Below are 72,089 nucleotides of genomic sequence, written 5' to 3'. Positions count from 1 at the left end.
AATCCTACGAACGCACGCTTCACGGCGGGCTGAATCCGGGCAGGGCTTGCACGCTGAGCCGTCTCGACGAGGTTGGTGCAGATGTCCGGCTCAGGGCCCGGTTCGCCGATCTTGCCGATGAAGACATGAATTCCTCCAAAGGGGACCCGGTACCCGTACTCGATTGAGCCGGCCTCGGGGCCCCAGCCTGCGTCGTCGATGTAGAGTTTGCCGCGACGACTCTTGGTCATCTGGCCCACGGCGTATCCCTTGAGCCCTTCGAAATTGCCCTTCAAGAACTCAAAACCATCGCGCGATAGCCCCACGGTGGGCGCCAACTGTCGTGGGTTTGTCATGGAAGATGTCCTAGCGAAAGGACTTAGTCGTGGAGCCATCACAACAGGTTAGCTTAAAGGGGTTAAACCGGGCAAAAGGGGTTAAACCGGACAAAGGACACGAGAGTTTATACTGGTTCGGCCCCTTGCGATGAAGGTAAAAGCCTATGTCCAGTTGTGATGGTATTGCTGTGGTATCGAGGATCAGGGAGCGGAATCACTTTACCTAGATCTCGAGCTGTTGTTTCTTGTCCTTGAACCGCCGCCGGGCCATGCCTTTATATACAAAGGTCGACGCCCGCCGGCTTACAGAGTCCCGATGCCGGTTTATACACATACCGGCTCGGTTTCTACTTCGTCATACCTTATAATACAAGTCATGAATTACATGGCGGTTTATAACCACAGGCCTTAATCTACCTTTGAGCCTTGGGCCTTCAAGTCTCTGTAGTAATCCGCTTTATCCTTGTCTTCATGGGCTTTAAGTATAAACAATCCATTATGGGGATAACCCGGCTATCTTGGCCGGTTTATACCTAGTAGTAATATCCCCAACAAAGGGTATAAGAGACCTCTGATAGGCGTTTCCGAACCGGAGTATTCGGTAAACCGGCGGAGGTAACTACCTGGCCGATGTGCCGGGTTGTGCGGCGAGCCTCGTGCTGCTGTGTCTTCAAAAAAAAGTTTGGGTCCAAGTAAGAAAGGGGGTGAGAAAATTTTACTTTCCGGTTTGCTTGACAGATTTTTGATGTTGGCAGAGGATCTGAATCGGAGGAAAGAATGGTTACCTCTACGTCATCAGCATGACTGCCTTCAGCTTCGTCCTGATAATAATCATTGTCAATGAGGTGTACGAAAAATGAACCAAGAGAGTCAAGTTCTACCTCTGATTCCCGATTACCCACATCGTCATCAGCTGGTAGATCGGAGGATGCAGTGGTCCTTTTCTTGGCAGGTTTTTTAACAACCTTGGTCTTTGGACGAACTGGCTTCGCCGGTTTGTCTTGCGGCTTCGCTGGTTTGTCTTGTGGTTTCTTGTTCCAGAACGGATCATCACCCTGTCAGAAAATAATCACACTTTCAGAGAATATTTGGATAGAAGCAACTTCAGATAAAAAGATTATATGATTCTTACAGCTGGCGGTTTGTTGAAAGCGCAGAAAGGGAGTAGTCCGGTTTGGGCACAGACAGCCTCCGGTTCGTTCAGCATTTTCTTTACAGCCTTAGTGACTTCTGCATCTTTAAGCTGAATGTCAATGTGCCGCTGAGCATCCTTCAAACTCCCCGTATACTCACACATCAAACCGAAGCGCCGGCTTAAGGGCAGAATACTCCAGCTTATCCAGCAACGAGCAAGATCAACTCCTGTCAAACTGTTCGCCATGAAGGCTCTAAGCTTTGATAATTGAGGAGCATAGTTGGCCCTTTCTTTTGCAGTCAACCTTTGAGGAAAAGGATGTGTGTTTCTCAGGCGTTCTGGGCGGTAACCCGGCAGGGGGTTTTCATCAGGTGGAGATGTATCCTTGCAATAAAACTAGGACTGGTTCCACTCTTTGGGGTGACTGTGGAGCTTGGGGTGAGAGAAAGTGGTTTCTTTCCTTTTCTGAATCGCCATTCCGTATTGGGTCCATCCGAGAACTTTGTGCGACGGTTTAAGTGAAAGAAATCCCTAAACAGTTCGACTGTAGGTTCCTCTTGCAGATAAGCCTCATAGAAGACTTGGAAGTGGCAGATGTTGGTCACAGAATTGGGACCGATGTCTTGAGGGCGCAGTTGAAAACTGGCCAGTACATCCCGGAAATTTTTTGAACCGGGAGGGCTAAAACCTCGTCCGATATGATCAGAAAACACGACTACCTCTCCGTCCTTGGGTGTAGGAGGACTTTCCGGGCCAGGGACCCTCCAGTGGATGACATCTTTTTTGGCTAAAGCGCTCGTTTTAACAAGATTGTTTAACTGTTCTTCGGTTACTCGAGAAGGAGCCCAATTGCATTCATAGATTTGCTTGGCCATGGCAATGAAAGATCTGAAACATGATTATTGCCGGTTTAAGATTTACAATGGACAACTATACAGCGGTATAAGGATGTAAGCATATTGTTAAACCGGAATTGGTTATTCGTAAACCGGAGTCTGACAATGGAAACAGTACAATGATGAATGCATTGGCGGTTCAACAGGGGACTAATGGTATCTACTGGGTCATCATTTTGTATATGAAGTTAAACCGCCCAATCTGGTATTAAAAGTGTATAAGTGAAGGAAGAAACAAGTTTCACAGTTTGGCATGGGAATTTCAGATCTGCCGTGTGTTGGGTAATCAAAATATAATCTGATCTAATATCAAGCGCTCCAAAAGTTCAGTAAGTTCAGATGAGTTGGATATCAAGCAGGTGCCTTAACAAGAAGAAAGGATTCTAAACTACAAAAGGTGCTGAAAATAGTCAGATCTAACCGGCCAATGGTGCTACCGAAGGAAGAATAGCTTCAAGCTATGAAGAACATTGAACCCTAATGGTGGATCTAGGGCGAGAAGAAGAGGGACTTACTGGTGCAGGAGGAAGCAGCGGAGGATCACCGCCTTTCTCTGATACGATCAGGTTGATGCAGCGGCCTTTGTCGGAGCAGAGGCGGAGGACAACGGCGGCGGCAGAGCTTGAGGGTCGGTCAGCGCGAGGAAGACGACGACGCGAAGAGGCACGAGGGGGAAATGGAAAGACCCCCTGGCCCTATTTATAAGGGCAGAAAGATAAGCGTCAGGCGCAAAAATCGAGGAGCCTAAATTTTGGATATGAGGCGGAGCTGTCGCCTCGATTGTCGGAGGCTCATTAATGAAGGTGGATTATACACAGGTTTGAATAACAGGTGACGTCACGGCGGTTTACCATGGTCCTAGAAGATGATGTCACGGCGGTTTACAAGATTATGTGAAGATGTTGAAGAAGAAATTTTCTTAAGTATTGAGGATTGACATGAACCAGTTCAAATCAATCTGGGGCCTAATGTTGGGGATATTACCACTGGGCGTAAACCGGCCAGGAGAGGCCGGGTTAACCCCATAAGTAATTCATTTGTATCTGAAGTCCATGAAGACAGACAGTGACACTTTATGAAGGCCCAGGGCCCAAAGCCGGTTTAAGGCCTGTAGACATAAACCGACATTGATATGTAAACTTCTGTTGTAAGATAGAAGTAGCAGAGACCGAGCCGGACACAATTATGAGCCGGCCTCGGGATTCTGTAAACCGACGGGCGTCAACCCATGTATATAAGGGGATGACCCGGCGGCGTTCAAGGAGAACAGACAACAACTCGAGACTCAGGCAAAGCGTATTCGCTCCCTGGTCATCGAAACCCCAGCAATTCCATCACAACTAGACGTAGGCTTTTACCTTCATCGTAAGGGGCCGAACTAGTATAAAACTCTCTTGCGTCCCTTGTCCGCTTTAACCCCTTTAAGTTAACCCGTAGCGATGGCTCCATGACTAAGTCCTTCTCCAGGACATCTGCCGTGACAAAACCACGACACCGGCCTCGTCCTCGGCTGCGTCAGGACGGCTACGTCAGGCTCGTCGGCTTCCTCAACTCGGGCGCCGCTGCTTCGTTGGTCGCTCGGGCCTCCCTGCCCGGGCGCCGGCGTTGCTTTGGCAGCCCGGGTGCCGGTGCTGACAAGCTCGTCCGCACGACATCCCACGCCGTCCGTCGTCGCCGGCTTCATCTCGGACTCCGCCGCCACCACGCCTCCACCGAGCGGCGTCCCCGACCTCGCGCGCGATCGGCTTGATCACCCGCTCGCCGCCGCGATCCGCCTCATCTACGCCGCGCGACCGACCTGGCCCGTCGGTTACGCGCGCCTCCGCAGGTCCCGTGAAGATCGTCCCCGAGTTCAGCGCGCCTCTCCACCGATCAAGCATCGGGCTGCCGCTGCGTCGCCCCGTCGAGCCACAGCGCCGCCGCCCCGTGGTTCTTCTCGCGGCTGCATCGACTCGTGCGTCGCCGCTGCGTTGCCCCTTCGGGCCGTAGTGTCGCGATATGCGGTCCCCGCTGCCGCCCTGAGGTCGTCCCCGCGGTTGCACCGACTCGCAAACCGCCGTTGTGTCGCCCCTTTGGGTCGTCGCATCGCGGCCGCGGTCCTCGCCGCCGCCCAGAGGTCTTCCCGCCGTCGCCCCGACCAGCCTGCCGCCGCTGCGTCGCCCTTTCGGGCCGTAGCGCCGCGGCCCGCGGTCCGCTCCGCCATCACCACGCGTCGACCTCCCGTGGTATGCGCCGCGCCGTCTTCCTTGGCGCGGGAACGCCACCGTCCGCGCCGGTCTTCGTCACGCTGTCAGGGTTCTTCACCTACTTCGAGAACCGCCGCTGCACTCCTAACCTAGCCCGCGCCGCCGCCGTCAGGCCGCCGCCGCCGCTCTTCTTTGGCCGCCGCCGCCGCTACCTCGTAGCCGCCGCCGCCCCCCCTTCGTCTTCATCCAAGCACCAGCCCGTTGCCAGCGTCGCCATCATCTACCCCGACCACTTCGTCTACTCCGACCACCGTTGGTGACATCGGCCCCGCGCCGATGGACGCCGCAATCGTCGTCGAGTTCTTCTCCGCTGGCCCCTCCGACTTCTCCGACATGGCGTACAGCTCGTGCAGGTCCCTCGTCTACGCATGCCCGGTGCTGGCAACACCGATGCATGCCTTCATCCACGACGTGTCCCCGGACCAGGCAAGCCTGGTCGGCGCTTCGTCAACTTCGTCTTCGTCCGTCTACGCATGCCCGGTGCTGGCAACACTGGTGCGTGCCTTCGTCCATGATGTGTCCCCGAGCTTGGCAAACCCGCCGCGACGCGTCGTCAACTACATTTTCTTCCCGGCGCACCCCTACTTCGACACCACTGCGCCCATGCTAACTCGGCACCGTCTTGCGCCCGCGGCTCCATGGCGACTTCCTCGACACCGGCCACCCCGACTCGACATCGACCACGGCATTCTTCGCACGGCTACCTCGACCACGGCTCCACCACCCACGCTCTCGGCTACATCGACAAACGACACAAAGGGCTACCGCCTTGCTTGAGCAACCTCGTCGGTTGCCACTCCAGCCACAACTCCGTGATGCGTCGACCGTTACGACTGTGGGGGGTGTCCGTCGGCTTGCCTTCGGATTTTTCTCCAGTCTCACCATCTACGTCGCTACCGTTGTGACTGCGGAGGGATGTTGAGTAACGTGATTGTATTAGGAAACATAGGTTAGACTAGGAAATATTCTAGCTTGCCTTGTACTCCAAGTAGATCATGTACTCCTATATATATGCCCATGAGGCTCAAGCAATACATCGAACGACAATTCCACCAATCCTCAATCTCCCTTCTAACAGGTCTTGTTGGTGACCTTGTGGGGTGACACCGATGGAGACAAAGCACTCGGCCGTGCAAACGCCGGTGAAGCAGAGCACCTGGTGAACGCACTCGCTGACGGAGCCGTCGCGTCGGTGCTCTACCGCCGGAATTTAATTGGGGCCTCAGTTGGCCAGTGAGATCCTACAGGTTGCATCAGCCGGAAACAAAAACGATAACGATGAAACAATCAAACAAGGTCCATGACCAGCTAGCTGCCGCCACCAGGCCCTCCGCCCGCCGCCCACTATCATCCCGACGCCGCCTACCGGTCAATCTCCGAAGTGAAAAGTACTACTAATCTGTACTCTACTTGATTTGTATGCAGACTTGTAGTCTGCCTCGGCTGGCTTCAGTTGGTCGAGGAGATCGATCTTGGGATCGTTTGTGACCAAATCGATCTGAATACTACCACACAGCTACAAAAGAGAATGAACTGTCCGTGCCCTTGGAGGCTAAATATACTACTACAAGAATTCTGCTATACTATTGTCTAATCTAGGTGGTTGGATCACAAAAATGAAGGGCCCAAACTGACTTGATGCACTGTGAAGAACTCTAGAAAAACTGAGAATGAACTTACCATGGATCGTCGTCCCCGCGTTCCACAACACAGGGGGGCTAGCTCCTGTCGACACCTCTTGGCACCGAGTAGTGTATAGATAGGCCAGACATGACGACGAGCCAGAGTTGTCCATATGAGGCAAAAGTGAAAAAGAGTAGACGAAAGTACGTCCCTGACTTCACCGGAGTTGTCCATGCTCAGAGCGAGCGTGCTGGAGAAGATGATAACGTATGACAAGTGAGAAGACAGGCTGCAGCTGGAGTTATGGCTAGGAAAGAAGCCTACGGCCTGTGCTTCGGCCCGGTACAGCATCTCCAACGGTAACTTCTCAACAACAACAAAATCATCTCCAACGGGAAAACAATTTTTCTAGCAAATACTCAAATTTTATATGCTCCATCATAAGAAGTGCGTAAAGTTTGTAGATGGACTGGTTGGGGTAAATACTAGGAATCTATTACCAATTGTCATGAGTCCAGATTTTAGGAACCAATTCACCACAGACCTCAGGTTACAAAGCAACAAGACACCTCTTGACTGTTGTTCTGCTTGTGAGTTATATAATACAATCTTCAACAATCAATATATTTGACAGGACCATAAACACAGAAGACAGAACGTGTGCAATATCTGAAACTTGGTTGACTACAACTATCACAATAAAATGAAATATGCCAAATCACAAGTAGCTGTAGCTCATCAGGAAGATGATTAGTTAGATGTAATTAATTTAAACCTATGCACCAGTGGGCTCTTCTAAATTACAGCCATGTGCAACTTCTGAAACTTACTCCCTCCGTTTCTAAATATAAGTCTTTGTAGAGATTCCCCTAAACTTGTAGACGTTTGGCGAAACGAACCCCCAAGTCAAAATCCCGATCGATTGCACCCTGAACTATGTAATCCCGGCCTAAATCGAACCTTCGAGTCGTTTGGATGGCCGGGTTTGGTGGGATATCGTTGAGGACGCACACCTGCACTCCGCTGGGCCGGCCCGCCTTTGTTTTTTCATTAAGAAATAAAAATTCACAAAGGGCGCTACACGTTGCTCCTGCTGGCCCGGCCCCATTTGTTTTTTCTTACAAAAAGGAGTTAAAAGCACCAGGAGTCCTACAACTTGCACCGAATGTGATGGTTTAGTCCTACAACTTGAATTTGACCCTACCCGGTCCTGGAACTTGCATGAGATGTGCAAATTTGGTCCTGACTAATGACAGAGCGCCATGTGGACGCGTGGGTGCCGACCGGTCAGCGCTCGCCATTTTGCAAAGAGGCCCCTGGCGTTGCTTTGAATCAACCCACACTACACACGAAAACACCTGAATTAATTAAAGGAGACCACACGGCTGCCCCCCCCCCCCCGATCTAGACAACCCGCAGCTCACTCCCACTCTGTTTCTTGCTCTGCTCTCCGCTCATCGCCGCCGTCCAGTTAGCTGCCGCCGCCAAGCAAGCAAGCGGCCATGGTTTCTTGGAGTGATTCCAGATCCAGCTCATGCTCGTCAGGTGGTGACTCGGTCACCAGTCCGGTGAGATCCTGTCCACCTTCATCTGGCATCTAGGGTTAGGAAAAAATGGGATTTCTGACCAGATTTGGTTTTAGGGTCCTCGCACCATTGAGAGCACCGGTTGGGCAGGCCTTGCTGCAGATCTACCTGATAGGTGTGAGCACCAAGCACTGTGTGAGAAGCTTGTTACATTTGAGTCTGTTGACAGTGGAAGAAGATTCCTGGGTTGTGCACAAAAGGTTAGTAAATGTTCTTAGTTGTAGATGTTGATGTAGATGGTAGTGATGTAGTACATTTTCATAGTTGTACATGCTTTGGCCATTTATTTACATATGAGATTGAACGTGCTCAGTTGTGCCATTCTGTGCCATGTTCATAGTGATGTAAGAAGAAGATTAGTTTATTTAGTTGTCCAAATATGTAGTGTTTAAGTAGCTCATGAATGCTCAAATGGCTCTGTGAAAATAGAACCTGAATGTGCTGTCAGTTAACTGAATCTTGATTCAGTTTTACTTAGTTTTGTCCAGTTAACTGAATTTTGATTCAGTGTTACTGAATTTTGTCCAATTAACTATATTTTCTTCAGTTAACTGAATTATGCATTTCCTGTACAATTTTAGGATGGGCCTAAATGCCCCTATGTGCATTGGGTTGACCTAGAGTGGCCTCCACAATTGAGGACCAGTCTAGCTAGGATCTGGGACATGTATGAAGAGGAGGTCACATCCAGGATCAGGGAAGCTGTTGATCAGGCTGAAGAATATGTTAGGGTTGTGAAAGAGAAGGAACAGATGGAAAAAGACCTGAGGTTTTTTAAACTTGATTTTGCTAAGATGGTGGCTGACAAAGAGCAGGCAATTACTGAATTGGGCAACACGAGGCTAGCTCTGTCTGACCTAAAGGTAGAACTTGAGAAGAAGAGAATGGGTGACAAATCAGTGACCAACATTCATCAGGTGGCCAGGGCTAAGGCAGAGAAAGAGAGGGATGAGATGAAGCAAGAGAAGGACAAAATGATGGAAGAGAGGGACAAATTGAAGGAAGAAAGGGATCAGTTGAAGAAAGAGGTAAAGAAGCTAGAGTATATGATTGGTGACCTGTTCAAGCATAAGGAGGACACAAAGTGCAAGATAAGGAAGGTTGGGGAGATGCTAGATGAATTTGAGTGATCCATTGGTGCTCTAATGGAATTTAGTTAATGATGATCAGTGGACTTGTTTAATTAAGTGAATTGTTGCCTAAATTTGGGTTATCTGTGATGCCCTGTATCCAGATGCACTGTACTATTTGATGCAATGACCTAATATGCACTATGTTATCTGAATTTGAGTTATCTGAATTTGGTTAAGTGAATTTGGATTTAGTGTACTGATTTGCTCTGCCAGTTAACTGAATTGCTTTTCTGTTTAACTGAACTATTATTCAGTTATCTGAATCTAGATTCGGTTAAGTGAGTATTGATTTGATTAACTGAATTTGGGTTCAGTTTACTGATTTGTTGTGTCAGTTCACTTATTTGCTTTTTCCAGTTAACTGAAATTTGGTATACACTGTTTTTGTATATAATGTCAACTGAAATTTGTTATACAATGTTTATTGTATACACTATTTTTGCAGTTAACTAAAATTTGTTATACAATGTTAAATGAATATGGTTCAGTTAACTGTTCTTTGTTTAGTTAACTGAAAGTTGCATACACTGCATCATGGAGCACAGAAAGGTAGATCCAACATTTCATTAAGTTTCTGCATACATTGCATGCACTGCATCAGATAGCAGAGAAGAAGAAGGATCTAGGATTTATTACATTGCATGCATCAACAGATTTCATACATAGATAGCAAGGTAGATCTAGATCACTGAAAGTTAACAGCTCATTCATCTGGATACATAATCCTACTTCACCTCATCCTAGTGACCTGAAAAGGATGGAAATTTGCCCTCCTCCTTGCCCAGTAGATGATATCATCATCAGTAGGTTTTGAGCCAAGGGGGAATGCCTCCAGGAACTGCTCCATGTCCTTGCGGTTGCGTGCTGCAAGGATCCGCTGAGCCAGTTGCCTTCTCTCCCTCCTTCTTGCCTCTCTGCGCCTGGCTACCCTGGGCACCTGTTCTTCTTCATCGACGACCTCTCCAAGATCCATCTCTCCTAGGGGTTTCTTTGGCGACTGGGGGGAGGAGAAGAGATGTGTTTGGGTTTGACTGTTGTTTGTGCCAATTGGGGGGGTGCTTTATATAGTAGAAATGGTGGCTGGTAGGTAGGCAGTAGATTAATGGTGGTAGGTAGGCCCAATATTAGAGTCAAATGTTAGTGACAAAAGTAATAAACAAGCCCATTATTAGGCCCACATTTCGTACTTAGTCCAGCAATGGTATTCAATTCAGTGAAATTTAACTAAACTCAACTGAATTGTATTGAATTTGACTGAATTTTAACCAAATTTAACTGAATTGTCATGAATTGTACTGAATTTGACTGATAATTTAAACTAAACTTAACTGAATTGTACTGAACTTAACTGAATTTAACTTAACTGAATTTTAACTTAACTTGAATTTTAAGTTAACTGAATCCTAACTAAACTGAATTTAACTTAACTGAATTTTAATTTAACTGAACTTAATCTTAACTGAATTTTCACTGAAAATTCAGTTTGATAACTGAATTTCTGCATGATGTACCATATGTAAGTACAAAATGCTATTTATAGTAAGTGCTACATTTGGTATATCAAGCTATCCACATGCACAAAGAAACAAATAAAGTAGTACTGAATGCAACATTTGCAGCAAAGCAGTGCAGCACACCACATTTTTAGCAAAAGCACTCGAGTTGCATACCAACATCATGCATATTCATAGTCCACTTTCCAAACCACATAATTACAGATAACTTATGTGTTGTATATAGTAGCACACCTAACCATAGCATGTCCAAAAGAGTTCTAACTTATATGCTGTGATGATATAACAGCATACCTAGCTAACAACCCCATCTTACTAACTTATATGCTGTTATATATCAGCATACCTACCTAACAGCATCATATTTCTAACTTATATGCTGTGATATAACAGCATACCTAAGCAGAACGATCTGCAGACCCAGCATTCTTCACTCCTTGAGAAGCTTCAGGAGCTCGGAGCGGCGCACCTCCACAACAGCTGCCCTCTTCACTGCTGCTCTCTTCTTCTTCTTCACCTCCTGAACAGCCGGCGCCACACCATCCTCCTCAACCTCCTGCTTGATGATGACGGATTCAGGCACATCTGGCAGGTCGTCCACCTCAATGGGAACGTTGCGTCCACCCTCCACAGCGGCTCCGACCGGCGCAACGATCTGCACCTCCAGCTCATCGTCTGACAGAACGATGACCTCCAGCACTTCCTCGTCAGATGAGTCATCGTCGGAGTCGTCGTCTGGCCCGAGGAGGACAGATGGACCTTGGCGGTCCCACTAGGTGGTGTTGACGGGCGCCGGCAGGGCAATCACGACGTCGTTGACGTGCTCGGCCCTGGACACAACACGCTCTGCATCCGGCTGGGCCGGTGCCGTGGTGGATGAGCGGTACATCCACCAGCGGGCGCGCTGCCTGGGGTCGGGGAGCGCTGAACCTCGCACATTGCCCAGAGGAGGATGGTCACCGGAGGAACGTCGAAGCCGCCGGGGAAGGCACGGAGCTTCTCAGCATCCGTCATCACCTTGACGAGACCTCGCGCGTGGATCCTCATCATCCGAACACTTGGGAACCACCGCGCGATCTCCCTGTATTGCGCGCGAATCTCCTAGTTGTCGCCGGCCAACTCTTCGACGGCTTTCTGCCATCCGAGACTCTGGTCCATGGAGGCGGCGGTGGCGTGGTCGTCGAGAGGGGTTTCTTGGGTGGTTGGCACAGGGAGTGGGGGAGGAGTGGGGTGTGCGAGCGGTGAGTGGAGAGGGAGAACGGCAGGTCGCCACGTCTTAAAGGAGAGGAAACCGAAACGACTACGCTATGGTACCCTCGGTCGTTACATAGAGGCCGTAACGCACGCTTAAATGCAGGACCAAAAAAATAACAATATGTATATCCGAAGGTGCTACTAGAACAAATCACTACCTCTATCCCACCGGCATTGCACGCAGCGTTATAAACCACAGGTCCTGGGTTCGAGCCCCAGGCCAAATTTTTTGTTTTCAATCTTTTTAAGTACATCATTGTGCACAGTCAGTTAGCTAGCTCATTGTGCACATTCAAATAAGTAGAAGAATATTTTTTGTTTTCAATTTTTTTTAACTACACCATTGTGCACATTCAGTTAACTACCACAGCAGGCAATAAAATTCAGATAACTACAACTGCATGCATTAAAATTCAGTTAACATGCCTGTCATTGAGCATATTCAGTTAACTACAACAGCATGCATTAACTAGCTCATATAGCTCATAGTGCTAGTTTGGTTAAGTTACAAAAAGGGCAATGGTTGCCACTGTTTTGCCATAAAAAAGGCAATTCTTGCCACTTGATGCCACTGTTTGGCATACTTAATAGGCCTGTCATTAAGTTACATCACTCTAGGCCTTTACAAAAAATAGCACTTGCAACAGCCAGCTAATCAGGGAGCAGGTGCATTGAGACCAGGTATTTGCCTAATCCTGTCATCTCCAAACAACAGCCACCATGCCCTCTCACCTGGAACTGGAGCAGCACCTCTTCCTCTGCCTGTAACTGGAGCAGTACGTCTTCCTCTGTCTGCATTTGGAGCAGAACCTCTTCCTCTGCCTGCATTTGGAGTTGAACATCTTCCTTTGCCTGCATTTGGAGCAGCACCTCTTCCACTGCCTGCATTTGGAGTTGTAGCTCTTCCTCTGCCTGCAGCTGGAGCTGCACCTCTTCCTCTGCCTGCATTTGGAGCTGCTCCTCTTCCTGTGCCTGCATTTGGAGCTGCTCCTCTTCCTGTGCCTGCATTTGGAGCTGCACCTCTTCCTATTACTGCATCTGGAGCTGCACCTGTTCCTCTGCCTGCACCAAGAGGTGCATTTCTTTGTCTTTTATTTGCTCTTCCTTCTTCTCTTTGAGCTACTGTGTTTGCCCTTGTCTGCCTACCAATGATCATCTCTGTGGTGACCACTGGCTGAGGTATTGCAGCACCAGCAGCAGCAACAAAGGAAGACTGTTGTGGTAGTGGGCCATATGCCCTTTAAGGAGCTCTTGTACCAATTTCTCTTTGAGCCATGGTGTAAACCATACTTCTTGGTGAACCAATTGGATCCAACAGAGGGTCTACGTTGTTTGGGAAAATGTTCTGCAAAATGTCATTTAAGCACATTAAGTTCTATGTAGTTAAGTGCTTGCAATGTAGTTAAGTTCTACAATGAGACAAGTACAGTACAAAGGCAGTTCAATTCAGTTAACTAGCATATACCTGAAGAAAGGTAGGGTCATCATAGCTTTCATCAACCACCTCTGTCTCATCTTGAATGAGAGTTTCCTGCCATTTGTAGGGCCCCTTTCTGTTGTGATCTGCTCCGCCACAGATTAAGCAGTGCATTGCAACACCTTTTCTGTTCAAAACCCTAACACCATTCTTGATCTTCTCCTCTGGTGCCTTCTTCCTATTTTTCTTGGGCCTTCCCAACTGTTTAGTAAACACTGGTGGATGCACCTTGTACCCATTCTGTTTCTCCCAATGCTTTGGGTCTGCAAGAGGAACAAGAGTGTATCCATATGCCTTGAGATATGTCTGAACTGTATAACAGTCATGAACCATTGTCTCTGGGTTAATCCTCTCCTCCCTGCAACATGCTATACAATGACCACATGGTACTCCAGACAACTGCCATCTTCTACAATCACATGTGTGCAAAGCAAGATCCACTGTGTAACTATTGTTACCAGACTGTACTCTGAACATTTGTTGGCCAACTTCAGATACATGGCAGTTTGCAGCAAACTCTGTGTTCTTATCCAATTTCTTCTGAATCTTTGGGCATATTCTCTGCCCTACCCACTTTTCTATAGCTTCCCTTTGTTTACTCACTAGCCTGTGCATGATCTTGTAGAAGATATATTCAAGCATACTAAGCACTGCCATCTCTCTGCCATCAAGAATGTAGCTGTTAAACACTTCAGAGTTATTGTTCAGCAGGATGTCACATTTGGGAAATTCCCTGAAAAATGCCTTGCACCATGTGTTTGGCTCAAGTCTCTCAGTCCAGTGGAAGGCAGCTGGGCAGTGATCATCCATTTTCTGACAGATCTCTCTCCACTTCACCTTGTTTGGTGATCTTGCAATGGCCCATAGATCTTGCTTCAGTACCTCTCCTTTGTGCTTCTCATTAAAATTTTGGTAAATATGCCTCACACAAAACCTGTGTTCTGCATCTGGCCAAACCTTGTGCACATCATTTATTAACCCTTTCTGCTTGTCAATCATAACTGTGAAAGGAGTTGTGTTTGTAATGTTTAGATCATCTTTTAGAGTGGTCAAAAACCACTCCCATGAACCTTTGCATTCTACTTCCACCCAGCCCATTGCAATGGAGAAAATGCAGTCATTAGGATCAATTCCAACAGCACTAAGGAGCACCCCTTTAAACCTTGTTTTCATATGACAACCATCAATGAAGAGAATAGGCCTGCAACCCTTTAGCCATCCTCTCTTACAAGCATCATATGACCAACACTACTGCAGAATGCTGCAAATGCGACACTACGATCAGAGACCCTTCGAGAAACTGTGTGCGATGCCATAATCGCAAACGGTGCTGTATGAAAACCGTCAAAAAAGTTGAAAACGTTTGCGATGGAGGATGCGATGTGCAATCCAGGGCATACGGTTCAGTCCAATGAACTGTTTGCGATGAGGCAGAACAAAAGAAACGGGCAGCCTGATGAAGGCGTGTGTGATATAGAGCATACGGTTCACTCGGATGAACTGTTTGTGATTAGGCAACACAAAAGAAACGGGCAGCCAGATGAAGGTGTGTGCGATATACAACATACGGTTCACTCGGATGAACTGTTTGTGATTAGGCAACACAAAAGAAATGGTCAGCCAGATCAAGGTGTGTGTGATTGAGGGCATACGCTTAAGAAGGATTAACTGTTTGCGATTAGGCAACAGAACAGAAACGGGTAAGCCAGATCAAAGTGTCTGCGATTAATGGCATACACTTCACATGGATGAACTGTTTGCGATTAGCCACAACAAACTGAAACCGTTAGATAGATCAACGTGTGTGCGCTAGACGGGCACACTCATTCTAATTAAAAGACGTGTGATGACATTGCCTATTGCGGTGCACCCTATGGTGCAAACGCCACGTACGCGGCCGAGAAGGCGTACGTGCCCACGTTACGCCTTCCGGGAATAGTGCCGCACTTATAACCGTCAGTAAATTTTGAGCATGCATCTCGTCACATTCCAAATTGCAAACCTGTTCACACCGATCAAAACCTAAATGGTTTCCCACTTAGGAGCGTATTACTACGCGGTTATAAATACTACTACTCCAAGATGATTGCACATTCCTCCTCAACTCCTCATCCACAAAAAGTCAAAAACAAACAAGTCATTCATCATCGTTCCCTTGCGTCCTCCATGGCCAGCGTGAGTTCTGGGTCGAGAGATTGCCACCAGCTAGAGGCGAGCCTGGAAGCGGGAGCATGAGAGATGTCCCGCCTCGCCGCAATAGCAGCCAACATGTCCTGCCGCACGGCCATAGCAGTAGAGAGGTCCTACCGCGTCACCGAAGCAGCACGGAGGACCCACCGCGCCGTCGATGCAGCAGACTGGTCCGGCCGCGCTGCGGAAGCATAAGAGATGTCCCGCCGCACCGCAAATGCAGCAGAGATGTCCTGCCTTGCCACGGCGGCCTGGGAAAATGCCTCGCGGGCAGGCGAGGACTCTTACAGGCGCATGCGTTCCCTCGTCCATAGGCAGATGGATTAGATCTCCAGGTGGGCGAGGTTGCAGGATGACCTGCAAGCCTCGTTTGAACAGTCTATCGACGTCATCCGGCAACTAAATGAGAGCAATGCGAAGCTCCGGGCCGAGCGCGACCTGCTGAGGGCGAAGATCGTCGGAAGTGCGGAGCAGCAGGAGCAGACCACTGCCTTGTTGAAGAGGACCGGCGTGATCGTCGAGAAACTTATGGACGAGAATAACAAGCTGCGCATCGAGCGCAGAAGGCTGGTGGAGGAATCCATGGATGCTCTCAAGCAGCATCTTGAGGACAAGAAAGAGCTCGTCGCCGCTCGCCGCGAAGACTAGTTCCCGCGGCCTGCAGCAACGCATCAAGAAAGTAGAGATCAGCAAGCCAGATCGTTGTCTTCCTTCTTCTTTTGCCCTTGTGTATTTCGGGCATTGCCGCATGTGGCTTTTTTTATTATGTTTCTAAATATGTAAGACAATTATTATCCACTGTCATCGTACTTATATTCATCATGCTTGCTATAAGTCGCAGTCGATGCTATATAGGTCCGTCGGATCTTACATCAAGATCCGTGCAAAACTTTCTTTTCAGATTTTCATTTTTCTCTCTTAAATCTCAGTCCAGTGAGACATATAGCCACGCCGTAGAACAGGAGCTCGGGCGCCATTAATGGAGACGTTGGGAGGGAGGTGCACGACGGGTAGCGGTCAAAGGGCTCTCCTCCCGATGAGCACGTGCAGGGGTCTGATCGCACGCCTCCCGTACTCAAATGGCTACCCCGCACGACACCTCCTAGCCAATAAAAAAGGGGACGCGTGGCCGCACGTAATTGATAAGTCGAACGCCCACGGTTTCAAAAATACTTGTGTTTCCGATTTGTAACGTGACAGCACTTGTTCCAAAATGACTTTGTTCATTGTTAATGTGTGGGCCTTCGCAAATCGGACAGAAAAATTACCACAGCATGTTGGTGCCATGTCATGAGACCATGCCAAGTTTCATGATTTTCAGGCGTGTTTTGGAATTACAGGAATTAAAAAACCAAGTTTCTCAATCTTTCCGGCCGAGTCACTGCTACCTCTTGAGCACTGCGTTGGTTTTCCCTTGAAGAGGAAATGGTGATGCAGTAAAGCAGCGTAAGTATTTCCCTCAGTTTTTGAGAACCAAGGTATCAATCCAGTAGGAGGCCACGCTCGAGTCCCTCGCACCTACACAAACAAATAAAATCCTCGCAACCAACGTAATAAAGGGGTTGTCAATCCCTTCACGGTCACTTACGAAAGTGAGATGTGATAGATATGATAAGATAATATTTTTGGTATTTTTATGATAAAGATGCAAAGTAAAATAAAAGGCAATAAAAATAGCTAAGTGTTGGAAGATTAATATGATGGAAAATAGACCCTGGGGCCATAGGTTTCACTAGTGGCTTCTCTCGAGAGCATAAGTATTACGGTGGGTAAACAAATTACTTTTGAGCAATTGACAGAATTGAGCATAGTTATGAGAATATCTAGGTATGATCATGTACATAGGCATCACGTCCGCGACAAGTAGACCGACTCCTGCCTGCATCTACTACTATTACTCCACACATCGACCGCTATCCAGCATGCATCTAGAGTATTAAGTTCAAAAGAACAGAGTAATGCTTTAAGTAAGATGACATGATGTAGAGGGATAAACTCATGCAATATGATATAAACCCCATCTTGTTATCCTCGATGGCAACAATACAATACGTGCCTTGCTGCCCCTACTGTCACTGGGAAAGGACACCGCAAGATTGAACCCAAAGCTAAGCACTTCTCCCATTGCAAGAAAGATCAATCTAGTAGGCCAAATCAAACTGATAATTCGAAGAGACTTGCAAAGATAACCAATCATACATAAAAGAATTCAGAGAAGATTCAAATATTGTTCATAGATAAACTTGATCATAAACCCACAATTCATCGGTCTCAACAAACACACCGCAAAAGAAGATTACATCAAATAGATCTCCACAAGAGAGGGGGAGAACATTGTATTGAGATCCAAAGAGAGAGAAGAAGCCATCCAGCTAATAACTATGGACCCGAAGGTCTGAGGTAAACTACTCACACATCATCGGAGAGGCTATGGTGTTGATGTAGAAGCCCTCCATGATCGATGCCCCCTCCGGCGGAGCTCCGGAAAAGGCCCCAAGATGGGATCTCACGGGTACAGAAGGTTGCGGTGGTGGAATTAGGTTTTTGGGTCCGTATCTGGTAGTTTGGGGGTACGTAGGTATATATAGGAGGAAGAAGTGCGTCGGTGGAGCAACGTGGGCCCCATGAGGGTGGAGGGCGCGCCTGTGGGGTAGGCGCGCCCCCCTACCTCGTGCCTTCCTGGTTGCTTTCTTGACGTAGGGTCCAAGTCCTCTGGATCACGTTCGTTCCAAAAATCACGTTCCCGAAGGTTTCATTCCGTTTGGACTCCGTTTAATATTCTTTTTCTGTGAAACTCTGAAATAGGCAAAAAAACAGCAATTCTGGGCTGGGCCTCCGGTTAATAGGTTGGTCCCAAAAATAATATGAAAGTGTATAATAAAGCCCAATAATGTCCAAAACAGAATATAATATAGCATGGAACAATCAAAAATTATAGATACGTTGGAGACGTATCAAGCATCCCCAAGCTTAATTCCTGCTCGTCCTCGAGTAGGTAAATGATAAAAACAGAATTTTTGATGTGGAATGCTACTTAGCATAATTTCAATGTAATTCTTCTTATTGTGGCATGAATGTTCAGATTTAATATGATTCAAGATAAAAGTTTAATGTTGACATAAAAACAATAATACTTCAAGCATGCTAACCAAGCAATTATGTCTTATCAAAATAACATAGCCAAAGCAAGTTATCCCTACAAAATCATATAGTCTGGCTATGCTCCATCTTCCCCACACAAAATATTCATATCATGTACAACCTCGGTTTTAGCCAAGCAATTGGTTCATACTTTTTAACGCGCTTCAGCCTTTTCAATTTTTACGCAATACATGAGCGCAAGCCATGGATATAGCACTATGGTGGAATAAGGTATAATGGCAGGGGTTATGTGGGAAGACAAAAAAAGAGAAAATCTCACATCAACGAGGCTAATCAACGGGCTATGGAGATGCCCATCAATTTATGTCAATGCAAGGAGTAGGGATTGCCATGCAACGGATGCACTAGAGCTATAAGTGTATGAAAGCTCAAACAAAAGAAACTAAGTGGGTGTGCATCCAACTTGCTTGCTCATGAAGACCTCGTGCATTTTGAGGAAGCCCATCATTGGAATATACAAGCCAAGTTCTATAATGAAATTTCCCACTAGTATATGGAAGCGACAAAATGAGAGACTCTCTATCATGAAGATCACGGTGCTACTTTGAAGCACAAGTGTGGTAAAAGGATAGTAACATTGTCCCTTCTCTCTTTTTCTCTCATTTTTTTATTTGGGCCTTTTCTCTTTTTTTTATGGCCTCTTCTTTTTGTAGTCCGGAGTCTCATCCCGACTTGTGGGGGAATCATAGTCTCCATCATCCTTTCCTCACTTGGGACAATGCTCTAATAATGATGATCATCACACTTTTATTTACTTACAACTCATGAATTACAACTCAATACTTAGAAAAAAATATGACTCTATTTGAATGCCTCCGGCGGTGTACCGGGATATGCAATGAATCAAGAGTGATATGTATGAAAGAATTATGAATGGTGGCTTTGCCACAAATACAATGTCAACTACATGATCATGCAAGGCAATATGACAATGATGGAGCGTGCCATGATAAATGAAACGATGGAAAGTTGCATGGCAATATATCTCGGAATGGCTATGGAAGAAATGCCATAATAGGTAGGTATGGTGGCTGTTTTGAGGAAGATATAAGGAGGTTTATGTGTGATAGAGCGTATCATATCACGGGGTTTGGATGCACCGGCGAAGTTTGCACCAACTCTCAAGGTGAGAAAGGGCAATGCATGGTACCGAAGAGGCTAGAAAATTGCGGAAAGGTAAGTGTGCGTATAATCCATGGACTCACATTAGTCATAAAGAACTCATATACTTATTGCAAAAATTTATTAGCCCTCGAAGCAAAGTACTACTACGCATGCTCCTAGGGGAAGGGTTGGTTGGAGTTAACCATCGCGCGATCCCGACCGCCACACAAAGGATGACAATCCATAAATACCTCATGCTCCGACTTCGTTACATAACGGTTCACCATACGTGCATGCTACAGGAATCACAAACTCCAACACAAGTATTTTTCAATTCCACAATTACTCAACAAGCATAACTATGATATTACCACCTTTATATCTCAAAACAATTATCTAGTATCAAATTTCTCATGATATTATAATTAAAGCAAATTGCCATGCTGCTTTAAGACTCTCAAAATAATATAAGTGAAGCATGAGAGATCAATAGTTTCTATAAAACAAATCCACCTCCGTGCTCTAAAAGATATAAGTGAAGCACTAGAGCAAAACTATATAGCTCAAAAAATATAAATGAAGCACATAGAGTATTCTAATAATTTCCGAATCATGTGTGTCTCTCTCAAAAGGTGTGTAAAGCAAGGATGATTGTGGTAAACTAAAAAACTCAAATAATACAAGACGCTCCAAGCAAAACACATATCATGTGGTGAATAAAAATATAGCTCCAAGTAAAGTTACCGATGGAAGTAGACGAAAGAGGGGATGCCTTCCGGGGCATCCCCAAGCTTTGGCTTTTAGGTGTCCTTAGATTATCTTGGGGTGCCATGGGCATCCCCAAGCTTAGGCTCTTGCCACTCCTTGTTCCATAATCCATAAAATCTGTCACCCAAAACTTGAAAACTTCACAACACAAAACTTAACAGAAAATCTCGTGAGCTCCGTTTGTGAAATAAAACAAAACACCACTTCAAGGTACTGTAATGAACTCATTCTTTATTTATATTGGTGTTAAACCTACTGTATTCCAACTTCTCTATGGTTTATAAACTATTTTATTAGCCACTTCAAGGTACAGAAGGTTGCAGCGGTGGAATTAGGTTTTTGGCTCCGTATCTGGTAGTTTGGGGGTACGTAGGTATATATAGGAGGAAGAGGTACGTCGATGGAGCAACATGGGCCCCATGAGAGTGGAGGGCGCGCCTAAGGGGGTAGGCGCGCCCCCTACCTCGTGCCTTCTTGGTTGCTTTCTTGACGTAGGGTCCAAGTCCTCTGGATCACGTTCGTTCCAAAAATCACGTTCCCGAAGGTTTCATTCCATTTGGACTCCGTTTAATATTCTTTTTCTGCGAAACTCTGAAATAGGCAAAAAACAGCAATTCTGGGCTGGGCCTCCGGTTAATAGGTTAGTCCCAAAAATAATATAAAAGTGTATAATAAAGCCCAATAATGTCCAAAACAGAATATAATATAGCATGGAACAATAAAAAATTATAGATACGTTGGAGACGTATCAGTCACGACGCCCAGATGTTTGAATTTCACTCCCATCTCTTGCATGGGACCTAGAAATTCACCCAAGGACACACATGTGATTTTTCAAACAACTTTGGTGCACTGGAGCATGTGCTTGTAGTTCAAATTTGAATTATGCACATTAAATGCCCAGAAACTCAATTAATGTATAAAAAAGGCGAAACGAGCCCGGAATAATTCCAAAATTTAGCACGGTACTTATATTTGGTCTAATCTGGCTGTGTAAAAAAATTAAGGCGGGAGAAGGCAGTGTACGTATGTCGTTTCGCACATGGAGGTGGCACGTTCCCTCATGGAACCACGAGCCTTCTTGAGGGAAGCTCCGGTTTGCAAGAAGCTTACACCAAAGCTTGTCCCAATTCGGCCAAAAATATTACCGCAGCATGTTGGTGCCATGTCATGACACCATGCCAAGTTTCATGATTTTCAGGCGTGTTTTGGAATTACAGGAATTAAAAAACCAAGTTTCTCAATCTTTCCGGCTGAGCCACGACGCCCAAATGTTTGAATTTCACTCCCGTCTCTTGCATGGGACCTAGAAATTCACCCATGGACACACATGTGATTTTTCAAAAAACTTTGATGCACTGGAGCCTGTGCTTGTAGTTCCAATTTGAATTATGCACATTAAATGCCCAGAAACTCAATTAATGTATAAAAAGGGCGAAACAAGCCCGAAATAATTCCAAAATTTAGCACGGTACTTCTATTTGGTCTAATCTGGATGTGCAAAAAATTAAGGCGGGAGAAGGCAGTGTATGTATGTCGTTTCGCACACGGAGGTGACACGTTCCCTCTCGGAACCACGAGCCTTCTTGAGGGAAGCTCCGGTTTGCAAGAAGCTTACACCAAAGCTTGTCCCAGTTCGGCCAAAAACATTGCCGCAGCATGTTCGTGCCATGTCATGAGACCATGCCAAGTTTCATGATTTTCAGGCGTGTTTTGGAATTACAGGAACTAAAAAACCAAGTTTCTCAATCTTTCCGGCCGAGCCACGACGCCTAGATGTTTGAATTTCACTCCCATCTCTTGCATGGGTCCTAGAAATTCACCCAAGGACACACATGTGATTTTTCAAACAACTATGGTGCACTGGAGCACGTGCTTGTAGTTCAAATTTGAATTATGCACATTAAATGCCCAGAAACTCAATTAATGTATAAAAAAGGCCAAACGAACACTGAATAATTCCAAAATTTAGCACGATACTTCTATTTGGTCTAATCTGCATGTGTAAAAAAATTAAGGCGGGAGAAGGTAGTGTACGTATGTCGTTTCGCACACGGAGGTGACACGTTCCCTCTCGGAACCAGGGGCCTTCTTGAGGGAAGCTCCGGTTTGCAAGAAGCTTACACCAAAGCTTGTCCCAATTCGGCCAAAGAATTTACTGCAGCATGTTGGTGCCATGTCATGACACCATGCCAAGTTTCATGATTTTCAGCCGTGTTTTGGATTTACAGTAATTAAAAAACCAAGTTTCTCAATCATTCCGGCTGAGCCACGACACCCAGATGTTTGAATTTTATTCTCATTTCTTGCATGGGACCTATAAATTCACCCAAAGACACACATGTGATTTTTAAGAAAACTTTGGTGCATTGGAGCATGTGCTTGTAGTTCAAATTTGAATTATGCACATTAAATGCCCAGAAACTCAATTAATGGATAAAAATGCCAAACGAACCAGGAATAATTCCAAATTTAAACACGACACTCATGTATTAGTTGCATGTTCACTGTACGTAAATGTTCTAGCAATTCAAACACCATCCTTTCCCTCTGTAACACCATTTTGTCTTTCAAAACATAATGAAAAAATCAGGTCTACCACAAACAGTTTACTAGAAAGAATCGTGTGAGATGCGATATAAAATATCTTGGCGCACCATCTTGTCTGGCTTACGTAGGAAGCTTCGTCGTCTACAGTCCACCGCCCCCGCTTGAACCACACTTGCGCGCCAGTTTCTCGCGGCACTGATATGTCTCCGTCGTATCTATATTTTTTGATTGTTCCATGCCAATATTATACAACTTTCATATACTTTTGGCAACTTTTTATACTATTTTTGGGACTAACATATTGATCCAGTGCCCAGTGCGAGTTCCTGTTTGTTGCATGTTTTATGTTTCACAGAAAACCCATATCAAATGGAGTCCAAACGGGATAAAAATGGACGGAGAATATTTTTGGAATATTTCTGAAATATGGGAAGAAGAATCAACGCGAGACGGTGCCCGAGGGGGCCACGAGGCAAGGGGGCGCGCCTGCCCCCCTGGGGGCGCCCCTGACCCTCGTGGGCCCCCCATAAGGCGGTTGCTGCTCTTCTTTGGACGCAAGAAAGCTAATTTTCGGGAAAAAATCTTGGCGAAGGTTTCAATCCAATCGGAGTTACGGATCTCCGGATATATAAGAAATGGTGAAAGGGCAGAACGCAGAAACAGAGAGGGACAGAGTGACAGATCCAATCTCGGAGGGGCTCTCGCCCCTCCCATGCCATGGAGACCAAGGACCAGAGGGGAAACCCTTCTCCCATCTAGGGAGGAGGTCAAGCAAGAAGAAGAAGGAGGGGGGCTCTCTCCCCCTCGCTTCCGGTGGCAACGGAGTGCCACCGGGGGCCATCATCATCACCGCAATCTTCACCAACAACTTCACCGCCATCATCACCAACTCTTCCCCCCTCTATGCAGCGGTGTAACCCCTCTTTTACCCGCTGTAATCTCTACTTAAACATGGTGCTCAATGCTATATATTATTTCCCAATGATGTATGGCTATCCTATGATGTTTGAGTAGATCCGTTTTGTCCTATGGGTTAATTGATGATCGTGATTGGTTTGAGTTGCATGTTTTATTATTGGTGCTGTCCTATGGTGCTCTCCGTGTCATGCAAGCGTGAGGGAGTCCCGCTGTAGGGTTTGCAATATGTTCATGATTTGCTTATGGTGGGTGGCGTGAGTGAAAGAAGCATATACCCGAGTAAGTAGGTTGTTTGCATATGGGAATAAAGAGGACTTGATACTTTAATGCTATGGTTAGGTTTTACCTTAATGATCTTTAGTAGTTGCGGATGCTTGCTAGAGTTCCGATCATAAGTGCATATGATCCAAGTAGAGAAAGTATGTTAGCTTATGCCTCTCCCTCAAATAAAATTGCAATAGTGATTACCGGTCTAGTTATCGATTGCCTAGGGACAAATAACTTTCTCGTGACAAAAAGCTCTCTACTAAAACTAACTTAGTTGTGTCTTCTTCTAAACAGCCCCTACTTTTTATTTACGCGCTCTTTATTATCTTGCAAACCTATCCAAAAACACCTACAAAGTACTTCTAGTTTCATACTTGTTCTAGGTAAAGCGAACATTAAGCGTGCGTAGAGTTGTATCGGTGGTCGATAGAACTTGAGGGAATATTTGTTCTACCTTTAGCTCCTCGTTGGGTTCGACACTCTTACTTATCGAAAGAGGCTACATTTGATCCCCTATACTTGTGGGTTATCAAGACCTTTTTCTGGCGCCGTTGCCGGGGAGTTATAGCGTGGGGTGATATTCTCGTGTGTGCTTGTTTACTTTCTCACTAAGTAATTTTTATTTGCTGTTCTTAGTTGTTCTCTATCTTTAGTTATGGATATGGAACATGAAATACCAAAAAAATTAGGTTTACTTGCTACTCATGGAGATGGGGAACCTCCTAAAACCCTCGATGCTCATTATGTGAAAGATATTATGTACTACTTTGATAATCCCGAGAAAACCCCATTCAATTTTGTAATGGGAGACACGTTGGATCAACGTGAATACTTTAGGGATTATCGCTTGACTCAAAAAGGGAAACTATTATGGGATCAAATTTATATGTTGAAGTGGTATGCTAGGCAACTATGCTTGAGATATGATTATACTTGTTGCTCTAGGATGAAGGCTCCACACCTTCCCTTTTCATGCAAATTTAATGATAATAAAACCTTGGCTTCTTATGCTAGAGGTGTATATGATTACTATGATGTGGAACAAATAGAAGAATTTGTTGCTTTTAAGGGTGCATGTGAAATTGAATCTTTGTTTAAAGAATTTGAAGATTTTGATGATTCAGTTTATAGACCTGAAAATTTAGCTATCCTTAAATATTTCTATGAGAATTATGAATACAATGCCGATATTGATGCGTTTATTGAGAAAGTCTTCGCTGTCCAAGAAGAGACTAATATTTTGCAGGAGTCTATGGAAGAAGAAATCAATGACATTGTGAGCTCATTGGTTGAAAAAGATGAGGAGGAGAGCGAAGAACAAAAGGAGGAAGAGCAGATTGATCACCCGTGCCCACCTTCTAATGAGAGTAACTCTTCAACTCATACATTGTTTAATTTCCCTTCGTGCTTACCGAAGGATGATTGTTATGATGACTGTTATGATCCCGTTGATTCTCTTGAAATATCCCTTTTTGATGATGCTTGCTATGCTTGTGTCCAAGATGCCAATATGAATTATGCTCATGGAGATGAACTTGCTATAGTTCCTTATGTTAAACATGAAATTGTTGCTGTTGCACCCACACATGATAGTCCTATTATCTTTTTGAATTCTCCCGACTACACTATATCGGAGAAGTTTGCCCTTATTAAGGATTATATTGATGGGTTGCGTTTTACTACTACACATGATGATTTTGATAGATATAATATGCATGTGCTTGCTGCTCCTACTTGCAATTATTATGAGAGAGGAACTATATCTCCACCTCTCTATGTTTCCAACATGATAAAATTGCAAGAAACTGTTTATACTATGCATTGGCCTTTACCATGTGTGCATGCATTATTCTTTTATGACATGCCGATGCATAGAAAGAGAGTTAGACTTCGTCATTGCTTGATATATGTTGCTTTGTGCTCACTACTAAATGCCAAATCATTGCTAATTAAAATTGGCTTTGATATACCTTGGGATCCGGGTGGATTCACTACTTGAGCACTATATGCCTAGCTTAATGGCTTTAAAGAAAGCGCTGCCAGGGAGACAACCCAGAAGTTTTAGAGAGTCATTTATTTCTATTGTGTGCTTTTATAAAGTTTTAAAACAAAAAAAATAAAGAGGGGAACCCAAAACTTTTTCAAAAAGGAAAGTGAAAGTGAGAGAGACAAGCATGGTTGAAGTGGGGGAGCACCTTGAACTTTGTTCATGCTCACGGAAACTTTGTGAATCTTGATTACAGAAACTTTTCAACAAAAATAATTATCCCCTTGTACAATTCCATTGTATTATAAAAATAATGTGCCAAGGTTTGCCTTTGGGATGTTTACAATGCTTGTTGGTTTGTGCGGTGCAGGACGAAGCTTTGGCTGTAGTGCGCAATTTTACATTTTCTACTGGAACATCAAATGGTTCTGAAACTTCTTGCACTGTCTTTCTATACAAATTTTTTATTTTTCCTAATTTTTGCAGAATTTTTTAAGTGTCAGAAGTATGGTTAATGTTCAGATTGTTACAGACTGTTCTGTTTTAGACAGATTCTGTTTTTGATGCATAGTTTGCTTGTTTTGATGAAACTATCAATTCCTATCAGTGGATTAAGCCATGGAAAAGTTATATTACAGTAGATATAATGCAAAACAAAATATGAATTGGTTTACAACAGTACTTAGAGTAGTGATTTGCTTTATTATACTAACGGATCTTACCGAGTTTTCTGTTGAAGTTTTGTGTGGATGAAGTGTTCGATGATCGAGAAGGTCTCGATATGAGGATAAGGAGGAGAGGCAAGAGCTCAAGCTTGGGGATGCCCAAGGCACCCCAAGTAAATATTCAAGGAGACTCAAGCGTCTAAGCTTGGGGATGCCCCGGAAGGCATCCCATCTTTCTTCAACAAGTATCGGTATGTTTTCTGATTCGTTTCGTTCATGCGATATGTGCAAATCTTGGAGCGTCTTTTGCATTTAGTTTACATTTTTTTATGCACCATCCTGGTATGAGATAGTCCATGGTTGATTTATAGAATGCTCATTGCACTTCACTTAAATCTTTTGAGTATGGCTTTATAGAATGCTTCATGTGCTTCACTTATATCATTTGAAGTTTGGATTGCATGTTTCTCTTCACATAGAAAACTGCCATTTGTAAAATGCTATTTTGCTTCACTTATATTTGTTAGAGAGTGGGCATATCTTTTGTAGAAAGAATTAAACTCTCTTGCTTCACTTATATCTATTTAGAGAGTTGACAGGAATTGGTCATTCACATGGTTAGTCATAAAATCCTACATAAAACTTGTAGATCACTGAATATGATATGTTTGATTCCTTGCAATAGTTTTGCGATATAAAGATGGTGATATTAGAGTCATGCTAGTGGGTAGTTGTGGATTGTAGAAATACTTGTGTTGAAGTTTGTGATTCCCGTAGCATGCACGTATGGTGAACCGTTATGTGATGAAGTCGGAGCATGATTTATTTATTGATTGTCTTCCTTATGAGTGGCGGTCGGGGACGAGCGATGGTCTTTTCCTACCAATGTATCCCCCTAGGAGCATGCGCGTAGTACTTTGTTTCAATGACTAATAGATTTTTGCAATAAGTATGTGAGTTCTTTATGACTAATGTTGAGTCCATGGATTATACACACTCTCACCCTTCCATCATTGCTAGCCTCTTCGGTACCGTGCATTTCCCTTTCTCACCTCGAGAGTTGGTGCAAACTTCGCCGGTGCATCCAAACCCCGTGATACGATACACTCTATCACACATAAGCTTCCTTATATCTTCCTCAAAACAGCCACCATACCTACCTATTATGGCATTTCCATAGCCATTCCGAGATATATTGCCATGCAACTTCCATCATCATCATATACATGACTTGAGCATTCATTGTCATATTGCTTTGCATGATCGTAAGACAGCTAGCATGATATTTTCATGGCTTGTCCGTTTTTTGATATCTTTGCTACGCCAGATCATTGCACATCCTCGTACACTGCCAGAGGCATTCATATAGAGTCATATCTTTGTTCTAGATATCGAGTTGTAATATTGAGTTGTAAGTAAATAAAAGTGTGATGATCATCATTATTAGAGCATTGCCCCAGTGAGGAAAGGATGATGGAGACTATGATTCCCCCACAAGTCGGGATGAGACTCCGGACTTTATAGAAAATAAAAGAGGCCAAAGAAGCCCAAATAAAAAAATGAGGCCAAAGAAGCCCACTAAAAAAATGAGAGAAAAGAGAGAGAAGGGGCAATGTTACTATCCTTTTACCACACTTGTGCTTCAGAGTAGCACCATGTTCTTCATATAGAGAGTCTCTTGAGTTATCACTTTCATATACTAGTGGGAATTTTCATTATAGAACTTGGCTTGTATATTCCGATGATGGGCTTCCGCAAATGCCCGAGGTCTTCATGAGCAAGCAAGTTGGATGCACACCCACTTAGTTTCCAGTTTGAGCTTTCATACACTTATAGCTCCTAGTGCATCCGTTGCATGGCAATCCCTACTCCTCACATTCACACCAATTGATGGGCATCTCCATAGCCCATTGATTAGCCGCGTCGGTGTGGGACTTTCTTCTTTTTTGTCTTCACCACACAACCTCCACCATCATATTCTATTCCACCTATAGTGCTATATCCATGGCTCACGCTCATGTATTGCGTGAAAGTTGAAAAGGTTTGAGAACGTAAAAAGTATGAAACAATTGCTTGGCTTGTCATCGGGGTTGTGCATGATTTGAATATTTTGTGTGGTGAAGATGGAGCATAGCCAGACCATATGATTTTGTAGGGATAACTTTCTTTGGCCATGTTATTTTGAAAAGACATGATTGCTTTATTAGTATGCTTGAAGTATTATTGTCTTAATGTCAAATGATAGACTATTGCTTTGAATCACCCGTGTCTTAATATTCATGCCATGATTAGATTACATCATCAAGATTATGCTAGGTAGCATTCCACATCAAAAATTATCTTCTTTATCATTTACCTACTCGAGGACGAGCAGGAATTAAGCTTGGGGATGCTGATACGTCTCCGTCGTATCTATAATTTTTGATTGTTCCATGCCAATATTATACAACTTTCATATACTTTTGGCAACTTTTTATACTATTTTTGGGACTAACATATTGATCCAGTGCCCAGTGCCAGTTCCTGTTTGTTGCATGTTTTATGTTTCACATAAAACCCATATCAAACGGAGTCCAAACGGGATAAAAATGGACGAAGAATATTTTTGGAATATTTGTGAAATATGGGAAGAAGAATGAACGCGAGACGGTGCCCGAGGGGGCCACGAGGCAGGGGGGCGCGCCTGCCCCCCTGGGCGCACCCCTAACCCTCGTGGGCCCCCCGTAAGGCGGTTGCTGCTCTTCTTTGGCCACAAGAAAGCTAATTTTCGGGAAAAAATCTTGGCGAAGGTTTCAATCCAATCGGAGTTACGGATCTCCGGATATATAAGAAACGGTGAAAGGGAAGAACGAGAGAACGCAGAAACAGAGAGGGAAAGAGTGACAGATCCAATCTCGGAGGGGCTCTCGCCCCTCCCATGCCATGGAGACCAAGGACCAGAGGGGAAACCCTTCTCCCATCTAGGGAGGAGGTCAAGGAAGAAGGAGGAGGGGGGCTCTCTCCCCCTTGCTTCCGGTGGCGCCGGAGTGCCACCGGGGGCCATTGTCGGTGTCAAAACCGGCGTATCTCGGGTAGGGGTCCCGAACTATGCGTCTAAGGCGGATGGTAACAGGAGGCGGGGGACACAATGTTTACCCATGTTCGGGCCCTCTCGATGGAGGTAATACCCTACTTCCTGCTTGATTGATCTTGATGATATGAGTATTACAAGAGTTGATCTACCACGAGATCGTAGAGGCTAAACCCTAGAAGCTAGCCTATGATTATGATTGTTGTTGTCCTATGGACTGAACCCTCTGGTTTATATAGACACCGGAGGGGGCTAGGGTTTACACAGAGTCGGTTACAAGGGATGATATCTAAATATCCGAATTGCCAAGCTTGCCTTCCACGCAACGGAGAGTCCCATCCGGACACGGGACGAAGTCTTCAATCTTTTATCTTCATAGTCCAACAGTCCGGCCAAAGTATATAGTCCGGCTGTCCGAGGACCCCCTAATCCAGGACTCCCTCAGTAGCCCCTGAACCAGGCTTCAATGACGATGAGTCCGGCGCGCAGATTGTCTTCGGCATTGCAAGGCGGGTTCTTCTCCAAATCCCGAGTACCTGTCGTAACGAGTTGTGTCCGGCTTCCCATGAATGTTGCACTCCTCGGCTTTTGTGCTTTAATAATGGCTATCTCCACGTGTCGAGCGAATGCGAGAAGTCGGGGCATTTTTACATTTGCCACCCTAACCATGTAAGTAAATCATCTATTTAAAGAGACGGGGATCCTCATATCTAGATCACACCATCCTCCCATAGGAGTATCCCTCAGAGCGTGCCCGGAAAATACCATCCCATCATGGCCGGCCATCGCAGCTCCTCTTCTCGCTCCCGTAGCACTAAGCCAGGTAATTGGGAGAAGTGTTCCGTCCCTTACAGCCAATTAGTAGAGTTGCAGACCTAGGGGTTTCTCCCTCCTACGTATATGGTCCCCGTCCGAGCCGGACTAGCCACTTATAATGGCGGGGAGCAAGCGGAGAGCTTTCCTAACCCATCCAGGGGGGAGCGGGTATGCCTTGTCCCTTACTTATTGAGGGGACTCGGATTTCCAATCCATCTGTTCCTTCGCAGGCTCCTGGAGTTCTATGGCCTCCAGTTGCATAACTTCACTCCCGCCTCCATATTACACATCGCTGGCTACGTCACTCTTTGCAATCTGTTTCTGGGCTGCGAAGCTCATTTTGAGCTATGGAAGAGGCTATTCTGCCTCGTACCCCGTACACAGGAGGGGTCAATATATCAAGTGGGCGGAGCCGAAATATGGCGCATCACCGGGACCGGATACCTGTCCGGTACTTCGAAGAAGACATCTGAGACTGGCCTTCGGAGTGGTTTTATATGGAGGACGTCCCCCTTCCGGACCCTATTCGGATGGGCCTTCCTGAGTTTGATAATGCCCCTTTGAAGAAACACCACAACTGGCGCCCTCGGAGCCCCCAGGAGGAAGATAACAGAGAGGTCCTTTACCTGATGGGCAGGATAAAAACGCTAGCCAAATCAGGACTGACAATAGTCGAGGTTATGTCAATATGTATAATGCGGGGGGTGCAACCGCTTCAGTATCGGGGGAAACCCATGTGGAACTTCAATGGAGAAGACGATTCCACCCACTGTGGCCGTAAAGGTCCGGACTTCGCCGCTGCTCTAGCGAAAATACTGTCTGATTTGTACAAAGGAGAGGAAGAGGAGTTCATCCGCATTAAGCCACGGGATGGCTTCTCCACGTACAACCCCCCAAATTGGGTGAGCTGCTACCTTTTACTCCAGACCTTCCCGCATCCTTCATCATAAATATTTACCTTGCTATTTCATAGCAGGAACTGCGAAAAGCTTTGAGGGAGGTCCACAACCCGTCCCCACAGCCAGAGGACCCTGACCGGGCCCTTGACCCCGGACTCGAAGAAGATCCGGACAAATTTGTGGAGCTCGTCGACAGGACGTTCTATCAGTTAAGCTGCGACGGTGCCTTGGCGGCCATCATAGCCGATTATCCTGGCCTGCTCCCTGCATCGCATGTAAGTAAAACCGGAGTCATAACTTCTGAGAAGGATCCCTTCTTTGCACCTTACCCACCGCACAAGTATTGCGTCTTACAGGGAAGGCCCTCGGGGCGCCATGCCAAATCCGTGGTGTCTCATCAACAAGGGGCATCGAAGCCGGGTAGGCTTAAAAGGAAGGCTGTCAGGACTGAGACGCCGTCACAGAGGTATGAAAAAACCCTGCTCCGTGGTTGTCGTCTTTAAAATATAATAACGTCCATGGTTCCTGGCAGGAAAAACGCTCGCCGGACCGTGTTCGGAGAGCCTGCCGGCCATGCCTCCATCAGCCGGACTCCAGAGCCGGACTTAGAGGCAGATGCTAACATGGGGACAACGTCGGATGTTCCTCCTACAGAGGATGCGGATAGGCTGTCCGCTACGAATTCCAAAGTGGAGAGTGCCATGAATCACAGGCGTCGTCGGGCCGTACTCCGCGACCCTGGTTTCTCTGAAGAGGCGTTCGATGCCTTCAACTCAGGAGACGCGTACATCCGAGCTGCTCAAAATGGCCTTGCCAGAGCCACGGACCAGTATGTAAAGGATATACGGGTAAGAAAATCTGATAATTATGTATATCAGTAGCCCCTGAGACTTGAAACAGTTGACACAACTGATTTAAGGATCATGATGTGCGTGGGTTCTTACGAAGAAGAATACCCAGTTGTCTCAAGAGCTGGAGGAGTGCAAAGCCCAGCTACGGGTCGCAGTTGCCGCAATGAAGGAGTCCGAGAAGGCCCCATCTGGTAACACTTGTTTTTATCAAAAAGAATGACATGTACCGGTTAGTATGCGGCATGCATGCAAATCTAACAAGAGATTCTGCAGATAATCCCGGAGTGAATCCGAAGATCGTTCGAGGGGATGAGCAACATGCTCAACGACAGCTAGAGGCTGGCGAGCGCGTGCTTACGCGGGTTAGGCGGGAGAAAAACGATCTCCAAGATGCCAATACCCGGCTGGGCGTTGAACTGAAAGATGTTCGGCCCAGCTCGCTGACTCTGTAAAGGAGAATAAGAGGCTTCGACGCGGCATTTTTAGTAAGTGCTTGAACGAACTTTTATAGAGTTCGGCGAAGAAAACGGCTAACAGAGATATATCTGTAGGTATGCTGACAGGTCGTCCCGAAGAGGAGATGTCCGGATCTGCGGGCGATCTTCTGCAAGAGCTCTCACAACTACACGAACAAGTTCGGCAGGGGATGCAGGGCATTGCCCAGGCCTTGTGGCCATCCGCCTCCCTGCCAGGAGGCATGAGGGAGCTCGTAGAGATGCTCAAGGGAGCACGGCGGCGCTTCCGATTATGGAAGATATCGGCCTGCCGACAAGGCGCGAGGGAAGCCTGGGCCATGGTGAAGACGCGATATACCAAGGCTGACCCGAACCACATGGCCGAGGTCGGGCCTGTGGGGTTTGATGGGAAAGAGATCCCCGTTAGTCTGGTGTATGACCAGGTAAAATTAGCCGCAAAGTATTCCCAACAGGATTGTAGGCTAGACAGCCTATTGGATGGTAGAAGAAGAATTTAGTCAGTCTAAGTGACTGTGTACTTCAAATGACATATTTTGTCCCTAGCCGGATTGTAAATCATTTGTCATGGCGGACCTTTTCGCTTCGACCTCCGGACCCGACAGTCCGGAGTGTATCCGAATACCCGCTCAGTTATGTAAAAACCGGGGTACGCGTGGAAACCAGGCGTAGGGGGTCATAAGTGCTTGAACAGACAAGTACCCAACTAGCTATGTTATATTACATGGATAGTAAGAAACATCTTCCAAGGAGAATAGTTCCGTTAAGGGTTCCTTTCCCTGGGTACGCATGCATTAATGTGCATGTCCGAACTGCGAAAAGAGACGCAGGATATAAACATCTGGGGGCATGTATTGCAATAAGTAAAAGTCATCTTTTGTTCACCGACCGAATATTCCCTTAAGAACGCTAGCTTTCGGCTTCACCCAGTCTGAGGTACACATCCGGCTGACCCGGCAGTAACAATCGCAGAGGTGCTCCCCTTATGCCCTAGCCGAATTAACGGGAACGTAGGGCATAAACCCAAGAGCCAGGCAACCCAGCTTGGCCAAAACTTAAGTCATATCGATGCATATAATGGCGAAGAAAAGGTACCTATAGAAAAGTAACACATGTGCAAGGGGCATAAAGCCCGGAGTATAATTATATTAAGCTTCTGTGTAAGAAGCCCCCAGGTATAATGAGCACGCACGGCGCGTCAAGATTGTGTAGTCAAGACACACTTTAAGCTTTTAAGGCCATGAAGAAAAAGGGAAGAAAGAAAGAAAGAAAGAAAGACAGATAGCGAATATATATAAAAAAGGGGCGGAGGTAAGGAGACGAACACAGAGTCTGGCACTAGGCGTAGAATCTTCGGAGTCTGGCCGCGTTCCATGGATTTGGCTCGAGTCGATTGTCCGATGCATCACGCAGACGGTACGCTCCACCGGTGAGAACTTTATCGATGATGAAGGGACCTTCCCATTTGGTCTTGAGCTTGTCCTTTTTCTTCTCTGGTAGGCGTAGAACGAGTTCGCCAATGTTATAAGTTTTGGCCCGTACTTCTCTGCTTTGATACCGTCGAGCCTGTTGCTGATAGAATGCGGAGCGGGCTTTTGCAACGTCACGCTCCTCCTCCAGGGCATCTAAACTATCCTGCCGATCAAACTCGGCTTCTTTCTCTTCGTACATGCGCACTCGAGGTGAGTCATGAATGATGTCGCAGGGCAGTACCGCCTCTGCGCTGTACACCATAAAAAAGGTGTGTGTCCGGTAGTGCGATTCGGCGTGGTCCGCAGCCCCCATAGTACGGACTCGAGCTCCTCAACCCAGTGCATATCTGATTCCTTCAAGGATCGCACTAGTCTGGGTTTAATGCCGCTTATAATAAGACCATTTTCTCGTTCGACTTGACCATTGGTTTGGGGGTGATAGACGGAGGCATAATCGAGCTTAATGCCCATGTTGCCGCACCAAGTTTTTACCTCGTCAGTTGTGAAGTTCGAGCCATTATCGGTGATGATGTTGTGGGGGACGCCGTAACGGTGTACAACCCCGGATATGAAGTCTATCACTGGTCCGGACTCGACCGTTTTAACTGGTTTGGCTTCTATCCATTTGGTGAATTTATCCACCATGACCAATAGGTACTTTTTCTTATGGCTTCCGCCTTTAAGGGTCCGACCATATCAAGCCCCCAGACCGCAAAGGGCCAGGTAATGGGGATTGTTCGGAGAGCGGTAGGTGGCAGATGGCTTTGGTTTGCGAAAAGCTGGCAACCGACGCAATGTTGGACGAGGTCCTGTGCGTCTGCTCGGGCCGTCGGCCAGTAAAAACCTGTACGGAAGGCCTTCCTTACAAGGACCCGAGCTGCAGCGTGGTGGCCGCCGAGTCCAGCATGAATTTCCGCCAAAAGTTGCCGTCTTCCTCTTCAGAGATGCACCTTTGAAGTACTCCGGTAACGCTTTTCTTATAAAGCTCTCCCTCGTGGACCTTGTAGGCTTTAGACCGCCGCACAATGCAACGTGCCTCGTTTGGGTCCTCAGGGAGTTCTTGCCTAGTTAGGTAGGCCAAGAAGGGTTCTGTCCACGGGGCGATGACAGCCATAATCACGTGGGCCGAAGGTGTCATTTCGGTGGCAGAGCCTCCGATTACGTCAGAGTGTTCAGGATCGGGCGTTGTGGCTGGATCCGGACTGTTGTTGCCGGTCTCCCCTTCCCACACTGCGGATGGCTTAAACAGCCTTTCCAAGAAGATATTAGGTGGGACCGGGTCGCGCTTAGCACCGATGTGGGCGAGGATATCCGCCGCTTGATTGTTTTCTCAGACCACATGGTGGAATTCGAGCCCCTCGAACCGAGCTGACATTTTGAGGACGGCGTTGCGCTAAGCCGCCATTTTTGGGTCCTTGGCGTGAAAGTCTCTATTTATTTGAGATATTGCGAGGTTCGAATCCCCACGCACCTCTAGGCGTTGAATGCCCATGGAGACTGCCATCCGGAGACCATGCAACAGGGCCTCATATTCTGCTGCATTGTTGGAGTCTGTGTATAATATTTGGAGTACGTATTGGACTGTATCTCCGGTGGGGGAGGTCAGGACGACGCCAGCCCCCAGACCAGCCAGCATCTTAGAGCCGTCAAAGTGCATGATCCAATTGGAGTACGCGCCGTACTCTTTAGGGAGTTCGGCTTCTGTCCATTCGGCGACGAAATCAGCCAGTACTTGCGACTTAATGGCTCACCGTGGTTTGTATGTTATGTCGAACGGGAGGAGCTCAATAGCCCAGTTAGCAATCCGGCCCGTGGCATTGCAGTTATTTATTACTCCCTCCGTTTCTAAATATAAGTCTTTGTAGAGATTTCACTATGAACCACATACGGATGTATATAGATGCATTTTAAGTGTAGATTCATTCATTTTGCTCTATATGTAGTCCACCTAGTGAAATCTCTACAAATACTTATATTTAGGAATGGAGGGAGTATGTCGTTGAGTGGTACTTCAGAAGCCACCGTAATTGAACACTCTTGAAAGTAGTGTCGTAGTTTCCGGGATGCCATGAAGACCGCATATGCTATCTTTTGATAATGTGGGTACCGTGATTTGCATGGAGTGAGGACAGTGGGTACGTAGTATACCGGCTTTTGAAGCGGGAACTTATGTCCGTCCGTCTCTCGTTCGACGACGAGCACTGCGCTTACAACTTGGTGTGTTGCCGCTATATATAACAGCATTGGTTCGCCAATATTTGGCGCAGCCAAGATTGGGTTGCTGGCCAAGACGGCTTTTATTTCTTCTAATCCGGCCGTGGCCGCATCCGTCCACTCGAAGTGTTCGATGCGTCGAAGAAGGCGATAAAGAGGTAGTGCCTTTTCTCCCAATCGGGAGATAAAGAGGCTTAAGGCAGCCATGAATCCAGTTAGTTTCTGTATTTGCTTGAGGTCTATTGGGATAGCCAACTGTGACAGAGCTCGGATTTTAGCCGGATTTACTTCAATTCCTCTATAGGAAACGATGAAGCCCAAGAGCTTTCCGGCGGGCACGCCGAAAACGCATTTTTCCGGATTGAGCTTGATGTCATATGTTCGGAGATTGTCGAACGTGAGCCTCAAGTCGTCTATTAAGGATTCGACATGTCTGGTTTTAATGACCACATCGTCTACGTATGCCTCCACTGTTTTGCCGATTTGTGTTTCCAGGCATGTCTGAATCATGCGTTGATAGGCTGCACCGGCGTTTTTGAGCCTGAAAGGCATGGTGTTAAAACAGAAGGGGCCGTATGGAGTGATGAATGCCGTTGCGGCTTGATCGGACTCCGCCATCTTGATTTGATGGTATCCGGAGTATGCGTCGAGGAAACACAATGAGTCGTGTCCTGCGGTAGCGTCGATAATTTGATCCATGCGGGGGAGGGGGAAGGGATCCTTGGGGCAAGCCTTGTTAAGGTCCTTGAAATCGACACATAGGCGCCAGGATTTGTCCTTCTTTGGTACCATTACCAGGTTTGCTATCCAGTCCGGATGTTTTATTTCTCTAATGAATCCGGCCTCGAGTAACTTGGCTAGCTCCTCTCCCATGGTTTGCCGCTTCGGCTCTGAGAAACGCCGAAGAGTCTGCTTGACCGGCTTGTATCCCTTTAGAATGTTTAGGCTATGCTCGGCCAGCCTGCGTGGGATTCCTGGCATGTCTGAAGCATGCTAGGCGAAGATGTCCCAATTCTCGCGCAAGAACTCCCGCAATGCGGCGTCTGTTGTGGGGTTCAGCTGTGCCCCGATGGATGCTGTTTTTGTAGGGTCCGTTGGGTGGACCTGGAATTTGACTATTTCGTCCGCTGGTTTAAAAGAGGTGGACTTGGGTATTTTGTCGACTATCACGTCGTCCCTGTCCACTGTGGAGCGCAGCGCAATTAGTTCTTCGGCCGCGAGGGCTTCGGATAACGCCTCGAGGGCCAGTGCGGCGGTTTTATTTTTGGCGCGGAGTGCTATGTCCGGATCACTGGCTAGAGTGATGATTCCATTGGGCCCGGGCATCTTGAGCTTCATGTACCCGTAATGGGGTATAGCTTGGAAGATCGTGAATGCCTCCCGCCCTAAAAGGGCGTGGTATCTGCTACTGAACGGGGCCACTTGGAATGTGATTTCTTCGGACCTATAATTCTCCGGCGTGCCGAATACCACATCTAGTGTGATTTTTCCCGCACATCGTGCCTCCCGACTAGGGATGATTCCTCTGAAGGTCGTGCTGCTTTGCTCAATGCGGCTCTTGCCTATTTCCATTTTGCTAAGAGTCTCCTCGTAGATGAGGTTTAATTTGCTGCCACCGTCCATGAGCACTTTAGTAAGCCAGAAGCCGTCCACAATCGGACTAAGGACCAAAGCGGCAGGTGCTCGGACTGTTCGGAATTGAGGTTCGTCACTGGCATTGAAGGTTATGGCCGTATCGTTCCATGGATTTATTGCTGCAACGTGGCAGACTTCGGCGAGGCTGTGGAGTGCTCGCTTGCGCCTATTATTTGAGGCGAAAGTCTCGAAGACTGTCAATATTATATTGTTATTTTCCACGGGATGATGCTCTGTGGTATTGTTGATGAGGAGATCCTCGCCGCTCTTGGCCACCTGCCGGAGTATCCAACATGCTCTAAGGTTGTGTGTTGGCATGGTATCCGGTGTACTGTGAATTTTGCATGGCCCATTGAGCCGTCCCTCCAATACAGTTCCGCGCCCTGTAGTGGCCTTTGGTTTCTTTGTAATTAGATCGGGTGACTTACGAGAGTACACCCTTTTAGTTCGGACGGGTGGTTTAGTGAGAGCCGGAGGATCCCAGAATTTTGCTTGGGTTTTCCAGGCGCTTTCCATCGCACAGTACTTCCGTACTATGGCCGCCAAGTCAGCGAAGTGTGCAAAAGAATGAAATTGCGTCTTCCTCGCGACAGTCCTTAACCTTGCTCATTACAAGGAGGAATCTAGCCCAATAGTGATGTACTGTCTCTTGGGGCTCTTGTCTAATGAGGGAAAGATCACTTATGTCTGGGTGGGTGGGTAGATTTAGGTCCAAACCCTAACCCAATCTGAGACCCAGGGGCAGAGGAGTTTCCGAGCTTGGTAGTTCGGGCTCCGGGATGTTGCCCAATTTTTCTGGCCCGCTGTCTGATTCTAGGTTCAAAGCTTGGGCCATGTCCTCCCGTAGACGGGTATCCGGCTCGGAGAGCTCGGGAATCCGGACATAGTTCGTCCTCAAGATAGAGGAAGAATCGCTGCGTTGCTCCTCCGCCACCGCTATCCGATGGGTGACCGGCAGAGAGTTAATCTCCCTTTGGTCGGGTTTAAGCCCGATCCGATCATAGTCCGTAGCGACTCCCAGGGCGGCGATGCGATCCAAGAGCTCGTTCAAGGAAGAGATCTCCATTGGATCCATCTGCTCGGCGAATCCCGAGCCGGCATGGAGGCTGTTTTCGATGACCCGAGAAGTCATCATCGGCGCGACGGCCAAACGGGCGCTCATGACGAAGCCGCCTATTCGGAGAGTTTGGCCTACAGCCAGGGCTCCCCCCGAGGTAATGTTGTCCTTGACAACAAGACTATCCATCAAGCCTTATCGTGACGGCACATTGGAACTCTCAATGAAAGCACCAATGTCGATGTCAAAACCGGCGGATCTCGGGTAGGGGGTCCCGAACTGTGCGTCTAAGGTGGATGGTAACAGGAGGCGGGGGACACAATGTTTACCCAGGTTCGGGCCCTCTCGATGGAGGTAATACCCTACTTCCTCCTTGATTGATCTTGATGATATCAGTATTACAAGAGTTGATCTACCATGAGATCGTAGAGGCTAAACCCTAGAAGCTAGCCTATGATTATGATTGTTGTTGTCCTACGGACTAAACCCTCCGGTTTATATAGACACCGGAGGGGGCTAGGGTTTACACAGAGTCGGTTACAAGGGAGGAGATCTACATATCTGAATTGCCAAGCTTGCCTTCCACGCAATGGAGAGTCCCATCCGGACACGGGATGAAGTCTTCAATCTTGTATCTTCATAGTCCAACGGTCCGGCCAAAGTATATAGTCCGGCTGTCCGAGGACCCCCTAATCCAGGACTCCCTCAGCCATCATCATCACCGCAATCTTCACCAACAACTTCACCGCCATCATCACCAACTCTTCCCCCCTCTATGCAGCGGTGTAACCCCTCTTTTACCCATTGTAATCTCTACTTAAACATGGTGCTCAACGCTATATATTATTTCCCAATGATGTATGGCTATCCTATGATGTTTGAGTAGATCCATTTTGTCCTATGGGTTAATTGATGATCGTGATTGGTTTGAGTTGCATGTTTTATTATTGGTGCTGTCCTATGGTGCTCTTTGTGTTGCGCAAGCGTGAGGGATCCCCACTTTAGGGTTTGCAATATGTTCATGATTTGCTTATGGTGGGTGGCGTGAGTGACAGAAGCATATACCAGAGTAAGTAGATTATTTGCGTATGGGAATAAAGAGGACTTGATACTTTAATGCTATGGTTGGGTTTTACCTTAATGATCTTTAGTAGTTGCGGATGCTTGCTAGAGTTCCAATCATAAGTGCATATGATCCAAGTAGAGAAAGTATGTTAGCTTATGCCTCTCCCTCAAATAAAATCGCAATAGTGATTACCGGTCTAGTTATCGATTGCCTAGGGACAAATAACTTTCTCGTGACAAAAAGCTCTCTACTAAAACTAACTTAGTTGTGTCTTCTTCTAAACAGCACCTACTTTTTATTTACGCGCTCTTTATTATCTTGCAAACCTATCCAAAAACACCTACAAAGTACTTCTAGTTTCATACTTGTTCTAGGTAAAGCGAATGTTAAGCATGCGTAGAGTTGTATCGGTGGTCGATAGAACTTGAGGGAATATTTGTTCTACCTTTAGCTCCTCGTTGGGTTCGACACTCTTACTTATCGAAAGAGGCTACAATTGATCCCCTATACTTGTGGGTTATCAGGCACCGAGTGAAAAAAAATTGCCACCGCGGAAATATCTATCTCCCCGCCCCTCCCTCCTACCAAAAGCCACACTTCCACTGTTCCTCCTCGCTTTCCAAGTTCAAACCTTCACTGCTACTTACTGGCAGCTCAGCCTCCTCGCCGGCGACCCTTCTTCTTGCAGCGCCGCCTTCTCGCCGGCTACCCTTCTTCTTGCAGCGCCGCCTCCTCGCCGACGACCCTTCTTCTTGCAGCGCCGCCTCCTCGCCGGCGACCCTTCTTATTGTTGCGCGGCCTCCTCGCCGCCGACCCTTCTTCTTGCTGCGTGGCCTCGTCGGTATGGTCAGGTAATCCACACCCCACCCACACCATCCTCCTCCTTTCCCATCCCACATGCCCCGACTGACGGAGCGACACCTTCCATCGAAATCACTGCCCCCCTCCTCCAATTAAGCGCCGCCCACAGCCATTTTACACGCAGTATAACGTGGAGCTGAGTAGCATGCAGCCGCATGCGCGAACGAGGTCACTATGGTTGACATGCGTGTCGACCGCCAGATCTTGGAGGAGCACCTCGTCTTCGAGGCCACCGTCGACACCGCCGCGCGTTTGTCTACTTTAAAATACAGTTCGTAATGTTTTCTCGAGGCCACCGCCAGTGCCTTCTAGTGATTTGTCCTCTGTAATGTTAATATGCAATCTGATGTTTAGTTAATAGTTTTCCTCTGAAATGTAATGTTCAGTTAACACTTTGGTCCAACAATTGCTACATTTTGTAGTACTGTTCTCAAGCTTTCTTTGTTTTGTTAACTATCTTATCTTCTAGTACATGTTTCTATTCTGCAATATCGTGCTCAGTTAACTATTTGGTTCATTTGGTCTGTTGTCCATTTAACTGTTTGGTTCAGTTCTGCAATGTGATTTTCATTTGTTGTGGGTACAATTTTGTATTGTTATGCATGTGACACCAATCGAATTTGGCTATACTCAATACATATTCTACTGATAGTATGGCAACTGTCAGTTAACCTGATCAAGATCTTCCTTATGTGTGTTGCATGGAAACAATGGGAGACACTGCGGTTTATCATCGAGGTTTGTTCAAGCAGGGTCCTTTGGCTAATAGCACATTATTGTGCAGTTGCAGGAATCATTCTAATATTTAGGTTTCTTACAATTTGGTCTTGAACATGTAGGTCCTGCTGTCATAGGCTTAGACCCACTGTTCGACCCATTTTGCATATGGGGAAATGAGATGTCCATGAATATCAGTCAAGTCAAGAAACTCAGAAAGATTGTTAGGATGAAGAAACTTGCGACGAATAACAGCAAGATCTTTGTTTGCACAATGAAGAAGACATCAGTCAACTATAGGATGGTACCAACTCTTTTACCTTGTTTTTACCCCTTGCACCATTTCAAAATTTACAACAACGATTTATGCATAGCTTTGTTTCAGTACTTTTCAAAGCAGTTCACCGATGATTACCTCTCAAACCACCTGCATGGTCAAGAGGCGAGGAAGGTATTCATTCAACACCCACGGTACAATATTGAAGTCTTGCTGAAGAGGACGAAGGTTGGGCGGGCAATTATCCATAGCCACTGGCCTAAAGTTGCGAGAACATTCAACATCACTGAAGGCTCAATATTTGCCTTCCGCTTCTGCAGTTTCCCAGATGAGATTCATCTGTCTATTTACCGTGTATGATGCTACTTTCCAAAGGTTTTTGATGCTGCATGTGAAACTTGGTGCTGTTGTGTAATGGCGTAACTGAGTGCCGATGCTATCTGATGTAATTCGATTATGAAATCCAGGTTGCTTTTATACGAATATGAAATATCTGGCGTGTTTTATAAGAAATATTAGTTTGATTAGTACATGGATTAACAATAATAGGCTAATTACCCTGCTTATTGGGGTTTTCTATTGCAAACGGTTACTCAGACAGCACCGTGGGCGATGAACTCAAACAACCCGCACGGTTTCTAAAAAGTAGGCGTGTTCGATCAACTAACAATCACACACGGCTTCCGGCAGCGAACTGTTTGCGTTAGGCCACCTTGCACACACGTTTCCACACAAAGAACTGTGTGGGATGTACATACCTACGGAAATGATTTTTTGGGATTCACCGTGTGGGATGTACATACCTACGGAAATGATTTCTGGGGTTCACCATGTGGGATGAACATACCTACGGAAATGATTTCTGGGATTCACTGTGTGGGATGTACATACCTACGGAAATGATTTCTGGGATTCACCGTGTGGGATGTACATACCTACGGAAATGATTTCTGGGATTCACCGTGTGGGATGTACATACCTACGGAAATGATTGGGTTTCCATGCCTCGCCCGATCGCACACGGCCCCAGCCTGGGTCCCACGAGGGCCTATCCCCCACGATTTCTGGGTCGTGTGGGAAGGACCCCCCTATCGCCCACACTCCCTTGGCGATGGTTCCAAATGTCGTCGCGGAAAGGGGTTTTAGATCGTTTGTTTAGGACCGATGCGTACCAGTGCAATATAATGTTTTCAAACATTTTCTGCCCATTGGAAATTTTGTATCTTTGACAAGTGTAGTTGTTAGCAGGAATGTAGACCCAGGGTTTTTGCTCCTTAGCTCTTGCCCATAATCCCATAGCCTGTTGAACTGCTCTTCCTCATCACCATGTATCTCCTTAAGTGCTTGCTTCCTAGCCCTAGCAAGCTTCCATCTATTAGGAGTAACATTGAATTCCTTTGTAATTTTCCTTGAAAATGTTCCAATGGACATCTTCTGGTCATCTCTGAACTCATCAATGAAAAAGTTGCACAGGAATTTTGCTGTCATATCCTTTAAATTCCACTTCTTCTGGCACTTATGCAGTCCATTGTATGCCTTGATGACAAAACCTCCAGTCATGTTGTCATTTCCAGCCATAAGCACGCATGGGCAACCACCACCCTGACAAACTGCCTCCAATCTGATCTTGTCATTCTTCAGCTTCTTGATCTGCACTCTTGATATGTCTCCGTCGTATCTACTTTTCCAAACACTTTTGCCCTTATTTTGGACTCTAACTTGCATGATTTGAATGGAACTAACCCGGACTAACGATGTTTTCAGCAGAATTGCCATGGTGCTATTTATGTGCAGAAACAAAAGTTCTTGGAATGACCTGAAACTCCACGGAGCTTATTTTGGGAAAATATTAAAAATATTGGCGAAAGAATCAAGGCCAGGGGGGCCCACCACCTGTCCACGAGGGTGGGGGCGTGCCTGCTCCCCTGGGCGCGCCCCCTGCCTCGTGGGCCCCCTGGAGCTCCACCGACCTCAACTCCAACTCCATATATTCGTGTTCGGGGAGAAAAAAATCAGAGAGAAGGATTCATCACATTTTACGATACGGAGCCACCGCCAAGCCCTAAACTATCTCGGGAGGGATGATCTGGAGTCCGTTTGGGGCTCCGAAGAGGGGAATCCGTCGCCATCGTCATCATCAACCATCCTCCATCACCAATTTCATGATGCTCACCACCGTGCGTGAGTAATTCCATCGTAGGCTTGCTGGACGGTGATGGGTTGGATGTGATTATCATGTAATCGAGTTAGTTTTGTTAGGGTTTGATCCCTAGTATCCACTATGTTCTGAGATTGATGTTGCTATGACTTTGCTATGCTTAATGCTTGTCACTAGGGCCCGAGTGCCTTGATTTCAGATATGAACCTATTATGTTTTCATGAATATATGTGAGTTCTTGATCCTATCTTGCAAGTCTATAGTCACCTACTATGTGTTATGATCCGGCAACCCCGAAGTGACAATAATCGAGACCACTCCCGGTGATGACAGTAGTTTGAGGAGTTCATGTATTCATTATGTGTTAATGCTTTGGTCCGGTACTCTATTAAAAGGAGGCCTTAATATCCCTTAGTTTCCATTAGGACCCCGCTGCCACGGGAGGGTAGGACAAAAGATGTCATGCAAGTTCTTTTCCATAAGCACGTATGACTATATTCAGAATACATGCCTACATTACATTGATGAATTAGAGCTAGTTCTGTGTCACCCTATGTTATGATTGTTACATGATGAACCGCATCCGGCATAATTCTCCATCACCGATCCAATGCCTACGAGCTTTTCACATATTGTTCTCCGCTTATTTACTTTTCCGTTGCTACTGTTACAATCACTACAAAACCCAAAATATTACTTTTGCTACCGTTACCGTTACTTCCATATTACTTTGCTACTAAATACTTTGCTGCAGATATTAAGTTATCCAGGTGTGGCTGAATTGACAACTCAGTTGCTAATACTTGAGAATATTCTTTGGCTCCCCTTCTGTCGAATCAATAAATTTGGGTTGAATACTCTACCCTCGAAAACTGTTGCGATCCCCTATACTTGTGGGTTATCAAGACTATTTCTGGCGCCGTTGCCGGGGAGCATGGCTCTATTCTTTGAGTCACTTGGGATTTATATCTGCTGGTCACTATGAGGAACTTGAAAGGTGGGAAAACAAAAATTTATCCCTCAACTACGAGGGGAGGTAAGGAACTGCCATCTAGCTCTGCACTTGATTCACCTTCTGTTTTGAGTAAGCTTGCGACACCTAAACCTGCTTCTGCTATTAATTCTGATATGTCGCATGTTATTGATGATGCCACTTCTGCTATGCATAATACTTATGATGAAACTACTTCTATGTTTGATACTACTAAGCCGCTTGGTGAATTTCTTGATGAACAACTTGCTAGGGCTAGAGAGAATGAAATTATTGAAACTGATAATATTGATGAAAGTGATGATGAAGGCTCTCCCAATAAATATTAATTGCCTGTTGTGCCTGAGGGCTATGTTATGGATGAAGAGACTAAAAGAGACTTTCTTGCTTGCAATGATAGAAGTGATCTTAAGAAATTATTAGCTAAGCTTAAACAAAAAACTCTGAATGCTAGAATGAAATATGATCCTGCTTATGCTACTTCACCTATCTTTGTTACTGATAAGGATTATGAATTCTCTGTTGATCCTGATATAATTACTTTGGTTGAATTTGATCCTTTTTATGGCTATGAATCTGAAACTGTTGTGGCACATCTCACTAAATTAAATGATATAGCCACCCTGTTCACTAATGATGAGAGAACCCGCTACTTTTATATCCTTAAAATATTTCCATTATCATTAAAGGGTGATGCTAAGATATGGTTTAATTCTCTTGATCCTGGTTGTGTGCGTAGTCCCCAGGATATGATTTATTACTTCTCTGCTAAATATTTCCCTGCTCATAAGAAACAAGCTGCTTTAAGGGAAATATATAATTTTGTGCAAATTGAAGAAGAGAGTCTCCCACAAGCTTGGGGGAGGCTTCTCCAATTACTTAATGCTTTGCCTGATCATCCTCTTAAGAAAAATGAAGTACTTGATATCTTGTATAATGGACTAACCGATGCTTCCAGATATTACCTGGATAGTTGTGCTGGTTCTGTTTTCAGGGAAAGAACACCAGATGAAGCTGAAATTCTATTGAATAATATGTTGACCAATGAAAATAATTGGACACTTCCTGAGCCAACTCCTGAGCCTATTCCTAAACCAACTCCGAAGAAAAGGGGTGTTCTATTTCTCAGTCCTGAAGATATGCAAGAGGCAAAGAAATCTATGAAATAAAAAGGTATTAAAGCTGAAGATGTTAAGAATTTACCTCTTATTGAAGAAATACATGGTCTTGATTTACCGTCTGTTGAAGAAATGTATGATCTTAATTCATCTCCTATTGAAGAAACTCATGGTCTTGATAACCCGACACAGGTAGTAAAGGTAAATTCTCTCTATAGATATGATAAAGCTGAAATCCCTCCTACTAAGTTTGCCAGCCAATGTTTGGATGAGTTTGATAACTTTATGGTTAAGCAAGAATATTTTAATGCTTATTTTGGTAGACAATTATAACAAAATGCTTATATGATTGAACACTTGGGTGATTATATGTCTAGAGTTAAAGGTGAACTTAAACTCATTAGTAAACATGCTTCTATGGTTACCACTCAAGTAGAACAAGTACTTAAAGCTCATAATGATTTGCTCAATGAACTGAATAGTAAGAATAATGATTATGTTGTTAGAGTGGCTACTAGAACTGGTAAAATGACTCAGGAACCTTTGTATCCTAAGGGCCATCCTAAGAGAATTGAGCAAGATTCTCAGAGAAATAATATAGATGCACCTAGTCCTTCTAAAAGGAAGAAAAAGAAAAATGATAGGACTTTGCATGCTTCTAGTGAACCTATTGCTGAAACACCTGAGAATCCAAATGATATTTCTATCTCTGATGCTGAAACACAATCTGGTAATGAACATGAACCTAGTAATAATGTTAATGATGATGTTCATGTTGATGCTCAACCTAGCAATGATAATGATGTAGAAATTGAACCTGCTGTTGATCTTGATAACCCACAATCAAAGAATCAACGTTATGATAAGAGAGACTTTGTTGCTAGGAAACACGGTAAAGAAAGAGAACCATGGGTTCAGAAACCCATGCATTTTCCTCCGAAACCATCCAAGAAAAAGGATGATGAGGATTTTGAGCGGTTTGCTGAAATGATTAGACCTATCTACTTGCGTATGCGATTAATTGATATGCTCAAAATGAATCCTTATGCTAAGTATATGAAAGAAATTGTCACTAATAAAAGAAAGATACCGGAAGCTGAAATTTCCACCATGCTTGCTAATTATACTTTTAAGGGTGGAATACCTAAGAAACTAGGAGATCCAGGAGTACCAACTATACCATGCTCCATTAAAAGAAACTATGTTAAAACTGCTTTATGTGATCTTGGAGCCGGTGTTAGTGTTATGCCTCTCTCTTTATATCGTAGACTTGATTTGAATAAGTTGACACCTACTGAAATATCCTTGCAAATGGCTGATAAATCAACTGCTATACCTGTCGGTATTTGTGAGGATGTGCCTGTTGTGGTTGCAAACGTTACTATTTTAATGGACTTTGTTATTCTTGATATTCCCGAGGACGATAGTATGTCTATAATTATTGGAAGACCTTTTTTGAATACTGCAGGGGCTGTTATTGATTGCAACAAAGGCAATGTCACTTTTCATGTTAATGGTAATGAGCGTACGGTACACTTTCCGAGGAAACAACCTCAAGTCCACAGTATCAATTCTATTGGAAAAATTTCGTCGATTATTTTTGGAGGTTTTGAATTTCCTCTTCCTACTGTCAAGAAGAAATATGATATTCTTATTATTGGGGATGTGCATATCCCCGTTGAGGTAACATAGTGTTATTCGAAATTTCTCCGGTTTCATGTTACTCGAAATGAGTTTGTTAACAATACTTGATCAACCTTGTTAGTGGATTCCTTTTGATGAGCATGAGATGGATGAAGTTAGAAACACAACCTTCTGTACCCCTCTTTTACTTTCTGTTATTTAGTTGAAATAAAGTAAAAATAGTATTTTTCTGTCTGTTTTCTGAATTATCCATGCAATATAAAAATACCCCGAAAATAAAAGTTCTCCAAATGCCCTGCCAATTTAATATGATTTTTTTCTGAAATATTTGAGAATATTTAGCACTGAGAACACAGCAGGGGGAGCAAGCACCTGGGCACGAGGGTCCAGGGCGCGCCCACCCCCTGGGTGCGCCCCCTGTCTTGTGGGCCCATGGTGGCTCCCCTCCATTTATTCCTGCACCCACACACTTCTTCTTCCTCCCAAAAAATTCACCATCCAGCTCAAGCATGAGTTCTAGCTCATTTTGCTGCGATTTTCGATCTCCTTGCTAAAAGCACCTCTCACAAAACTGCTTTGGGGGATTGTTCCTTGGTATGTGACTCCTCCATTGGTCCAATTAGTTTTTGTTCTAGTGTTTTATTCGTTGCAAATTTGTGCTGCCTAGGTGACCATGTTCTTGAGCTTGCATGTCAAATTTATATGGTTCCAAGTAGTTCTAATGCATGATATAGGCTCTAGGCACTTGTAGGAGTAGTTGCTATCAATTTTGTTGAGTTTGGTTTACTTTTATTTGAAGTTACTAAAAATTTCAGAAATTTTCAGAAAATAATGAAGAGATTTTTGAGGGGCTCATCGAGCCGAAGCTCGAAGGAAAAGCAAAGTGAAGAAGCAGAGAGGCCCAAATATAATCTGCCTCGCACCGCGGAGGTTCGGCCGTGTGAATGGTCTTCCGATGATTTCTTGAGAGCAGCCGGGATTTATGATGATTTTTATGAATTGGCTGAGAATGCAGGCCTGACCAACTTCCTCCGCGACCAACGCGAACAGTATCTCTTACTCACCAATACTTTTGTGCAAAACTTCTACTACTATCCTAAGGAATCACCTCCTTCAGTAGAGTTTCATTTATATGATGTGGTTAAGAAGATGTCTCTATGAATTTTGCAGGGTTTGCAAAATACCTTTCGAGGGTAGCTTAGAGGAACCACATCGTAAAGATGTGGACGGGTTTATTGATACTATTACTGTAGGGGAAACTAGGAAGGTTTCTGATGCAAGAATCACTAGCATTCATTTTCCTGTTTTACGCTACTTTGCAATATTTGCTAGTCGTTGCTTAATCGGCCGCGGAAAGTGTGGAAACCTTAGTGTTCCTGATATTATTATTTTGTTCCATGGTTTATTCTGTGATGACTCTGTTAGTATGGGCGGTATTATTGCTAAACGGTTAAGTCTGAACAGTACAAAGGGCCCCATCTTTGGAGGTGTTTATGCTTCACGCCTTGCTGCATACTATAACATACCTATTAGGCATTATGAAAAGGAAGAAAAATTGTTGCCTACTGTTTATTTAGATTATAAGAGTATGGTAGCGCATGACTTTATTGTTAAGAATAGGGAAGGGGCGCTTAAATACAAATTGTTCTTTGATAAACATCACCCTGAGACTATTACCTTGCCTGCTCCTTCCTTGTTTGATTTATCTGCAGGTCAATATCTCGTTCCGCTGGCGGCCATTCACGCCTACCGGAACCCTACATCAGCTACAGAGCTAGAGCTGGAACCACAATTTGATCCTCCACGACAGTCTAATTACCAGTGGGATCCGGAGATGATTGCCAACCCGTGGCAATCAGAGGCTTCTTCTTCTCGGTACGACCCCAACTATAACTTTGGATATCCGCCAGGCCATCCGTGGCAATAAACCAACTTAGGCCAAAAGCCTAAGCTTGGGGGAGTACGTATTTCCCACCGACATTACATTTATGTTTACACACTCATTGCTAGTTGTCGGTGCTCATACTTTTTCATTGTACTATCCATGCTAGTTTATTTCCTTTTTTTATACTTTCTTCTTGTGTGTTTGATAAACCTTAAGAAAAACAAAAAAAATAGTAATAGCTTTTAGCTAGTTTACTTTCTTGCTGTAGTAGTATTAACTAAAAGAAAACCCAAAAATATTTCCCGTTCTTCTTTTGCTTGCTGGGAGCTTTCCCGTGTAAATAGTTTTATTTCTTTTCTTTTCTTTGGGAGTCGATAGGAGAAGACCATGATTAAATTGTTGAAGTGGCTCTTATATGCATTATTGTTGATTTAACCAAGAGCCCATATTGCCTTGTCTTCTCTTGTTTATTGAATGCTCGCAGATTCCGGCTTAGTCCAATGCACGTGCACTATTATTATTCACATCGTTCGGTCGTGCAAGTGAAAGGCAATTATGACGATATATGATGGACTAACTGAGATGAGAGAAGCTGGTATGAACTCGACCTCTCTTGTTTTTGTAAATATGATTAGTTCATCGTTCCTGATTCAGCCTATTATGAATAAACATGTTTGCAATGACAATTAGAGATTATAGTTGCTTATGCCATGCTTAATTAGCTAGGAGTTTATAATGGTTTACCTTGCGTGCCAACATGCTATTAAAATGGTTGTGATGTGGTATGATAGGGTGGTATCCTCCTTTGAATGATTCAAGTGGCTTGACTTGGCACATGTTCACTCATGTAGTTGAAACAAATCAACATAGCCTTCACGATATTTATGTTCATGGTAGATTATATCCTACTCATGCTTGCACTCAATGTTCATTAATTTTAATGCATGTTCATGATTATTGTCGCTCTCTAGTTGGTCGCTTCCCAGTCTTTTGCTAGCCTTCACTTGTACTAAGCAGGAATACTACTTGTGCATCCAATCCCTTAAACCCCAAAGTTATTCCATATGAGTCCACCATACCTTCCTATATGTGGTATCTACCTGCCGTTCCAAGTAAATTTGTATGTGCCAAACTCTAAACCTTCAAATGAAATTCTGTTTTGTATGCTCGAATAGCTCATGTATCAACTAGGGTTGTCTGTATCTTCCATGCTAGGCGGGTTATTCTCAAGAGGAGTGGACTCCGCTCCTCACTCACGAGAAAATGGCTGGTCACCGGGATGCCCAGCCCCATGCTTTATGCAAATCAAATCAAAATAATTGCAAACAAAACTCCCCCGGGACTGTTGTTAGTTGGAGGCACTCGTTGTTTCGAGCAAGCCATGGATTGATGCTTGTTGGTGGAGGGGGAGTATAAACTTTACCATTCTGTTTGGGAACCGCCTATAATGTGTGTAGCATGGAAAATATCGCCATCTCTTGGTTGTTATGTTGACAATGAAAGTATGTCGCTCAAAATATTATTTATCTCTGCTTTAAAACTGAGCTCTAGCACCTCTACAAATCCCTGCTTCCCTCTACGAAGGGCCTATCTATTTATTTTTATGTTGAGTCATCACCCTCTTATTAAAAAGCACCAGCTCGAGAGCACTGCTGTCATTTGCATTCATTATTATTAATTTATATTGGGTATGACTGGATATCTTTTACCATGAATTACAATGTCTAGTCAGTCCTTGATCTTTAAAGGTGCTCTGCATTTATGTTTTGCGGTCTCAGAAAGGGCTAGCGAGATACCATCTTGTTATATCATATTATGATTGTTTTGAGAAAGTGTTGTCATCCGAGATTTATTATTATTGCTCGCTAGTTGATTATGCCATTGATATGAGTAAACATGAGACCTAAGTGTTATTGTGAATGTGGTTAGTCATAATCTTTGCTGAAAACTTGAATGCTGGCTTTACATATTTACAACAACAAGAGCAAATAGAGTTTTTAAAAGTTTTTCTTTATCACTTTCAGTTTATCAACTGAATTGCTTGAGGACAAGAAAAGGTTTAAGCTTGGGGGAGTTGATACGTCTCCGTCGTATCTACTTTTCCAAACACTTTTGCCCTTGTTTTGGACTCTAATTTGCATGATTTGAATGGAACTAACCTAGACTGACGCTGTTTTCAGCAGAATTGCCATGGTGTTATTTATGTGCAGAAACAAAAGTTCTCGGAATGACCTGAAACTCCACGAAGCTTATTTTTGGAAAATATTAAAAATATTGTCGAAAGAATCAAGGCCAGGGGGCCCACCACCTGTCCACGAGGGTGGGGGCGCGACCCCTGCCTCGTGGGCCCCCTGGAGCTCCACCGACCTCAACTCCAACTCCATATATTCGTGTTCGGGGAGAAAAAAATCAGAGAGAAGGATTCTCACATTTTACGATACGGAGCCACCGCCAAGCCCTAAACTCTCTCGGGAGGGATGATCTGGAGTCCGTTTGGGGCTCCGGAGAGGGGAATCCGTCGCCATCGTCATCATCAACCATCCTCCATCACCAATTTCATGAAGCTCACCGCCGTGCGTGCGTAATTCCATCGTAGGCTTGCTGGACGGTGATGGGTTGGATGAGATTTATCATGTAATCGAGTTAGTTTTGTTAGGGTTTGATCCCTAGTATCCACTATGTTCTGAGATTGATGTTGCTATGACTTTGCTATGCTTAATGCTTGTCACTAGGGCCCGAGTGCCATGATTTTAGATCTGAACCTATTATGTTTTCATGAATATATGTGAGTTCTTGATCCTATCTTGCAAGTCTATAATCACCTACTATGTGTTATGATCCGGCAACCCCGAAGTGACAATAATCGGGACCACTCCCGGTGATGACCGTAGTTTGAGGAGTTTATGTATTTATTATGTGTTAATGCTTTGGTCCGGTACTCTATTAAAAGGAGGCCTTAATATCCCTTAGTTTCCATTAGGACCCCGCTGCCACGGGAGGGTAGGACAAAAGATGTCATGCAAGTTCTTTTCCATAAGCACGTATGGCTATATTCGGAATACATGCCTACATTACATTGATGAATTGGAGCTAGTTCTGTGTCACCCTATGTTATGATTGTTACATGATGAACCGCATCTGGCATAATTCTCCATCACCGATCCAATGCCTACGAGCTTTTCACATATTGTTCTCCGCTTATTTACTTTTCTGTTGCTACTGTTACAATCACTACAAAACCCAAAAATATTACTTTTGCTACCGTTACCGTTATTTCCATATTACTTTGCTACTAAATACTTTGCTGCAGATATTAAGTTATCCAGGTGTGGCTGAATTGACAACTCAGTTGCTAATACTTGAGAATATTCTTTGGCTCCCCTTGTGTCGAATCAATAAATTTGGGTCGAATACTCTACCCTCGAAAACTGTTGTGATCCCCTATACTTGTGGGTTATCAACTCTGTTCCTTATTGAATAGGCCTTGAGAGCTTTCCTCAACTCAACCACATCAGCAAATACCATACCTAATTTAAATACAGGGGATTTCATGTCCACCTTGGAATTGAAAGCTTTGAATTTGTACTTCAGGTGATCTTGTGCTTCAGTGGAGAGGTTCAGATCTTCATCTTCAAGTACATAGTCAGGCTCAACCTCTACCTCCTCTTGCTCAGCCTCTTCATCAACATCAAAGTCAATGTTGTCTTCATAAAGATCATCATCTATGTCATAATCACTGTCACTGAATTCTGAACCTGACAGCACAACATCTTCAGGCTGCAAATTTGGCTCTGCACCAGCAACCATCACATTTGGCTCTGCATCATTAAGCAGGTCTGGCTCTGCGCCATTAAGAAAATTTGGGTTAACACCACCATTAAGCAGGTCTGGCTCTGCACAATATGTCAGCAAATTTGGGTCAGCAACAGAATTAAGCAAATCTGTCAGAATATCCTCTTCTTCTGTCCCATCATCTGCAACCTCTGAAATTGGATCTCCGACATTCACAGAAATGATGTTGTGAGTAGATGATGCACTGCATGCAACAACAATTGAGTTGGCCATTCTGACAGGACTTGCAACAAATGGCATCTTCAATATCAAATCTTCTCTAAAATTGCTGATGAAGTCTGCATGGTTGATATGTCTCCAACGTATCTATAATTTATGAAGTATTCATGCTATTATATTATCCATCATGGATGTTTAATGGGTTTTACTATGCACTTTTATATTATTTTTGGGACTAACTTATTAACCCAGAGCCCAGTGCCAGTTTCCGTTTTTCTCCTTGTTTCAGTGTTTCGCAGAAAAGGAATATCAAACGGAGTCCAAACGGAATGAAACCTTCGGGAGAGTTATTTTTGGAACGGAAGAAATCCAGAAGACTTGGAGTGTACGTAAGGGAAAAACCAGGAAGGCACGAGGCAGGGGGCGCGCCCACCCCCTGGGCGCGCCCTCCACCCTCGTGGGCCCCTCGTGGCTCCCCTTACCGACTTCTTTCGCCTATATATATCCATATACCCTAAAAACATCAGAGAACAGAATAGATCGGGAGTTCCGCCACCGCAAGCCTCTATAGCCACCAAAAACCAATCGGGACCCTGTTCCGGCACCCTGCCGGAGGGGGGGAACTCTCACCGGTGGCCATCTTCATCATCCCGGCACTCTCCATGACGAGGAGGGAGTAGTTCACCCTCGGGGCTGAGGGTATGTACCAGTAGCTATGTGCTTGATCTCTCTCTCTCTCTCGTGTTCTTGAGATGATACGATCTTGATGTATCGCGAGCTTTGCTATTATAGTTGGATCTTATGATGTTTCTCCCCCTCTACTCTCTTGTAATGGATTGAGTTTTCCCTTTGAAGTTATCTTATCGGATTGAGTCTTTAAGGATTTGAGAACACTTGATGTATGTCTTGCCGTGCTTATCTGTGGTGACAACGGGATATCACGTGATCCACTTGACGTATGTTTTAGTGATCAACTTGCGGGTTCCGCCCATGAACCTATGCATAGGGGTTGGCACACGTTTTCGTCTTGACTCTCTGGTAGAAACTTTGGGGCACTCTTTGAAGTACTTTGTGTTGGTTTGAATAGATGAATCTGAGATTGTGTGATGCATATCGTATAATCATACCCATGGGTACGTGAGGTGACATTGGAGTATCTAGGTGACATTGGAGTATCTAGGTGACATTAGGGTTTTGGTTGATTTGTATCTTAAGGTGTTATTCTAGTACGAACTCTATGATAGATCGAACGGAAAGAATAGCTTCATGTTATTTTACTACGGACCCTTGAATAGATCGATCAGAAAGGATAACTTTGAGGTGGTTTCGTACCCTACCATAATCTCTTCGTTTGTTCTCCGCTATTAGTGACTTTGGAGTGACTCTTTGTTGCATGTTGAGGGATAGTTATATGATCCAATTATGTTATTATTGTTGAGAGAACTTGCACTAGTGAAAGTATGAACCCTAGGCCTTGTTTCCTAGCATTGCAATACCGTTTACGCTCACTTTTATCATTAGTTACCTTGCTGTTTTTATATTTTCAGATTACAAAAACCTATATCTACCATCCATATTGCACTTGTATCACCATCTCTTCGCCAAACTAGTGCACCTATACAATTTACCATTGTATTGGGTGTGTTGGGGACACAAGAGACTCTTTGTTATTTGGTTGTAGGGTTGCTTGAGAGAGACCATCTTCATCCTACGCCTCCCACGGATTGATAAACCTTAGGTCATCCACTTGAGGGAAATTTGCTACTGTCCTACAAACCTCTGCACTTGGAGGCCCAACAACGTCTACAAGAAGAAGGTTGTGTAGTAGACATCAATGGTCAACCATAATTGCAAGAACTTTGTGGTGAGCACTAGCTGTGATTAGATGCTGCAAATCCTCATCACCTCTAATTCTCACCAAGCCATCTGAAATTGTTTTGTCAGGTAAGCACCAGTAAATTATGTGCTCATTGGCAGGATATCCCAACCATTTTAGGTGCTCTTCTAAGATTGCATATGAAAATGTGCAAGCATCAACAGAGTCAAGGACCTCCAAAGAAGAGTTATAGTACTCTGGGGCACTGATAGGTCCACAGAAAAGACCACCATGTTCCAGTTCCAGTGTAAAGAAATGAGTGTGAACACTCTGTCCCATTGCTGAGGTCACACAGTGCATAAAAAAAGTCAGATATTCAGTGCAGAAGTTAGTTAACTGAACATGAACTGCAAAATTCAGTTAACTTAACTGAACTTGAATTGCATACAAAAAAGTCAGATATTCAGTGCAAAATTCAGTTATCTGAACATGAACTGCACAAATTTAGTTAACTGAATTATAAGCAACAACATAAATATACAGTGATTGCAAAACACATTCAGATAAATTATAGCTACTGGGCCACCTTCTTCATCAAAACCCTAACACAGTAAACGAAACTACAAAAAACGAAATACCAAACTCACATAAGAAATACAACATAGGTGCTTTGCTTCCACGCAAAGGCACTATCTTCATGCCAAAACCACACCTTCTTCATCAAACCCATATCTTGATGCAGAAACCCTAGACTAAATGCATCGCTCAAAACCCTAGCTTGCATTCATGATAATAATGCCACTTTGCAAGATCAAAGCAACTCAGAAGCTTCAATAAGCTTCCAAATCGCACGTACCCGCGGTACGAGGCCATACTTGGCCCGGCACAAACAAGAAACGGAATAGGGGAGAGGAGGTGGAGAGAAGAGGAGCTCACCATAGTCTGGAGGAAAGACAGCAGGCGACCGGACCAGATGAGCGGATGGAGGCGGCACTGGAGCGCCGAAGAGCTCAGGCGAGGCAGCCATTGTTGCTGACGTCGGCAACGGCCGCTCCAGCGCCGACAGGGAGAAGGATGCAGATGAACAAGTGGCTGCAGGAGTTCCTCCCCCTCGACAGAATAAATGTTGTTAATAAATTCAGGTGCTCACGATGCTGGTAGTGTGGGTTGATTCAAAGCAACGCCAGGGGCCTCTTTGCAAAATGACGAGCGCTGACCGAGTCGGCACCCATGCGTCCACATGGCGCTCTGTCATTGGTCAGGACCAAATTTGCACATCTCATGCAAGTTCTAGGACTGGGTAGGGTCAAATTTCAAGTTGTAGGACTAAACCATCACATTCGGTGCAAGTTGTAGGACTCCTTGTGTTTTTAACTCTTAAAAAAAGCGCACGGTGTATGCTAAAGTGCTCAGCTCAAGTGGCTAGCTGCATGACGCCAGAAGGTGGCAGGTTGCTTGTTCGAGTCCTGCCCGCTGATTTATTATTCGAAAGTTTTGCGACGCGCTGTTTTCCATTCAACTCTGTTCAGTTCCAGTGGGCCTGCCCAGTCGTGGATCCCCTCCCTGTGCGGCGCGCGCTTCATTAGACGTAGTGCGCGTCCTATAGGAGCTCCCGCAAAGAGCGACAGAAAAATAAAGGCAAAATTTTTTGAGCAAACAAAAGAATAAATTCATGGATTTTGAAAAAAAATCTGTAAAATTGAAAAAGAGTTCGTGGATTTAAAAAAGATCATGGACACGAAAACTTCCACGGAAAAAGAATTCCTTATTTTGAAATTTTGTTCAGAATGTTTTCGTTCTATATTTCTTATAACTTTTTAAAGAAATGTTCGGATTTCAAAAAAAGAGTCTGTTTCAAATATTGTTCACAAATTAAAAAAATTCGTGTGTTCTAATTTTGTTTCGGAGATTCAAAAAATATTCCTATATTTCACAAAAAAATTCTTTTTATGAACTTTATTCTTTTAAATAAAATTGTATTTCAAAATTTGTTCTTGTTCTTTAGAAAGATGGTCGGAATTTTAAAAATTGTTCGCATTTTAAAAAATGTCTAAATTTGTTCATTTTCTTTATGCTTCTTGAAAAATGTTTGGGATTATAAAATATCTTCACGTTCTGAAAAAATATTTTGCGATTTCAGAAAGATTCAGAATCTCAAAATTCTTCATAATTTCCCGGAAGTATTAAAAAATCAATAAATGTTTAAAATCTGCCGCTTTGTCTGTTCTTAAAGATTCGCGCGAAACATGTGTATGCTAAAGTGGCTAGCTGGATGACGTTAGAAGGTCGCAGGTCGCGTGTTCATGTCCTGCCCACTGATTTATTATTCGGAAATTTTGCGTCGCGCTGTTTTTCATTCAACGCTGTTCGGTTCCAGTGGGCCGGCCCAGTCGCGGATCCCCTGTGCGGCGCGCACTTCATTAGACGCAGTGTGCGTGAGCCCAAATCCTATTCGGCGCGCCGAATATAGGCACTTTGGTACACGGCTCACACCCTCCCTCTACGCTAGGTTTCTATAGCGGGCCGGCCCATATGCTCGTTCTCTGTTTCTATAAAAAGTGAAAAAAATGAGTGCCACCCAGGATTCGAACCCGCGACGGGATTCTTAGTACTTCAACGCCATAAACACCCGACCAACTAACCTCAAGTGTCACCACGTGGTTTGTTCGCCCTTTTCTTCTTCTCTATTCATTTTTTTCTCTGTCCTTTTTACCTTTTTCTCAAAGTCGCGAACTTTTTTTTGTGAAAGAAATTCGTGAACCTTTTTCTTGATAGTAGATGAACTTTTTTCAAAAGTGATGAACTTGATTTTCAAATTCGTGAACTTTTCTCAAAATCTATGAACTTTTTTCAAATCGATGAACTTTTTTTCAAATTCGTGAACTTTTTTTTGGAAAGTGGATGAACTTTTTTCAAAATCAATGAACTTTTTTCAAATTCAATGAACTTTTTTCAAAATGTGTGAACTTTTTCCAAACCGATGAACTTTTTAAAAAAATCATGATTTTTTTTTCAAAATCGGTGAACTTTTATCAAATTCGTGAACTTTTTGTAAAGTTTGATGAACTTTTCTTGAAAATCAGTGAACTTTTTTAGAATCCGTGAGCATTTTTATTCTTGAATTCTATTTTCTGAATTTTTGAAGAAAAAAATCTCTAAAGTCAATGGTTAACCGGTCTAGCACTATCAGTCAACCACGAAACGATCGAGCTTTTTTTAGCGATCGAGGGGAAGCACGCGTGGTGCGCGAGCTCGTCCGCTCATTCTCGGGCCGACCCACGTAAAGAGTCGCGTGAGCGCTGGTTTCGTCTACTGGCGCTTAAGGCGCCAGCGAGGAGGTCTCGTGCGTGAGCTCCCACAAAGAGCGACAGAAAAATAAAGACAATTTTTTTGAGCAAACAAAAAATGGGTTGGCCCAGCACAGAGGACCGGTGCTCCTCGGCCCACCAACTAGACTAATCATGATTGACTTTTTGCCAGGGTTTGATTTAGACCGGGATTGCATAGTTTAGGGTGCAATCGGCCGGGATTTTGACTTGAGGGTTTGTTTCGGCCAATCTCTACAAGTTCAGTGTTTAAAATGGACTTTTTCCACAAGTGATCAACATTGTAGTCGTAGCCCTCTTGTTCTTGATGTCCGACTAAACCCTTCCTGCAGCGTCCATGATGTGTGCAAGGAAATACGCGCTCCAGTTGTATTCTCTGATCTCATCTGCCTTGTAGAGCGAGCCCCAGAAGTTCGAGCACCCATGATCACCACGCTTCGCGGACGGAGCAAGAAAACGCCCGACGATCGAGACGACAAACGCCACTTTGAACTCCTCCACCCTCTCGGCGATGACCGGCCCGTCCCACTCCCGCCGGACGACGAGCTCGGCGACCTTCAGCCCGTCGTCGCAGAACCGCTGTGAGCCCATGGCGAGCCTCACAAAGTCCATCCTCTCTTCCGGAGTGTCCGGATCCAGCCCACAGACTCGTCGTCCTCTCGAGGGCGTGCCTGTCAGCCTCTCTATGTGCTTTGGGCTCATTTGGACCCTGACATCTTTCCCGATGGGCAGGGACCTGGAGTTCAGATCAACTCTGCTGAGAAGTGACACGGTGCGCCTGAGGTTGGCATTGCCGTTCATCGGCATGCGTAGAACTCCGCCGAATCCGATCTCGGTGACGGCTTTCCTCTTTCCATCGCAGAACTCGGACATGGGATGTGACTCTGCTGCAGCCGCTTCGTTGGCATTGATAGGCCGGGGACGTTTCCTGTTCCGAGCACTCCGTTACTTGTAGGTGCGTATAACTTGCAATATATAGGATTAAGAACATAAATATATTCATAAAAACATAAAGGCTTCAGATCTGAAATCATGGCACTCTCGCCTTAGTGACAAGCATTAAGCATAGCAAAGTCATAGCAACATCAATCTCAGAACATAGTGGATACTAGGGATCAAGCCCTAACAAAACTAACTCGATTACATGATAAATTTTATCCAACCCATCATCGTTGTAACACCCCCCCTGTTAGCTATGGTGACCACATACTAATGTGCCATGTCATCATGATCATTTTAATTAAATTGCATTTAGGAATTGATCCAACAGTCAAATTCAAATTAAAAATGCAAGTCAATTGTTTTTTCAAACTGTCAAACAAAAATGTTCCTGATGTTGCAAATAATCCCCAAGTATTTTTCATGATGAAAACAACCTTATTTGGGTTCCAAAAATGCCCTGGAATTTAATTAAGTGGACCAGCATCCGTTTAACCAACCTTTTCAATTTCTAAAAATGCTTATACAATTCTAATTGCCCCCAAACTTTTTGTGCTAACCCATAATATTGCCCTGTATTTTTGTACCAAATTTCATTTTGAGAAAAAATCATTTACTAGCTAAACAAAATGCACAACAGCAAAAAATAGAAAACAGGAAATGAAAAGAGAAAATGGCTAAATTTACTGTGCACTTATGGCCCAGTGCTACAGTACATATCCAGCCCACCTAAAGCCTTTTCTTCATCCTCTGTACAGAGGGAAGACAGAGGCTGGGAGTGGCGTTCATCCACGCACCCTGGTCGGTTCTATCGCCGTGTCGACCATCTAGCGAGCCCTGAGGCATATAAGGCCCTCCCCTATGCGTGAGACAAATCCTAGGCTACTCTTTCCTCCTCCATCGCTCGTCCCCTTCCGTTTTCTTCGTTCCCGAGCTTGAGGTCGTCGCACCACCGTCGTCCATGCGCTCCGGAGCGTCCCCTCGACACGCCAAGATGTCCAGGCGCTCCCTCGTCGTCGACTCCTTCGCCTACGCGCATCGGTTCGAGTAGGGGCGCACCAGAAGCTCGCCATCGCTGCCATCTTCGCCCACGGCCGTCACATCTCGCCATCGAGCCCGTCACATTCCGACCGCCCCGCGCCTCCTAACCATGTCTACAAGCTCCGGGGGTGAGCTCCTCGGCCGATTCCCCTTGACCCCGGTTCCGATACGTGCCGATTTCGCCGTAGCTCCCGTTGGACAGTGCTCGGCCGAAGCTCCGCTCCCGCGCCCGGTAGCCGCTCCTGTTGCCTGCGCCCGCGCACGGGGTCCCTCTCGTGCTTGCCGTGCCCCTAGACCGCGCGCGCCCGCAGCCCTCCCCCACCCCGCGCGCGCCTCGTGCCCGTGCCAGCCTTCCCCTGGACTCACCCCGGCCAGCCGGCGCTCGCCCGCCGCCCCTGTGCGCTGCTGCTGCCGCGTTTTGGGCCGACCTAGTTTCTTTCCTTCCTTTTTTTCTGTAAAAACTAGAAAAAAGGAGGGCAGCGAAGGATTCGAACCTGAGACTAGACCATAAAGTAGCATCGCATCAACCACTTGGGACAAACCAGAACAAATGACAAATTGCTCATTTTTTCTTTCTATTCTTCCTTGAGATCGCTGTTTTGTTGGTTTTTTTCCTTTTCTTCTTCTTATCTTTTTCTCTGCTTCTTTTTTGTTTTCTTTTTGCAAATCCGTGAACTTTTCTCAATTTTTTCAATTTTGGTTTTAAAACTGATGAACTCTTTAAAAAATTTGTGAACTTTTTTCAGAATCGATGAACTTTTTTCAAATTTGATGATTTTTTTTCAAAATCGATGATTTTTTTTCAAAATCGATGATTTTTTTTGAATTTGAAGACTTTTCCAAAACCAAAGAACTTTTTTTGAATTCCATGAACTTTTTTTTCAAAATTTAATGTTTTTTGAACAAATTTGATGAACTTTCTTCATTTTTATGAACATTTTTTCAACATCGGCGAACATTTTTCCAAATCGATTAACTCCTTTCGAAATTTGATGAACTTCTTTTGAAAACTGATGAACTTTTTCGAAATCAATGAACTTTTTTTTCTAATCGTTGAACTTTTATTTCAATTTGTTCCAGAATTGATGAAGCTTTTTTCAAAAATTTATGAACCTTTTTCATTAAAAAATCGACTTTTCCAAGAAAAACGAATAGTTCAAAAATCTAAGTGGTATTGCGTAATAAATTGCGCGAAACTTATGGTTCTTAAGGCATTCCCGGTTGCTATCAATCAGTATTCTTCCGATGGTGTAGTGGTCAGCCGAACAAACCTGCAATGTAGCGGCGTGAGTTTGAGTTGTTCCTACAATGTAGCGGCGCGAGTTTGAGTCGTTGTTCCTACAATGTAGCGGCGCGAGTTTGAGTCGTTGTTCCTGCAATGTAGCGGCGCGAGTTTGAATCGTTGTTCCTGCATATTTTTGTGTTCTTTTTCGCTAGACAGTTTACTGCTCTTTTTGTCCGTGGGCCGGCCCACTAGGCGTTACCAGTAGGCACTGGTTCGCTTCCGCGGCGCTGAACGCGCCGAATAGGAGGTCCCGTGCCTCTACTCTTATAAAAGACCGACTTGGTGATAATGGTGTGCATGTCATCCTGCAATATAGACCGTCCGATCTATATCTGACGGATAAAAATCAAACTATGGTAATTTTACAAAAAGATACCCGCACCACTCTGCACATTTACAGATAAGGCCTTCACTCGTTCATCCTTATCTCCCACAACCTCATTGTTGAGCAACTAAAAAATGAAGCCTCTGGAACAATCTGGCATGCTGGCCGCTGCCGACGTCGTTTATTCCGATGCCCCCGCTCAGTCCGACCACCAATCAACCACGCCCCACTCCTCCTCACCTTATCTCATTAGTTTTTACACATGGAATTACTCCCGCATGGGTCAATTATAACAGATTTTTTGTAAAAAGTTCATCTCGATGTTCCATGCAATGCACGGGTATCTTACTAGTAATTCTATATTTCATGCGTACAGAACCATCCGCCAATGTGCCAATCACATTCCTTGATTCTAATGCATGCGTCACATAATTGATCTTTGGGTTGCTAATTATAGAACTAATTATTGGTCCACACAACTTACGCACACAACCATCATTTCCTTGATGATATATGGCTGCACGCATAATATTATTTTCTTCACCTAAAAAAAGTATAGTATTATTTTCTGCATATTTTCTATTTTCTTGGCTTAATTCTTTAACTCGCTCAACTTGAATATTATCAATAATGAAAGTTGTCGTGCCCATATCATTGATGAACTTTTTTCAAAAGAACGAACTGCTTTTCGAAATTCGATGAATCTTTTCAAAATCGAATGAACTTTTTTCTAAATTGATGATTTTTTTAAAATTCTGTGAATTTTTTTCAAAATTGATGATTTTTTTTTTCAAATTTGTGAACTTTTATTTAGAATTGATGAACTTTTTTCAAATTTCTGTGAACTTTTTTCAAAATTGATGAACTTTTTTTCAAATTTATGAAAAATGGAAATAGATGAATTTTTTCCTAATCGATGAACTTTTTTTCAAATTTATGAAAAAATGGAAATAGATGAATTTTTTTTATAATCGATGAACTTTTTTCAAATTTGTGAACTTTTCTACAAAACCGATAAAATTTTTGAATCCCTTGATTTTTTTTCAGAATTCTGAACTGTTTTCCATACGGGTGAACTTTTTTTATAGCAACTCTATGCTTTTTTTTCAATTTTACGTTTTCTTTTTTCAAATGATTTATATGGGTCCAAAATATATGTTAATGTCGTACTAAACGAAGTGTTACATAGAGCAGTTTCTATGTGGTTACACGACATCACTAATTAAAGAGTACTCGTTGCAAAGAACAACTTCACCTTCCGAGATCGCGACAAGTGGCGCACATGTAGCGCGCCACTTGTCGCAACCTGGGAGTTTTCCCTTTTTTCGTAGATCCGTTTATTCAAAACATTTTATCTCTTAAACCGTGCGTCCAAATCTTGAACCGTTTTCACCGTTGGATTCCTCACGTCGAGACCTTCAAAACTAGATCTCATGTTCATAGGTTTTGACGGAAAAAAAATTCACGAAAAAACCGGATGAAAAAACCGGACGAAAAAACCGAACCGGGAGCACGAGTTTTTTCCCTTTTCCGAAAGAGGCACGCCCGTGCCTCTCGTGAAATCACAACCGTGCCTCTCGTGGAAGCAAAACCGTGACTCGTGGAAGAAAAAAATGCGTTTTTTTTCGTTTCCGAGAGGCACGACCGTGACTCTCGCGAAAGCACAACCGTGCCTCTTGCGGAAGCAAAACCGTGACTCTCGCGAAAGAAGAAAAAAACAGAAAACGCGTTTTGTTTTTCCCTTTCCGAGAGGCAGGGCCGTGACTTTCGCGAAAGCACAACCATGCCTCTCGCGGAAGCAAAACCGTTACTCTCGTGAAAGAAAGAAAAAAATAGAAAACGCGTTTTTTTCGTTTCCGAAAGGCACGGCCGTGACTCTCGCTAAAGCACAACCGTGCCTCTCGCGGAAGGAAAACCGTGACTCTCGCGAAAGGAAAAAAAATAGAAAACACGTTTTTTAGCAAAAAAAGAATTTTTCGAAAAAAAAAGTTTGACCGAAAAGCTAAGGAAGACCGGGGGAAAACCAAAACGTCGAAAAACCCCGAAAAAAGCTTAAAAAGCCGAAAACGCGTGCGGAAAAATAAAAAAAAAATCTGAAGGGAGCGTCCAGAGGTGTAACGCCCACGATGCGGCTATATCTCCCACGTGTCGAGGCACGACTTAGAGGCATAACCGCATAGTGGTTTTGTCGCAAGAAGGGTCATCTTCACAAAATCCCATGTAATGAACAAGGATGGGATAAAGAGTTGGCTTACAATCGCCACTTCACACAATACATAAATATCATCATACATCATCCAAAATACAATCATATAGACCGACTACGGTCAAAATCCAGATGAAAATAAGACAACCCCAATGCTAGATCCCCGATCGTCCCAACTGGGCTCCACTACTGATCATCAGGAAAAGACACATAGTAACGACCACGTTCCTCGTCGAACTCCCACTTGAGATCGACGCCATCATCTGCACTGGCATCGGCGGCACCTGCAACTGTTTTGGTAGAATCTGTGAGTCACGGGGACTCAGCAATCTCACACCCGCGAGATCAAGACTATTTAAGCTGGTAGGAAAGGATGGTGCAATGAGGTGGAGCTGCAGCGGCAAAAGCATATATGGTGGCTAACTTGCGCAAATAAGAGCGAGAAGAGAAGCAACGGAACGGACGTCATCTAGCAATGACCAAGAAGAGGTCCTGAACACCTACTTACGTCATGCATAACTCAGACCGTGTTCACTTCCCGGACTCCGCCGAGAAGAGACCATCACGGCTACACACGCGATTGATGTATTTTAATTGGGTCAAGTGACAAGTTATCTACAACCGGACATTAACAAATTCCCATCTGCCTCATAACCGCGGGCATGGCTTTCGAAAGATAATACCCTGCAGGGGTGTCCCAACTTAGCCCATCATAAGCTCTCATGGTCAACGAAGGATAAACCTTCTCCCGGAAAGACCCGATCAGTCTCGGAATCCCGGTTTACAAGACATCTCGACAATGGTAAAACAAGACCAGCAAAGCCACCCGAATGTGCCGACAAATCCCGATAGGAGCTGCACATATCTCGTTCTCAGGGCACACCGGATGAGACATCCTACGAGTAAAACCAGACCTCGAGTTTCCAGGAGGGGGCCCCGCAGTCTGCTCAGTTCGGACCAACACTCGAAGGAGCACTGGCCCGGGGGGGGGGGTTAAATAAGATGACCCTTGGGCTCGCGAAAACCCGGGAAAAAAGGCTTAGGTAGCAAATGGTAAAACCAAGGTTGGGCCTTGCTGGAGGAGTTTTATTCAAGGCGAACTGTCAAGGGGGTCCCATAAATCACCCGACCGTGTAAGGAACGCAAACTCAAGGAACATAATCCCGGTATACAGTAACTAGGGCGGCAAGAGTGGAACAAAACACCTGGCATAAGGCCGAGCCTTCCACCCTTTACCAAATATATATAGATGCATTAATTAAATAAGAGATATTGTGATATCCCAAAATCCATGTTCTGACATGGAACAAACTTCAACTTCACCTGCAACTAGCAACGCTATAAGAAGGGCTGAGCAAAAGCGGTAACTTAGCCAAACAACGGTTTGCTAGGAGAGGATGGTTAGGGGCTGACATGGCTAAAATGGGAGACATGATATAGCAAGTGATAGGTAGCGGAGCATGGCAATAGAGCGAACAACTAGCATAGCAAAGATAGAAGTGATTTCGAGGGGTGATCATCTTGCCTGCAAGGTTCTCAGAGTTGTCGAAAGCTTGATCCTCGTAAGCGTACTCGACAGGTTCCTCGTTCACGAACTCGTCTCCCGGCTCTACTCAAGACAAGAACACAAACAAACGGAACCACAATCAACAACGAGAAACGCACAAGCAACATGATGCAAAACATGTATGATATGCAAGATATGATATGCGATGCATATGCGAGCTCCGGAGGGGAAATGATGAACATGGAAGTAACTTGGCAAACCAAGCATGCCACTGGAAAGATGAGATGATTTCGGTCGAAATCGATATAAAGATCACCGGAATCGGATGCACGGTTTGCAAATGGCAAGCAAAACAAGAATGACACGAATCTGCGATAGACAGCAAGATAGCACTTAAAATGCAACAAGCAACAATGCTACAGTACTCCAACATAACAACAAAGCACATGACAGTACACTACAGGAGATGCTTGACAAAAGATTAACACTGAGCTACGGCTAGTTCACAACATATCAAGCTCAAACAAGCATGGCAAAAGTGCAAAAGATTACAGGTTCACAGACTTAGTGAAAAAACTGGACATGGCAGTAAATAGCATCAGGTAGCAATGTTCAGAGCATAAAATCAACATGCTACAGGAACTTAACATAGCAAAACAAGGCATGGTAGTGTTCTACTAAAAGCACATGTCAAAAATCCTTTACTGACCATAAGCCAAAAAGTACAGAAGATATGATGGCAAGCATGTAAACATAGCAAGTTTCGTTATCAGGTTTCAGACTTAGCAGAAAACAGAGCATGGCAGAAATAATAATATGTAGGCCTCTTTGTGAGCTTGATGCACTCACTACAGAGCAATGCATGACAAACCAAGCATACTTACAGCAAGATGGCATGTTTATGAAGCTATCCATGGCAAGAACAATTGCATAGGATGTATGGAACAACTACAATAAGCTTGGCAAAAATGCATATCATGTTAAGAATCTGCCAGAAATATTTTATAGCAAAAGTAGAGCAAGATTGAGTCATGCTATGGCACTCCATAATTGCAAACAATTGCAGGAATGGATCAATTACAACTATAGCTACAAAACATCCTTACTGAACATCTCCAAAATATGCATGGATCTCTCTGTAGCATCAAGTTTACATGGAAACAAAATTACAGCAGACAAGGACTTAGAGAAATCACTAAGTCCCTGAAATCAGAAATATTACGGGGCCTACTTTGCATGCTTGTGCTAGTCACCACAGAGATCACAAAAATATATGGACTATACCACTGGAAAGATGGCATGGCATACTTCAAAACACATGTAGAGCTCATGCTCAAAAGATGCACAGATTAAATGATACAAAAATGACAAATCTCCAAGTTCTGATAAGAACCAGAGAATAACAGCAACTAGCCCTCTTCCAACAGAGATTTGGGCATCAAGATGACCTCTAATGAACATGGTTCAATTAAACAAAATGAGGAGCATCACGATACGAACAATTTGACATATTACACGCGCGAATCGGAGCTACACGCACAGACTTATCGCATCTCGAACAGGAGCACATGCTGAAGATTTTCCAGGACTTGGAGAAATAAGAGGGGGCGAGAAAGTCAACGGCTACCTCAGATCGGATCGGGCGACAGCCAAGGGAGCTCGCGCTCGGGACTCCGGCGAGGAGGAAGGAGGGCGGCGGCGAGGCCCGGCGCCGGCGGGACGAGGCCGGGGTGGAGGCCGGCGGCGGGGACCGGAGGGGAGGCTGGCGGCGGCGGAGATGGCGGGGCCGGCCGGCGGCGATGGCGGCGGCGGCGGGGCCGGCCGGCGGTGGCGCGGGCGGGCGGCGCGCTGGGCGCGGAGGCGGCGCGGGCGGCGGACGGCGCGGGCCTGGAGGGCCGGCCGCGGGCCGGCGGGCCTCGGGGCGAGGACGGCGACGTGGCGTGCTTCGGTTGGCCGGGCGGCGCGGCGGACGTTGTCCGGCCGGAGCGGACGCGTCCGGCGCGGCGCGGAGGGAGAGGGTTAGGGTTCGTCTGTGATTTCGTTTTTCGGGGGAGATGGAGTTTTATAGGTAGAGGGAGCTAGGAGGCTCCAAATGAGGTGCGGTTTTCGCCCACACGATCGTGATCGAACGACCTAGAGCATGGAAGAGAGTTTGGTGGGTTTTGGGCTGGTTTTTAAGGGGGTTTTTGCTGGATACTCAAATGGACTTAGCGGATGCCCGGTTAACCGTTGGAGTACCAAACGACCTCCGAATGGAACGAAACTTGACCGGTAGTCTCCGGGTGGTATATTAAGACCACTTGACAAGCCTTGGTCCATTCCGAGAAAGTTTGACACACGCACACGAAAGAAAACAAGAGGGGTGCATCGGAGGAGATAGGAGCACCGGATTGGAAAACGGACAACGGGGAAAATGCTCGGATGCATGAGACGAACACGTATGCGAATGCAATGCACATGATGACATGATATGTAAATGCAAGACATGACAAAATACAAAACGAAAGATAAAACCCGACAACGGAGGGAATAACATAACACATAGCCGGAAATGGCAAGAGTCGGAGTTACAAATATGGCAAGTTACATGCGGGGTGTTACAACACTCCACCACTACGAGAGGATCTCGTCCCGAGATCTAGGACTGAAAGAACTCCGGATATTCGGAACGGAGATGGTCCTCGCGTTCCCAGGTGGCTTCCCGGTCGGAATGGTGCGACCACTTCACTTTCAGGAATTTGATTGACTTGTTGCGAGTCTTGCGCTCAGTTTCTTCAAGAATAGCAACGGGGTGCTCATGATAAGACAAATCTTCTTGGAGGTCAATCTCTTCGAAGTTGATAGTGCGCTCAGGCGTCTTGAAGCACTTGCGGAGCTGTGACACGTGGAACACATCGTGCACGTTCGCGAAGTTGGAAGGAAGCTCAAGTTGATAGGCGAGGTCGCCTCTTTTGCCAATGATCTTGAAAGGACCCACGTATCTAGGGGCAAGCTTCCCTTTGATACCGAAGCGACGAGTGCCTTTCATTGGAGAGACGCGGAGGTAGACATGGTCTCCGATCTCGAAAGCCAAATCACGATGCTTACTATCATAGTAACTCTTCTGGCGCGATTGCGCGGCTTTGAGATTATCACGGATGACTTTACACATTTCTTCAGCTTCAATGATTAAGTCATTGCCAAGAAGTTGGCGTTCACCAGTCTCTGACCAATTGAGAGGAGTACGACACTTTCTGCCATAGAGAATCTCGAATGGGGCCTTGCCCGAACTCGCTTGGAAGCTGTTGTTGTAGGAGAATTCAGCATAAGGGAGACAATCTTCCCATTTCATGCCAAAAGAAATGACACAAGCCCTAAGCATATCTTCAAGAATTTGATTGACTCGCTCGACTTGGCCACTAGTTTGAGGATGGAAAGCTGTGCTGAAGCGAATGTTTGTGCCCATGGCCTTCTGGAAGGAGTCCCAGAACTTAGAGGTGAAGATGCTTCCACGATCTGAAGAAATCAATTGTGGAATGCCGTGCAAAGAGACAATTCTGGAGGTGTAAAGCTCTGCCAGCTGAGCTGCTGTGATGGATTCTTTGATTGGAAGGAAATGAGCCACTTTAGAAAGCTTGTCGATGACAACAAAGATAGCATCATTTCCGCGCTTGGACTTGGGAAATCCAGTCACGAAGTCCATTTCGATATGATCAAACTTCCATTCCGGAATAGCAAGAGGTTGGAGGAGACCAGCTGGTCGTTGGTGTTCTGCTTTCACTCTTCGGCAGACATCACATTCATTCACGAATTGAGCAATTTCTCGCTTCATTCGAGTCCACCAATACGACTGCTTGAGGTCATGATACATCTTCGTACTTCCAGGATGAATGGAAAGGAGAGAATTGTGCGCCTCATTCATTATGACTTTCCTTAGATCACCTTTCGGAACCACAATCCGGTCCTCGAAGAACAAAGTGTCTCTGTCGTCAATGCGATAGCACTTGTATTTGGAAAGACCCTTGTCGATACCACGTTTCACCTTCTTCACCATGGCATCAAGGAGTTGTGCCTCACGAATTTGATCTTCCAAAGTAGGAGATACTATGAGGTTGGCAAGAAAGCCTTGAGGAACAATTTGGAGATTCAGCTTGCGGAAAGCTTCACAAAGATCCGGTTGGAAAGGCTTGAGAATTAAGCTGTTGCAATAAGCCTTCCCGCTTAAAGCATCTGCAATGACATTAGCCTTGCCTGGAGTATATTCGATACTCGGATTGTACTCTTGAATCATTTCGACCCATCGAGTCTTCCTGAGGTTGAGGTTGGGCTGAGTGAAGATATACTTGAGACTCTTGTGATCGGTGAAAATGTCCACTTGTCTTCCCAACAAGAGATGTCTCCACGTAATCAATGCATGGACAACTGCCGCCAACTCAAGATCGTGAGTGGGGTAGTTCTTCTCGTTGGGCTTCAACTGCCGAGAGGTATAGGCCACAACTTTCTTCTCTTGCATTAACACAGCACCGAGACCTTGGAGAGAAGCATCACAGAAAACTTCATACGGCTTGGATTCATCAGGAGGAGTCAAAACAGGAGCTGTGACTAGTTTCTCTTTGAGAGTGTTGAAAGCATTGTCACACTCAGGAGACCAGACATACTTCACATGCTTCTGTAGGAGGTTGGAAAGAGGCTTTGCAATCTTGGAGAAATTCTCAACGAATCTTCGGCAATAGCTTGCAAGACCCAGAAAACTGCGGAGCTGCTTGACATTTTGAGGAGGTTCCCAATCCACAACTGCGGACACCTTCTCAGGGTTAACAGCGATGCCCTTGGCAGAGATGATGTGACCAAGGAAAAGAACTTCATCGAGCTAAAACTCACATTTGGAGAACTTCGCATAGAATTGATACTCTCTGAGCTTGTCGAGCACCAATCGCAAATGTTTGGCATGATCTTGCTTATTCTTGGAGAAGACCAATATATCATCGAGATACACCAGAACGAATTCATTGGTATAGGGGTTGAAGATGAAATTCATCATCCGAGAGAACACCGGAGGAGCATTGACAAGGCCGAAAGACACGACAGTATATTCATAAGAACCAAAGCTTGTTCTGAATGCTGTCTTGGGAATATCTTCTTCACAAATGAGAATCTGATGATAACCCATACGAAGGTCAAGCTTCGAGAATACTTTGGCCCCTTTGAGTTGCTCAAATAGCTCATTGATGTTGGGAAGTGGATACTTGTTCTTGATTGTCTTCTTGTTCAATGGACGGTAGTCGACACAAAGTCGGTCCGTGCCATCCTTCTTCTTGACAAAAAGAACACCACAACCCCATGGAGAAGAACTCGGTCTGATCAAACCCAGACGTTCTTGTTCATCGAGCTGCTTCTTCAATTCCTTCAGCTCGTTAGGTCCAAGCTTGTATGGACGCTTGCAAACGGGTTCAGTACCAGGCTCTAGTTCGATAACGAACTCAACTGGCCGATGAGGAGGCATACCCGGAAGCTCTTTTGGAAAGACATCTTGATACTCGCAAACGACTGGAATTTGAGAGATGGCATTCAATTCGCCCTTCTCATTGAGAGAGAAAAACCGAATGGTTTCATCACGAGCGGCAAAAATAATCACATCCTCAGACGAGTGTGTCAATT

The 72,089-nt window shown here is 45.0% G+C and overlaps 1 protein-coding gene across 1 annotated transcript; it reads right to left on the bottom strand.

Moving 5' to 3' along the window:
* Positions 1-12,944: 12,944 nt before the first annotated feature.
* On the bottom strand, positions 12,945-43,778 carry LOC141026953 (uncharacterized). Its single transcript, XM_073503849.1, has 3 exons — positions 43,373-43,778; positions 13,170-14,182; positions 12,945-13,049 (listed from the first exon to the last, which is right to left on the bottom strand). The coding sequence occupies exons 1-3, from the start codon at positions 43,776-43,778 to the stop codon at positions 12,945-12,947; spliced, it is 1,524 nt and encodes a 507-aa protein (XP_073359950.1).
* Between the last annotated feature and the right edge of the window lie 28,311 nt (positions 43,779-72,089).

This window comes from Aegilops tauschii, chromosome 7 (genome assembly GCF_002575655.3).
Source record: "Aegilops tauschii subsp. strangulata cultivar AL8/78 chromosome 7, Aet v6.0, whole genome shotgun sequence".
NCBI lineage: Eukaryota > Viridiplantae > Streptophyta > Magnoliopsida > Poales > Poaceae > Aegilops > Aegilops tauschii.
Note: the sequence above shows the minus strand (reverse complement) of the source record. Positions and strands in the feature narration are given on the sequence as shown.

What these genes read in the sequence shown, in the direction of transcription:
- LOC141026953 (XM_073503849.1), bottom strand. Translation starts at nt 43,778, where the DNA reads ATGGCTGGAAATGACAACATGACTGGAGGTTTTGTCATCAAGGCATAC. An exon ending in GAAAACATTATATTGCACTG is followed by an intron (nt 14,183 to 43,372) that starts GTACGCATCGGT and finishes CTCCTTTCACAG; the next exon opens with TTATGATTGACAAGCAGAAA. An exon ending in ATGACCCTACCTTTCTTCAG is followed by an intron (nt 13,050 to 13,169) that starts GTATATGCTAGT and finishes GACATTTTGCAG; the next exon opens with AACATTTTCCCAAACAACGT.